This window comes from Hyla sarda, chromosome 7 (assembly GCF_029499605.1).
Source record: "Hyla sarda isolate aHylSar1 chromosome 7, aHylSar1.hap1, whole genome shotgun sequence".
Classification (NCBI taxonomy): domain Eukaryota; kingdom Metazoa; phylum Chordata; class Amphibia; order Anura; family Hylidae; genus Hyla; species Hyla sarda.
In genome coordinates, this window is record NC_079195.1 from 81,424,766 (window position 1) to 81,496,854 (window position 72,089).

At 43.7% G+C, this 72,089-nt stretch overlaps 1 protein-coding gene across 3 annotated transcripts; it reads left to right on the forward strand.

The window, feature by feature from the left end:
• The first annotated feature begins 5,158 nt into the window (after positions 1-5,158).
• LOC130282303 (uncharacterized) lies at positions 5,159-45,011 on the forward strand. Of its 3 annotated transcripts, none has more exons than XR_008846326.1 (5): positions 5,159-5,331; positions 5,844-5,946; positions 13,631-14,010; positions 41,630-41,801; positions 44,691-45,011. XR_008846326.1 is itself a non-coding variant. In XM_056530395.1 (5 exons), exons 1-4 carry the CDS (start codon positions 5,217-5,219, stop codon positions 41,749-41,751), a joined length of 720 nt encoding a protein of 239 aa, XP_056386370.1. In that variant the 5' UTR covers positions 5,159-5,216; the 3' UTR covers positions 41,752-41,786; positions 44,691-45,011. The 3 variants fall into 3 exon arrangements, 1 of the variants encoding a protein (XP_056386370.1); XR_008846327.1 differs by having other exon boundaries at positions 5,844-5,929; positions 41,630-41,786; XM_056530395.1 differs by having other exon boundaries at positions 41,630-41,786.
• Positions 45,012-72,089: the final 27,078 nt, after the last annotated feature.

Sequence of the window (72,089 nt, forward strand, 5' to 3'; positions counted from 1 at the left end):
ATTCTGTCTCTGCTGCTGTTGCAAAACTACAACTCCCAGCATGCCCTGACAGTGTGGACATGCTGGGAATTGTAGTTTTGCTAATGCTAGGGGAGATGTGAGCAGACAGCATACTGAGGGAGGGGGCGGAGACCTGCACAGTGAGGCCACGCCCCCTCCCTTGGAGAGAAATTCAAGCAAGTGAGCAACAATAAAAGTGTAATTAAAAAAAAATAAAGGTGCTAGACACACAAAAAAAATATACTCCAAAAGACATCCGGTGGGACAAAGCCACTACAGGGTAAATAGAAAATAGTAATATATCATAAAGTGTAACACCAAAGAAATAATTACTAGACAAAAAAAAACCAATAGTAGAAAAACTACAATGTAACAAAATCTTTATTAGCAAAATATAAACATATAAAATACATATAAAAGGATAATGGCACAGCGGAATAACACCATGGAAAGCATATGCCCTGGCAAGCTGTCACTATATATCAAATATAAGTACAGATAGGATCTCTCATGCTAATGCAAGAGTGCAGCAGGTAACCAAAAAGTAATAAAGTGTGTAATAGAAGAGTATACCAGACAAATAATAACCAGTACCGAATTATATAATAAGCCTTACCAAGGGATATGCTAAACCCCTACATATGTTTTGCTCCGTCGAGCTTCCTTGGGGGGGGGGGGGGGGGGGGCGTCACTGAGGAAGCTGAGGAGCAAAACATATGTAGGGGTTTAGCATATCCCTTGGTAAGGCTTATTATATCATATCAATTAGTCTCCATTTAACACACAGAAATCAAGTCACACAGGGTGCGTTCACATACTAGTAGCTAGCAGCAAGTTTCCCGCTGCGAGTTACCCTACCATTCATTTAAATGGGTCTGCGGACAGTCCGCTAATCTGACACTATTGCGGACTGTCTGTGGACCCATTCAAGTCAATGGTAGTGTAACTCGATGCAGGTTTCCCGCAGCATGAAACCCGCTGCTAGTAATAGCGTGTGAATGCACCCTTAGCCAGGTTCAGATAAGTGTAGTATAGCCACATATTCACATGTGTATTAAGGCTGCATGTCTCAGCCCAACCATAGCTCTAATGACCAAAGAGTGTGCAATTCTTAGTTATCCCACTCAAAGGTTCACTTTGGTGTTTTTTTTTTTTTTCAATATGTGAGTATGTACCACCCCTTTCAGTCCCGGCACTAGGAACACAGTTTGTACCTTTAAAGGGCTACTCCAGTGGAAAACTTTTTCTTTTTTGAATCAACTGGTGCCAGAAAGTTAAACAGATTTGTAAATTACTTCAATTCAAAAATCCTAATCCTTCCAGTACTTATTAGCTGCTGAATACTACAGAGGAAATTATTTTCTTTTTGAAACACAGAGCTCTCTGCTGACATCATGACCACAGAGCTCTCTGCTGACACCTCTGTCCATTTTAAGAACTGTCCAGAGTAGGAGAAAATCCCCATAGCAAACATATGCTGCTCTGCACAGTTCCTAAAATGGAACTGTGTTCCAAAAAGAAAATAATTTCCTCTATAGTATTCAGCAGCTAATAAGTACTGGAAGGATTAAGATTTTTTAATAGAAGTCATTTACAAATCTGTTTAACTTTCTGGCACCAGTTGATTTAAAAAAAAAAGTTTTCCACCGGAGTACCCCTTTAAGGGTGGCAATACATCTATTATCAAGATAAAAGAGGTATTTTGGTGAAAATAATTCGATGAAAATAATTTGATATGTTGCTGGCCTTAAAAAAACAAACAAGCTATACTTACCTACTCCGGTCCCCCATAGCTCACTGTTTCAGCCTGCTTCCAGGTAGGGGAGTCAGAAGTATGTGGAATAGGGTCTGCAGGGGACAGGGGTAGATAAGTATGACTTATGCTTTTTTGTTTATTTTTTCCAAGCCCAGAAACAAATAATTTTTTTCCCCTTTATAGGGGCACTCTGCCAAAAAACATCTATCCCCTATCCATCGTGATCTCCAATATGGCACCCTAGTCATCCGTGCACGGAGCGAATTCTGCTCTGTGCCGGATGACTGTCGACTAAAGTCGCCACGCCCCCCTCCATTCATGTCTATGGGAGGACGCGTAATGGCTACGTACTAACCGTCACGCCCCCTCCCATAGACATGAATGGAGGGGGCGTGGGATGACATCATGAACGCTCCAAGCTCCAAGTTCCGTCTTCTGGACGCTGCTGCTGCTGGCCCGGAGATCGCGGGGGACCCCAGCAGACATCTTATCCCCCTATTCAAAGGATAAGATGTTTTTCGGCACAGTACCCCTTTAATGTTTATTAAAGAGGTACTACAGCGTTTAACAACATATCCCCTATCCACAGGATAGGGGATAAGTATCTGATTGTGGGTAGTCCCAGAGGTCAAACCCCCCACAATCTCCAGAACAGGACACTGAATCATGCAGCTGCTTGAAGAGCAGGGTCAGCATGCGCTCCATGCTTGAGTACAATGCTCATCTATCTTTGGCACTCCAATAAAGAATGCATAGAGCACATGCCGACCTCGTGTTCCATGCTTCAGGGAGATTTAAAGGGATTTTAGTACCTACCTGACAGTAATGGACATGCTTAGGAAGATTCTGATCTTGTCTTGTGGCTAAATGGCTATGTTGTGAGATTACCATAACACTGTTGTTAGCTTTTTGTGAACTGGTATTTCCTTTTTGAGTTTTCTTCTTTGCCCACAAATCCCACAATTCCATTTTCCTCCCTCCCACACATCAGCCACCCCACCCATTGAAACATAAATGAGCTGCATCCATTCAAAAGACCTGTGGTTTTCAATCAGGGTGCCTACAGCTGTTGCATTAGTTGCAGATAGATCTCTCCCCCACCATGCAATCCCTCCACCCATTGAAGCAGACAGGCTCCCTGTCATCAGCTGACTAGTGAGTCAGGTCTCGGCCGCATTGCAACCTGGGAAAAATCTGAGACAACAGTCATCTTGTATGCTGTTAAAATAAATATTGGGGTGAAAATCACATAAGAATTGTGAGAAAACCGTCACACACATGGGTACAGACACTATATTGTGAACTACACTAACTTTACAGCCCCTGTAGCACAGTAAAATAAAAATAAATACTTGAATACCCCTTTAAGGCCCAATCTGGAGATCGCAGAGGGTGCCAAAGGTTGAATCCTTTGCAATCAGGCACATAACCTATCTTATGTATAGGGGAAAAGATGTTAAACGCTGGAGTACCCCGTTAACTAAGCACGTGCCTAGATAGGGTTTAGGAGCAGGATCACGGTCATAACTTCCATTTGAAAAAAATTCTGTCCCATAATAGTATAGTGTTTGCCCAAGGTTTCAGTTAAAGGAAGTAGAATGACAGTAGACAGGCTTTCAATCAATGGGGTGGTGCAAGCCTCACAAGATCTTGCTGCTAGAGGCACTGACTGCGCTGATTGGACAGTGACTGGGGTTCATGCCCATGGTCAGTGACAATTGGTGACAGTGAGACATTTAGGGGTTAATGGCCACTATTTATATTACACAACTCTTAAAGTCATTGGTGGAGATATTCAAAAACTACTGTAATTTCTGTTACAGCGATATTACTTATACTGTTTTTTTTTCTCTCCACATGCTGCTTGGAAAAGATGAAAATATGTCAGAGTTAATTTTTGTGCCCCCCTTTTTTTTTTTTTTGCACCAAAATTGCCAAATTTGGTGCCCAAATTTTTTTTGGGTTGCCACCATATTGGATTTTTGTGCCAAAATTGCCCAGTTTGGCGCCAAATTTTACATCCCAGGAAATTCTGGCGTAAACATCTCATGTAATATTCCATGATTACTAGTGCCCAGACAAGGATAACTGTATAAATAAAAAATTTCTAGGGCTTTAATGTGAGTGCAGATGCAGTGACCATGAAAAAAAAATTTCAAAAATTTCTGTGATTTCTACACTAGCAAAAAGCTGATGGGAAATTTTTTTATGTAAAATGAATGTAAAAAATGAAATTTACATAGCCACGCCAACTTTTGACAAACTGGTGTGACTAGTGTAAACCTTGTCTAATTCTCATGTAAAACACTTTGAATATCTGATGTAAACTTTTTTGCACCAAAATGTTAGCGCAACGCTATTTTTTTATGTGAAGAGTTTTGAATATGACTCCCATTGTACCAATAATCGTTGTATGATAACATAAACCTATACTAGTGACAATAAAGATTACATTAAATCGACTTCTCTCAATTCTTCTTCCAACACTTTCTCTCAAGTATTAGCAACTGGCTTTAGTCTTGATCATACACTCTGTGAGTCATTTACATCTGACAGCAGGTAATGTATTGTTTGGAAAATGGCCAAGGGCCGTGTGTTGGATCATCATCATCATCCCTTTATCCCAAAACAGTTAACAGACACTCGGCTAAGGCCCTGTTCACATCACGTTGATGTTGTACAGTTGGCATAGAAGAGCATATTAAACGTATCCACAGGGCTCTATTACCTGATGAAGAGTGGAGTGTCCTTTAGACCTCCATCAGGCCGGTAGCCTACAAAAAATGTAGGAAATAGTGTTGTAGACAACTATATTCTATAAGCGTAATGAAAGGTATACAGTAAAATACATATACCGCATAATGCATATTGATTTTATTGATTGTTAAAGTACCACTCCTGGTACTACAGATTTGTTATGTCCGATTTTCTGACCGGACCTAAAACCTAGGTATACCACGGCATATGGGGCAGCAATGTGCTGACCGGAGTCATCGTTTGACTGGTTGGCTCATTGAAATGCATTAGATACGGCCAGGTCCGGCTGGGATACGGGAGCGCCCGTTTTTCGCTCCCCTCAACTGGATCCAGCACACGTACAGTGAAGACGTAAGGGGAACCCACCCTTAGACTCTTTGGAACAATCAGAAGAGTTAGATTACTGTTGCCCCATGCTGTTCTGTTGTTAGAATCCGTCCCCCTCCTGAGGATTCTCAGACCCTTCTATCTGTTCTTTTGTTCTGTAATTTCCTTAATGATTGTAATGATAACTGCCTGGTGTAAATGGACAAATCAATTATACATGTATTATTTACTGTTAATGTAAATTGATCATCTTGGTACATATGTTGATTCACGGATTGACAAATCCCGGGCTCCAGGTCATCTTGGCAAATAAGAATTTTGCAGTGGTGCCCAGGTTTTCCTTAGCTCTTTCCAATAAAGATTGTCCATCCTTTACATGCGCAGGAGGCTGCTGATTGACTGCAGTAGTCACATGACCCTGGGGCACTCACTGAAGATATCCACTACTGAAGACCAGAGCGCAGGACTGAAGCATGGAAATGGAGGCGGAGGTAAGTAAAACAGTTTTTTTTGTGGGGAGGACAATCGTGACTGTGACACACACGGGGAGATGTGGGGATATAAATGACTGTGACACATAGGGGAAAAATGAGGGGACAATAATGACTGTGACACAGAAGGGCAATTGAGGACAGTAGTAACTGAGACACAGGGGGAGACGAGGGGACAGTAATGACTGTGGCACACGGGAGAAATGAGGGGACAGTAGTAACTGACACACAGGGCAGAAGAGGGGATATTAATGATTGGTTTACAGGGGGAGATTAGGGGACAGTAATGACAGTGATACATGGGGGAGGTGAGTGGACAGTAATGACTGTGACACAGGATGATGAGGGGACAGTAATAACTGGCAGACAGGAGGAGATAAAGGGACAATAATAACTGTGACACAGGGAGAGGTGAGTGGACAGTAATGTCTGTGACACACAGTGGAGATGAGGGGGACAATAAAGGATCTTCATTTTAAGTGCTAGCTGGATCTCCATTTTTTATGCATCAGGATCTTCAGGATCATGTGCTGCAAGGCATGAACCATTTTTTTCTTCAGCTCTTCAACTCTGCGCTATCATTGTGAACTTGGACCAGGTATCATTATGGATAAGGTATCACAGTATCTTAGCTTGTTGTGCTTCAGTACAAAATGATTGAAAAGCCTGCTATAATAGAAGAGAGATGCTTAAAGGAGCTATCCAGCATTAGAAAACCAAAGCTGATTTCTTAACAGCAACACACCTGTCCTCAGGTTGTGTGTGGTATTGCAGCTCAGTTCCATTGAAGTAAATGGAACCAATATGTAATACCACACACAATCTGAAGACAGGGGTGGTGCTATTTGTGAAATGAATCAGCTGTTTTTGTATTCCTGGATAACCCTTTAAAGAGAGTTTTGGACATATAAGCTTACAATTCATATGGCTGAGGTGCCTATACTTTTATACATTGTGAGGCACATTCAGCAGTGAGTGATGGCTGGAATCTACATTCAAGAAAAAATTTTGAAAAAACATTAAACCTGTGTAACACAAGAAATCATGATATAATTGCTGACATTTTTAGATAAATATTCTTAGAATAATATTGTTACAAATGTTATAATACACACTCTCACTGCTTGCAAGGTGGGGGTATATCTCAGCAATGTCCTTAAAGGGGTACTCCGGTGCTTAGACATCTTATCCCCTATCCAAAGGATAGGGGATAAGATGCCTGATCGAGGGAGTCCCGCCGCTGTGGACCCCCGTGATCTTGCACGCGGCACCCCGTATGTAATCAGTCCCCAGAGCGTGTTTGCTCCGGGTCTGATTACCGGCGACTACAGGGCGGGCGGCGTGTGACGTCACGCCCCCGTGTGATGTCACGCTCCGCCCCTCAATGCAAACCTACGGGAGGGGGCGTGATAGCTGTCACGCCCCCTCCCGTAGGTTTGCATTGAGGGGCGGAGCGTGACATCACACGGGGGCGTGACGTCACACGCCGCCCGCCCTGTAGTCGCCGGTAATCAGTCCCAGAGCGAACATGCTCCGGGGACTGATTACAAACGGGGTGCCGCGTGCAAGATCGCGGGGGTCCACAGCGGCGGGACTCTCTCGATCAGGCATCTTATCCCCTATACTTTGGATAGGGGATAAAATGTCTAAGTACCGGAGTACCCCTTTAAAAGGGTACTTCGGAGGAAAATTAATTTTTTTTAAATCAACTGGTGCCACAAAGTTAAACAGATTTGTAAATTAAAATAAACATTTTAATCCTTCCAGTACTTATCAGCTGCTGTATGCTCCACAGGAAGTTGTATTGCTTTCTGGAGTTCTTTTCTGTCTGAACACAGTGCTCTCTGCTGACACCTCTGTGGGTATCAGGAACTGTCCAGAGCAGGAAAGGTTTGCTATGGGGATTTGCTTGTACTCTGGACAGTTCCTGACTAGTGATGAGCAGCAGAGGCCAAATTCAAATTCACGATATTTCGCGAATATTATTATTATTATTCGCATTTTCGCTATGTTCATTCACTTTTTTTTCCATGAGAAAATTCGCATAAAAATTCGCATGTGAAAAAAAAATTAAACAGACCCATGTGATAGACTCATGTGATAGACTCCTATTCGCATGAAAAATTTGCTTAAATGTGCATAAAAATTAGCATGTGAAAAAAATGAATATTCGTCATTACGAATATATAGCACTATATTCTAAATATTCGTGAAATCGCAAAGTGACGATATTCGCAATAAAAATCTGCATTAAGAATATTCGTGCTCAACACTTTTCCTTACATGGACAGAGGTGTCAGCAGAGAGCACTGTGGTCAGACTGAAAAGAACTCCAGAAAGAAATACAAATTCCTCTGGAGTATACAGCAGCTGATAAGTACTGGAAGGATTAAGATTTTTAAATAGAAGTCATTTACAAATCTGTTTAGCTTTCTGGCACCAATTGATAAAAAAAAAATAGTTTTCCACCAGAATACCCCTATAATATGGTCAATGTGGATGTTGCATCGCATTGTGATCATAACTCATGGCTCCTATGGCACATCATACAGCTAGAGGTTGAGAGCCACCTGGGAACCATGGCTATAAGGGTATGTTCACGTGCATTTAAACACGCTGTTTTGGACCTGGAACTGCGGCAATTTTCCCATCCACAATAGAGCAGTATCACTGCCTTAGAGCCTGCTCCTGTTAACTTCAATGAAAGCCTATTGAAGTCATTGGGCGGCACATAAGCGCACTATAAGTAGCATTCTAGATGTGAAGGACTGAAGGAGTTTATGGAAGAGGGCTTCTTATATCTGGTTATTATATTACTGGTAGCAGGGTTTTTAGCTTGCATTATATGTTTGGAAATGTGTTGATGGAAATTCTAAATCTTTTTGTAGAAACAGAAGACATTGTATTGCGTACTTAAAAATTGACTTGTGTTCTCTGTAACCATTCCTCACAGTGCACATTACGCAACATAAACAATTTCTAAGCCGCTTCCTCCGGAGTGTTTATATATCATTATTTATATCTGAACTTTTAGGGGGGGGGGGTGACAATAAATTGCCTGTTACTTATAAAACTCCATAGAGGAATAAAAAAATAAAAAAAACACTAGATAGTTGTCACGACTGAATTACTAAAATGCAGCATTTCTTTTATCCTAAATGTTTCATCTTATATTTTACATTGTAGTTTTCTGAAGATAACTCTTTCCAGCTGCATCAGTAAAATTGTATTTAATAGGGTAAAAAGAAGGAATAACCAAGTATGTTTCCCATTAGAAAATCGTGACATTGGATAGTGGTGGGAAAAGGCTTATTCTTTCTGTGTATTGGGAGGTAAAAGGTCACAGAGAAACATTCTGATACAAATCACAACATGTAAAGTATATCGTAGAGAATAAAATGGTGATGGGGGGCTCATTTATTCTACTATTCTTTTATATTTCGTATGCAAATAATTTTTACATTAATGGCAGTTTATCATAATGATATAACCATTTAATTACGTAATTAAGAACCTGAGTCTATAAAAGTATATGAGGAAATGGTTGTCTTTGCACACACAGCATATAATAATAATAATAGTAATAATAATACCGTATTTATCGGCCTATAACACACACTTTTTAGGCAAAAATTTTTAGCCTAAAGTCTACCTGCGTGTTATATGCCGATAAGCCGCTGCAGTTCAATGATTTAAAGCGGGCGCTTTAAAACAATGAACTGCAGCGGCTTTGCTGGTGCAGAGACCGCCAGCGCTGCCGGCTTCTCTGCCCCTGCCTGTCCTGGGGTCTAGAGCCCTGCTGCCAGCCCTTCTCTCCCCCTGGCTATCGGCACCGCTGCCTGTTCTCTCCCCCTGACTATCGGTGCTGGCACCCCATTGCCGGCGCCGATAGCCAGGGGGAGAGAAGCGGCGCTGACAGACAGGGGGAGAGAATGGGCAGCGGCACCCATTGCCGGCGCCGCTGCCCCGTTGCCTCCCCCATCCCCGGTTGCATAATTACCTGTTGTCGGGGTTGGGTCCTCGCTGGCCTCCAGTGTGCGTCCCCTGCGTCGTTGCTATGTGCTGCACGGCGCGGTGCAATGGCGTCACTCGTCATTGCGCCGCGCCAGGAAAGGCAGGGGGAGAGAAGCGGTCAGTAACTTTTTTTACCCAAATATCCTTGGTAAAATGAGGGTGCGTGTTATAGGCCGGTGCATGGTATACCCCGATAAATATGGTAATTCTTTACTTATATAGCACACACTAATTCAGTGCTATACCCAATTTAAAAAAGGCTGTATTTTTGCATCTATAAAAATAAGTGGCATTTCACAGAAGTAAAAAAATATGTAATTTTCTTTTTTTTACATGGGCAGACAACCACTTTTCTTATACTTATATAGAGCATATTCATTTTGCAAATACAGATGCACATTTTCAGAGATTTTACAAAAAAATACGCTTGAATATATAGTTTGTGAACATAGCCTATATCTGTGCTTAAAGAGTACCTGTCACCAAATAAAACATTTAATAAAGTGGTCCTTGTGTAATTAGGAGACACTTTCCCATTCACTTACTTTTAAAATTATCAACATAAATATGTTTAAAATTTAATAGAAAAGACAGACTCTAGGTGGCTCTGTTCTGTAGCCTGCCACAATTAATACAGTGAATTTCCTGAGACCAAACTCAGGAAGTGCTCCTTAGCACTGAGCTTGATTGACAGCTGCACAGAGCCTCACTGAAAGCTGTAAAGAGACTCATTTAGAGCTGCAAAGAGCCTCACTAAAAGCTGCACAGAGCTTGAGGTCTTCTATTCATCACAGCGCTGCAACCATATGAGGGCAGAAGTGGTCCCCCAGCAGGCTTCAGTGATGTCATGCCTGCTGGGAAAACGCCCACTTTCTCCTGCTGTGAGATTGCATGAATAAAGGTAAGATACAGAGCTTTTTAAAGCTCTGAAATGTTTTCTAAGGGTGGGAGGAGTGTTAGGAGTAGTTAGGGTACATAGCCTGAGTTAGTTTACAAAAGTTTATTTGGTGACAGGTACTTTTTAAGTGAAAAAATGCTGTTGTACCTTGCATCACTGCTACTAATAGTACAAGGATGCAAGGAGGAGCAGAATTAACATTGAAAAGGAATTAGTTTTATAAGGCTGGATAGCCCCTTTACATTGATTGTTTCCTTTTGTTATCATAGAAGAGAGAATAGCTTTGTCGTGAACGTCTGGTGTCGGTTAACATAAATACTTCAGGGCAGAAAGCACACATTTCTTTTTCTTGTTAGGATGTCGATCAGTGCTGGCTTATTTCATAAAGGAGGGGTGTTATACTAAGCAGACCAATTCTCCAGGAGCAGTTACATTTACATTACAGATGTATGAGTTGCAAAGCGTCCGATTCAAAACGGCCCATTGGCACGTTAAACACGTTGCATATTTTCTCCTGTTTAGTTGTAGAGAACTGCAGGATGTATGGCCATGAATGGTATATAGCAGTACATTGTGGTAGTAGAATGAGATTCCAGAGCCCCAAAGGTTGTGTGTGTGTGTATATATATATATATATATATATATATATATATATAGTCATGGCCGTAAATGTTGGCACCCCTGAAATTTTTCAAGAAAATGAAGTATTTCTTACAGAAAAGGATTGCAGTAACACATGTTTTGCTATACACATGTTTATTCCCTTTGTGTGTATTGGAACTAAACCAAAAAAAGGAGGAAAAGAGCAAATTAGACATAATGTCACACCAAACTCCAAAAATGGTTTGGGCAAAATTATTGGCACCATTTCAAAATTGGGGAAAAATAATATTGTTTCAAGCATGTGATGCTCCTTTAAACTCACCTGGGGCAAGTAACAGGTGTAGGCAATATAAAAATCACACCTGAAAGCAGATAAAAAGGAGAGAAGTTCATTTAGTCTTAGCATTGTGTGTCTGTGCGTGCCACACTAAGCATAGACAACAGCAAGAGGAGACGATAATTATCTGAGGACTTGAGAACCAAAATTGTGGAAAAATATCAACAATCTCAAGGTTACAAGTCCATCTCCAGAGATCTAGATTTGCCTTTGTCCACAGTGCACAACAGTATCAAGAAGTTTGCAACCCATGGTACTCTCCCTGGGCATGGACGGAAGAGAAAAATTGATGAAAGGTGTCAACGCAGGATAGTCCGGATGGTGGATAAGCAGCCCCAAACAAGTTCCAAAGATATTCAAGCTGTCCTGCAGGCTCAGGGAGCATCAGCGCAAACTATCCGTTGACATTTAAATGAAATGAAATGCTATGGCAGGAGACCCAGGAGGACTCCACTGCTGACATAGAGACATAAAAAAGCAAACTACATTATGCCAAAATGAACTTGAGTAAGCCAAAATCCTTCTGGGAAAACGTCTTGCGGACAGATGAGACCAAGATTGAGCTTTTTAAAAGCACATCATTCTACTGTTTACCGAAAATGGAATGAGGCCTACAAAGAAAATAACACAGTACCTACAGTGAAATATGGTGGAGGTTCAATGATGTTTTGGGGCTCTTTTGCTGCCTCTTGCACTGGGTGCCTTGCCTTGAATGTGTGCAAGGCATGATAAAATCTGAGGATTACCAACGGATTTTGGGTCACACTGTACAGCCCAGTGTCAGAAATCTGGGTTTGCATCTGTGGTGACTGGGTGAGGCAATGGTGTTGCAGGGTCTGGTGGTATTAACTCTTGGTTTGTCGTGATGCCAGGATGCGGTTGTTCTGTATAGAAGGCCTTGCCGACAACTGGCCCAAAAACGTCACGATAATAAACCGAATGTCCACAGCAGGATTTATGAGATAACTGGAACTTTTACTTAACTTCTTGTGCAAAAAGCCTTTTCAATTAAACAGTTTCTCTTGAGGTAACCGGGATGCAGGTTCCTCACAGGCTTGGATGGGACTAATAGTCTTGAGCTTTAAGCAGGCTACTGTGCTACTAATTATAGGATTTGAGTTGAATAGTTGTCACAAAGAATTTGTAGATAGAGCTTTATAACTCACGTTTTTAGTGGCTGCTGGTTTTTTAGGCTTTAGCCTAGGTAAGATGAATTGAGATATGCTGATTGTGCTTGGCTGGAAACCAGGAGAAAAGAGCGAGAGTTTAGAGACTACCGCCCCTTATATACTAGGGGGCTGGACTAATCCCATTGGCTGCAAAGCCTGTAGGTCCTGAACCCAGAGAACTCTGGGTACATCACATGACATTATCACATGACCCAGGAAGGTCCTATACATTTATACAACTTTGTACATAACTTTATACATAACAACCAATATACACTATACCTTTACAATGCATTATACGAGGCGAGTAAAGGCTAAGCCCTGCAGGAGATCCCTGTGGAATGGAGGGACTCTAACTGAGGGGACTTAAGACAGGGACAGGACAAGGTTCTGTACCGGGACACCACACATCCGAGTTCTTGGGTCTTCCAGCAGGACAATGACCCCAAACATACGTCAAAAAGCACCCAGAAATAGATGCCAAAAAAGCGCTGGAGATTTCTAAAGAAATTAGTCAGAAATTAGTCAGATCTAAATCCCATTAAAAATTGCTGTTTGGAAAAGGCACCCTTCCAATAAGAGAGACCTGGAGCAGTTGGCAAAGGAAGAGTGGTCCAGCATTCCGGCTTAGAGGTTAAGAAGCTTGTTGATGGTTTTAGGAAGCAACTAATTTCAGTTATTAGTTCCAAAGGGTGTGCAACCAAATATTAAGTTAAGGGTGCCAAAATTTTGTCCAGCCCATTTTTGGAATTTGGTGTGACATTATGTCCAATTTGCTTTTTTTCCTCCTTTTTTTGGTTTAGTTCAAATACATACAAAAGGAATAAACATGTGTATAGCAAAACAAGTGTTACTGCAATCCTTTTCTGTGAGAAATACTTAATTTTGTTGAAAAATTTTAGGGGTGCCCACATTTACGGTCATGACTGTGTATATATAGTGGTAAAGAGGTTAGCTCGTTACACTATGCGCTCCGGCCTCACACGCTGACTGTGAGCGCATGGTCCCCTTACCTTCTGCTGCCAACGGGGCTGGGACTCGCATCGCAGGACACGCCCACATGCGAGTCCCAGTCCGTCACTCTACGGGTGTTTCTCCTGCCTCTGCCTCCACCACTCTGCTCCGGTGCGCGTGTCACCGTCCCTTAGGGCGTGTGCGCACCGAAGCTTTAAGATTTAAAGGGCCAGTACGCTCATTAGTGTAACCACCTGTGGCTTGTTTATAAATTCCTCCACCCTCCTCAGTTCTCTGTCGGATCTTTGTTTCCTTCTGCCCTAGAGAAAGCATTCCATTGTATTGCCTTGCCGTGTACCAGATCTTCTGCTCTTGTGACTTGACCATGCTCCTCTGCCGCCTGCCTACTGAACTCCTGCTACGTCCTGACTACGCTACTGTGCCGCCTGCCCTGACCTACTGCTATCCTGACTATGAGTTGCCTCATCCCTCCTGTGCCTCGCATCTCCCCAGCCGCCTGTGTGGTCGAGCCATGCCAGGGGTAGCGACCTGGGTGTCGCCTGCAGCTGCAAGCCCATCCTGCTTTGCTGCGGGCTCTGGTGAAGACCAGCGGCACCTTAGACTCGGCTCCCTGGTATGGTCCGAGTCATCTGCCACACAGGTCCAGCGGATCCACATACATCGGAGTTCCTGTGTTCAGAAAGGTGAGTGTTACATAGCTAAGTTAGGCTAGAACTATATGGTGACTTTGGCAGTGGAACAGGTTGCACCTTGTCATACTACCTGACTTTAAAGCGTACCTATCATATCCCATTTCAAACAAAAAAACAGACCAATAGAACTAAGGGGAAAAGCAATAATTAGTGTGTGGTACAAAAAATAGAAAAGACCACTGTAACACTCCCCATATTAGTAGTCAATCCGTTAATGTGACTCCAAAACTAAACATGCATAGAAAAAGTTAAAAAAAATGCCAAAAGGAGTCACTTACCAAGATAAAATGCATACATTTTATTGATATGCACTAAAATTAGATACACACACATGGAGGAAAGTGATACATCACAAAAAGAGGCAAAACCGGGTACCCTGCAGCAGGATTGGCAGTAATGGGGTATTGCACATAAATCAGTAAATAGGCGATATAGGTAACTACAGACACCAATCTACAAAGAAGCAGCATAATCATATAAAAAGTGCAAACAGGATAATGTGCTGTATAGGGATGTACATGACTTATACACCTACAATAAAGTGCATGATACAAATAAGGAAATACCCACAATGGATACAGAGATCATAAAACAGCTGCAGGGACCGGGATGCCGCCACACTTAGGAGTGGCGGCATCTCGGTCCCTACAGCTGTTTTATGATCTCTGTATCCGTTGTGGGTATTTCCTTATTTGCATCATGCACTTTATTGTAGGTGTATAAGTCATGTACATCCATATACAGCACCTTATCATGTTTGCACTTTTTATATGATTATGCTGCTTCTTTGTAGATTGGTGTCTGTAGTTACCTATATCGCCTAATTACTGATTTATGTGCAATACCCCATTACTGCCAATCCTGCTGCAGGGTACCCGGTTTTGCCTCTTTTTGTGATGTATTATTTTCCTCCATGTGTGTGTATCTAATTTTAGTGCATATCAATAAAATGTATTCATTTTATCTTGGTAAGTGACTCCTTTGGGCATTTTTTTTTGCTTTTTCTATGCTATCATATCCCAGAATATTTTCTTTATGTGTTTAGCTTCTGTATTTCTTTTAAAATCAGCTTATATCAGATCACACTGAATTTTCTCTCAGGCAGGGGGCGTGTCCCTCTCTCGCCCTCACTGTACATGACTAAACTTCCTCCCTCACTGTGTGTCACTGAGCTGTCAGCCAATCACTACACTCTGCTCTGTAACTCTTTCCTCTCTGTTTTTATGCTGCACATGTTACACAGAGAGGAAAAAGGATTACTGGAGTTTGCCTACTGTTCTCTTTACACACTATGTAGTAGAGCCCTGTGCAGGACTGGTTTTTCAATCCCGCTACCGATGATTTTTTTGTCCAATCTTGTCCGCTAACATAGGAATGTACAGATACTAGGGTGCATTGCTCTGCACATACTCCCCATGTATTCCTATACATGGGGAGTATGTGCAGAGCAATGCACCCTAGTATCTGTACATTCCTATGTTAGCGGACAAGATTGGACAAAAAAATCATCGGTAGCGGGATTGAAAAACCAGTACACACACTGCTATACATGGGGGGTACGTGCAGACCATTGCACTCCAGTGTGTGTACAGATGTGACTAGCAGTGACTAGAGATGAGTGAATCGAATCTGATGAATCCAAATTCGTTACGAATGTCATGAAAAATTCGATTTGCGAATATTGCCGCGATTCTATCGCGCAAATCACTTTATTAAACTCCATTTGGTGCAGTCCAGGCTTCAGGGCATCTAAAATGGTGGATCCACATGTGAGTACATGGGGCAAGGAACTCTGTGTAGGCGGGATGACCCTGAATCACATGCAGGAGGAAGCCTATCAGCAGCCAATCACCCCTGTGATGTCACAGCCCTTATAATCAGCAGCCATATTCCGGCTCGTCACTTCATCCTTTCACTGCAGAGAGATAGGATAGCACTGTGTGTTACACAGACAAGCTTTTTACAGCAGCATTTCACCTCATAGTCACTTCAGCATTCTGGTGGACAGAGAGCAGTGCATTTTTCACAGAAAATAATTTTTACTGCAGCCATTAACCTCCCAGTCACTTTCTACAGCAGTGTATTACATATTACAGAGAAACAGCAGAGGATGGAGGAATAATTTTTCAGCGCAACTCTGTGTCTTTGTTCCACAACAAATGGTCGTCTGGTTATACTATTCTGTAGACGGTATAATACCCAGCAGTCCATTCCTAATAGTCGTTGAGAGAGTGAAATTTTGGGTTTAGTACACAGCGACAGTGTGCTGCAGAACTGTTGTGTACTGCTTGTGTTGTGCAAAAATACGATTTTTAAGCATACTGCAGCACATTTTTCTGCCCTCATCTAAGTAGTGTAGTATTTTGTACTTGTTAATCTGTCAAGGGCCTAGTTGCTGTGAAAGGCCAGGCAAAAGTAATAACCGGCTGGTGTTTTACTGCAATAAGTTTTTTAAGCATACTGTGTCGCATTTTTCTGCCCTCATAAATGCATACCACTTACGTACATCTAAGTAGTGTACTATTTTGTACCTTATAATCTGTCAAGGGCCAAGATACTGTGAAAGGCCGGGCAAAAAGTAATCACCGGCTGGAGTTTTACTCCAATACTTTTTTAAGCGTACTGTAGCACATTTTTCTGCCCTCTTTGTTCCACAACAAATGGTCTACTGGTTATACTAGTCTGTAGATGGTTTAATATACACCCAGCATTCCATTCCTAATAGTCTTTGAGAGAGTGCAATTTTGGGTTTAGTACACAGCGACTGTGTGCTGCAGCACTGTTGTGCAAAATTTAATTTTTTAAGCGTACTGTAGCGCATTTTTGTGCCCAAATAAGTGCATACCATATACCTACATCTAAGTAGTGTACTACTTTCTACCTGTTAATCTGTTAAGGGCCTAGATACTGTGAAAGGACAGGCAAAATAACTCAACGGCTGGTGTACTCAAATACTTTTTTAAGCGTACTGTAGCACATTTTTCTGCCCTCATAAGTGCATACCGCATACCTACATCTAAATTGTGTACTATTTTGTACCTGTTAATTTGTCAAGGGCCTAGATACTGTAAAAGTCAAGGCAAAAGTAATCACCGGCTGGTGTTTTACTCCACTACTTCTTTAAGCATACTGTAGCGCATTTATGTGCCCACATAAGTGCATTCCACATATCTACATCTAAGTAGTGTACTATATTGTACCTGTTTATCTGTCAAGGGCCTAGATACTGTGAAAGGCCAGGCAAAAGTACTCACCGGCTAGTGTTGTACTCAAATACTTTTTTAAGGGTACTGTAGTGCATTTTTCTACCCTCATAAGTGCATACCACATACCTATATCTAAATATTGTACTATTTTGTACCTGTTAATCTGTCAGGGGCCTAGATACTATGAAAGTCAAGGCAAAAATAATCACCAACTGGTATTTTACTCCACTACTTCTTTAAGTTTACTGTAGCGCATTTTTGTGCCCACATCAGTGCATACCACATACCTACATCTAAGTAGTGTACTATTTTGTATCTGTTAATCTGTCGAGGGCCTAGATACTGTGGAAGGCCAGGCAAAAGTACTCACCGGCTGGTGTTGTACTCAAATACTTTTTTAAGCATACTGTAGCACATTTTTTCGGCCCTCATAAGTGCATACCACATACCTACACCTAAGTAGTGTACTATTTTGTACCTGTTAATCTGTCAAGGGCCTAGATACTGTGAAAGCATAGCTAAAAGTACACACCTGCTGCTGATCTAGATAAATACTGTTTTAAGCATAGTGAAGCGTATTGTACTTCCCTCATATATGCACTAAGTATGTCAGGCAGAGAAGGCCTAAATTCATCAGGAAGAGGTCACAGCAGACTAGGCAGCAAGAGTCGCAGCAAGAGGCCTGATCTCCCGGTATTAGCTAGTGGTCGTGTCTTGCCGTCATCTGCCGTCATCGATTGGTGAACACGGTCATCCACTTAACCACAAGTGACATCTGATACCCCCATTCAACAGTCGGTGGGTTCCTCAGACACAACCCTCAGTTGGCATGGCCCGGGAGCAGTCCCTGTCCTCCCATTGCCTCTGTCCTATGCTATTCCCTCCCCTAAAGAAGTATTTTATGCTGTGGGCTCAGATCCACTATTAAGTGAGGACGACCTAATAGAGGACAGTCAGGAGCTGCTGCCCAGCCAAGAAGTGGAGGAGACATCCGCCACTTCCTCAGCTAGGCGGGCAAGTAGTGATGAGGAGAGTGACGTGGGAGGCGGTGTTGCCAGCATTCAAAGCGTTCAGGGTCCTGAAGCAGACACTGTTGAGGAACCTGAGGAGGACATCAGTGACGTGCAGACACTTGATGATGAAGCCGATCACAATTGGGAGTCGGGGGCAGAAGGGGCTTCATCATCATCAAGAGAAGAGAGTTGCAGGTTGCCCGTGAGGCAGCAGCTGAGCCAGCAAGGTGGTTGCATGGTTGGCAGTCAGCATGGTGGCAGAAGTGGAAATTCTGGAGCCAAATGGGCCCGTGGGAGACCACCCACTTTGCTGCAGCCTTCCTTCCCGGGAGGTAATGGAACAGGGGTTCTTGGAGACGGCGGCAGTAGCAGTCAATTAGTGCGGACTGTTGGTGGCAAAATCAACTACTCTTCAGTGTGGCAGTTTTTCATCAAGCATCTGGAGGAGGTTAACATAGCCATATGCAAGATGTGTCGGCAGAAGGTGAAGCGTGGCCAGGGTCCCAATGTTGGCACCACGGTCCTGTGTCAACATATGCTGCGTCACCATAAAGGGCCCTGGGAGAACCGTGGCTCAGATGTAGTAGTCCAGCCTACTGCATCACCCAGTGGCACGCCACTCCCTCTTTCAACCAGCCAAGGCTCCACCAACTCAGCCAAAGGGAGCTGTGTGTCATACCCTCCTTCTGTCGCTCCAGATGCTCCTGCTCCTCCTACTTTCAGTCAATCATTCCGGCAACAATCCGTCGGCGAATACATGTCCAAGAGACAACAGTCCATGCGCCCACTCATCCAATGGTGCAGAAGCTGAATGTGCTCCTGTCCAAGTTGCTGGTGCAGCAGTCCCTCCCCTTTCAAGTGGTGGACTCTGCACCTTTCAGAGAACTGAGGTCTTGTGTTGAGCCGAGGTGGACAGTGCCAAGCCATCATTTCTTTGTGAAGAAGGTAGTACAAGCCCTGCACAATTTTGTGGAAGAGAAGGTGGGCCAGTCCTTTCGGTGTGTACCAAAGTGCATGGCAGTGCCGACGTCTGGAGCTGTAACTATGGTCAGGGACAATAAATGTCTTTTACGGCTCACTGGGTGAATGTGGTTCCTGCACAGCCACAACACCAACTTGGTAGGAGATAGATCTTGAAGATAGGAGATGTCGGCGCTGGATGAAGGAGTCAGGAGATGTTGTAGCATGAAATCAAAATGGATTTATTGGATGCAACACGTTTCGTGGCGCATGCACAGCTTTCTCAGGCATAACAAGGTTGGGTTCTCATGGGATAGATTTACAGAGGAATTCACCACTAAAAATATTATAACATGTAAATCTGAATGTTTTCCGTGCAACAAGAACCGTTGTTTATGGTGTCACTGGATTAATAAAACTGATGTGTTTACATCATATCAGACACATTCCATTTTCAAAATAAACGGCTGTCTCAGTTGTGATACGGATTTTGAAATCTATTTAATCTCTTGTGGTTGCAATATGCAATATATTGGTCGTACGATTTAAACTGTGGGGGCCAGAATGAACAAACACAGATGGAACATAACCCATGGATTCATATTCCGCAGTTTGTCACGTCATTTTCTTACTACTCACCAAAAAAACACAGAATCATTAAAATTAATTATTTTAGAATCCATTCCATTAAATACACCTAACAGATATCAAAAATTAATCAATAGAGAATCCGTTTGGATTCATAAACTCCAAACCCTAACATCATATGGATTTAAATGGGCACTGTCACCAACTTTATTTTTTGATATGTTGTAGTACTTATGTACTACAACATATCTCTAATATACTTTTATTATTTTTTTTTCATTAACCCCTTAAGGACTCAGCCCATTTTGGCCTTAAGGACTCAGACAATTTAATTTTAACGTTTTCATTTTTTCCTCCTCGCCTTCTAAAAATCATAACTCTTTTATATTTTCATCCACAGACTAGTATGAGGGCTTGTTTTTTGTGCGACCAGTTTTCCTTTGTAATGACATAACTCATTATATCATAAAATGTATGGCGCAACCAAAAAACACTATTTTTGTGGGGAAATTAAAACGAAAAACGCAATTTTGCTAATTTTGGAAGGTTTCGTTTTCACGTCGTACAATTTATGGTAAAAATGATGTGTGTTCTTTATTCTGAGGGTCAATACGATTAAAATGATACCCATTATTACATACTTTTATATTATTGTTGCGCTTAAAAAAAATCACAAACTTTTTAACCAAATTAGTACGTGTTACGCTGAGCGCTCCGGGTCCCCGCTCCTCCCCGGAGCGCTCGCAGCATCCTCGCAATTGCAGCGCCCCGGTCAGACCTGCTGACCGGGTGCGCTGCAATATCTCTCTCAGCCGGGATGCGATTCGCGATGCGGGAGGCGCCCGCTCGCGATGCGCATCCCGGCTCCCGTACCTGACTCGTTCCCCGTCTGTCTTGTCCCGGCGCGCGCGGCCCCGCTCCTTAGGGCGCGCGCGCGCCGGGTCTCTGCAATTTAAAGGGCCACTGCGCCACTGATTGGCGCAGCAGGCTTAATCAGTGTGTTCACCTGTGCACTCCCTACTTATACCTCACTTCCCCTGCACTCCCTCGCCGGATCTTGTTGCCATTGTGCCAGTGAAAGCGTTTCCTTGTGTGTTCCTAGCCTGTGTTCCAGACCTCCTGCCGTTGCCCCTGACTACGATCCTTGCTGCCTGCCCTGACCTTCTGCTACGTCCGACCTTGCTCTTGTCTACTCCCTTGTACCGCGCCTATCTTCAGCAGTCAGAGAGGTTGAGCCGTTGCTGGTGGATACGACCTGGTTGCTACCACCGCTGCAAGACCATCCCGCTTTGCGGCGGGCTCTGGTGAATACCAGTAGCAACTTAGAACCGGTCCACCAGCACGGTCCACGTCAATCCCTCTCTGGCACAGAGGATCCACCTCCAGCCAGCCGAATCATGACAGTACGCTTATAATCCCTTTATTTTGATGACCTATAACTTTTTTATTTTTCCGTATAAGCGGCGGTATGGGGGCTCATTTTTTGCGCCATGATCTGTACTTTTTTTTGATACCACATTTGCATATAAAAAACTTTTAATAAATTTTTTATAAAAATTTTTTTAATAAAATGTATTAAAAAAGTAGGAATTTTGGACTTTTTTATTTTTTTTCGTTCACGCCGTTAACCGTACGGGATCATTAACATTTTATTTTAATAGTTCGGACATTTACGCACGCGGTGATACCAAATATGTCTCTAAAAAAATTTTTTTTACGCTTTTTGGGGGTAAAATAGGAAAAAATGGACGTTTTACTTTTTTATTGGGGGAGGGGATTTTTCACTCTTTTTTTAGTTTTACTTTTACATTTTTTTTTTACACTTCAATAGTCCCCATAGGGAACGGGCTAATGCCGTAGCGGGGGGGGGGGGGGGGGGGGGGTTGTGGGGGCCCCCCCCCCACAACCCCCCCCGCTACGGCATTAGCCCGTTCCCTATGGGGACTATACGGCATTAGCCCGTTCCCTATGGGGACTATAACGGGCTAGCAAAAAAAATAAAAAATAGGATGGTGGGAGCTACCCTTTGATGAATGTATAGAGACAGTGAAGTAAGGGAAAATTGTCCCTTCTGTGTTTGTTCATATTATATATATCTGCTTTTGTATTTGTTTTTTATTGGTTGTAATATACTAAACTATTTGTAAAGCAAAATCATGTAGAATACCTTTCTGTATATGTATTCATATATCTAATGTGTATATTTTTGTATTTACCTATGTTCCATTTTTTTTTATTTATTTGTATATCTTTGTTCCTACCTGTGTTCTGTTCGTCTGTATACACACATTGCGGTTCCGTCCCGGCACGCCTTTTGATCCCAACATTGTAAATTACTCTGTTGCGATTCCATCGGCGCATCGCTCCGTGGCCCCAGTGTGGTTGCGGACGATCCAGGAACTTGGTATATTTTTAAATATTTTTCATTACATTTAATGTACATAAAATGAACAAAACGAAAAAAACGAAATTTTTGCTTCTGCACATGTCTAATTGAGAGCGGTATGTGTTTTATATGTTTTATATGTTTTATCTACATTTTTTTGTATACACAATTTTCTTATATATTATGAAGGGTTAACTCATGGAGGTATATATATCCCATGAGAACCCAACCTTGTTATGCCTGAGGAAGCTGCGCATGCGCAATGAAATGCGTTGCATCCAATAAATCCATTTTGATTTCATGCTACAACATCTCCTGGCACGGTCTATCTCCTAGCTATTTCGTTCTAAGGAGGGCTGCTGATGAGGCTATACAACACTTCAGGTGCTTCACGTTGTTGTGTGTGCTCACACAACCAACTCTGGTAAGCAGCGTGGGATAGAAATCCTTCCCCTCCCCTATGGGCCTGACTTGCTGATCCCGCACATGGAGTGCCTTCTGCTTTCCTTTTAGATTACAACACCAACTTGAACAGGTCAAGCCGCTTCCTTCTTCACGCTCTCAGGCTGTTGGTCCTGTGACAGTGTGCAACTCCACCTCCTCATCCTCCACCGTGTCCTTAGCCTCCACTGCCCAGACAAGTCTCAGCGCCCCTTCAGCATACCATGTGTGCAGGGCACAGCGGTGTCACGCTGTTCTTCACATGGTTTGCCTTGGCAAACGGAGTCACACAGGGGAGGAATTGCTAAAAGTCATTCATAAAGAAATAGGAGCATGGCTTACTCCACGAAAACTGGAAATGGGAACCATGGTGACTGACAATGGGAAGAACATCTTGTCTGCGCTGCGACAGCGAAGGCTGAGCCATGCGCCCTGCATGGCACGTGCTTAATCTGGTTGTCAAGTGGTTACTGAAGTGTTCCCCCCATTTGCAAGACATCCTAACAATGGGAAGGAAACTTTGCAATCACTTCAGCCACTTGTACACCGTAAAGCACACCCTCCTTGAGCTGCAGTGTCAGAACGGTATCCCCCAACATAGTCTGATTTGCGACGTTGCCACACGTTGGAATTTCACCCTCCATATGTTGGACCGACATCACCGATTTCTTGATGATCCAAGCGGATAGGGGTACTCCCCTGCATAACTTAAATGCCAACCAGTGGCAGCTCATATGTGACACCTGATGTTTGCTCAGGCCCTTTGAGGAAGCCACATTATTAGTAAGTCACCAGGATTATGGGATGAATGACTTCATTTCACTGCTTCATTTCCTACAACATGTATTGGAAACGATGGCTGGTCAGGGCAATGGAGACGTGGCACCTACATCTCATGGCCACATGACCCCTGTGGGGGTTGAACTGGAGGAGGAGGAGAGGGAGGGGCACAGTGGAGCACAGTTTTGGTTTCACCATATGGGCTGTTTTTCTAGTCAACTGACAGGAGTGGAGGAGCAGGAGCAGCCAGAGAAGCTAGAGGGTTATGAGGAAGGGGAGAAAGAGGACCCATACACACCGTGGCAGTATGCAGTGGAGTCACTTGCACAAATGGCACGATGCATGCTCACTTGCTTGCGTAGTGACCGCCGAATTGTCACCATTCAGCAGTGGGATGACTTCTGGCTCTCCACCTTATTGGATCCTCGCTACCACCACAAAATGGGGGCCTTTTTTACACCCACTGAGAGGGAGGACAAACTGACTTACTACAGAGACATCGTACGTAGTCAGTTGGCCGATGCTTATCAGTGCCATCGTCCATCCTCTCTCAGGTCTGACTCGGGGGGCCCTCTGTGCTCACCTTCCACTGCCAAGGCTGCTGGGGAGGGGTGGGGTGGCAGGAGAAGTACCAGCTCCATCAGCAGCAGCCTGAGTCTATATATCGCTGATGAGTACCTTTCTTCACCTGCATAGTGAAGCAACTCATCAGCAGCAGGTAGACCTGGAGCATGACCTGAACCAGCAGGTGGTGGCATACCTTGACATGCCCATGCCAACACACCTTGAAGAGCCGCTGGACTCCTATATGGTCTCCTCATGCTTCAGCCACCTCAAGGCTGTACCATTCAGCCACTCTATGGTCTCTTCATGCATTTGCCAACTCCAGGCTGTGCCATACTACTGGGATGACACACTGTAACAAACCTCCTACTCATGTAATCTCATTACTACTGGGATCACACACTGATAACACACAGTGACACCCCCTTTCTCATACCATCTCCTTACTACTGGGGTGAGACACTGTAACAAACCTCCTCCTAATGACATCTTTTTACTACTGAGGTGCGCATTGTAATAAATCCCCTCCCCTTGCCATCTCCTTACTACTGGGCTGGCACACTGTAACAAACCCCCTCCCCATCTCCTTACTACTGGGTTACATGTTGCTGTATAAGGCTGAACATGCTGTCACACTTCTGCTCCTTCTCCTCTATGCTATGGAGGGAGCTGTGCACTGAATCATTCTCCTTCTCTCACTGATGATGCTGAGAGCTGGGGAGATGTGAGGGGGTGTGGCCTCCTCTCAGCCAATCACAGTAGCGCACTCACTGTCTGCTCTCCTCTGCTCTCTGTGTGATCTTCACACAGGTAGCTCACATAGGCTTATAAAGCCCCCACTTTCACTTGTAGTCAGACTGAGAGCTGATTTTGATTAAGTCGGAAAGACCATAATAACAGGTGTGGGACATTTTATGAGGACCTCTAGTGGCCACTTTTATAGGAGCAGTTTTCAAAGGGAAACTGTGGAAAAAAATAATGAAATAGTATTAGAGATATACTTATTTCCTGGTTTCTATCCGGTTGCTTCCAGACCTGGTGCGCTAGATAGATACCAGGAATTGGTAGAAAGGGATTTAGTGCGATTGAGCCATAATGTGAAGAAAAACGACCCACATTCCAATATATCTGAAGCTGAACGTAAAGCCCTGACAGCGCTACGGGATAACCCCGATTTGATAATTAGAAATGCGGATAAGGGGGGATCCGTGGTGCTGCTCAATGCTGGGTTATATAAGAAATTAAATGAAATTATTCTGAAAGATGAGACTACCTATGTCAAACTTGATGGAGACCCTACAGGTACATGTCAACGTGAATTGAGCAGGTTGCTGGATGTAGGGGTTAATATGGGTGTGCTTAACCAAAAAATCTGGGATTTTCTTTGTGTGGGTGAGCCTGTAACCCCAGTCTTCCACTCTCTCCCCAAGGTACATAAGGGGGAGTTTCCTCCCCCTATGCGTCCGATCGTGGCAGGGATCGGAGCCTTGGGGGAGAGACTGGGAGACTGGGTGGACAGCCACCTGCAACCCTTGGTTGGGGCAACCCCTACCTATTTAAGGGACACTAAACATGTATTGGAGATCATGCAACATATGGAGTGGCAGGAGGGATACGGTTGGGCCACATGTGATGTGGTCTCGCTGTATCCCTCTATTCCAAACCAACTAGGTCTAAAAGCACTTACCAGACACCTAGAAATATACAGCAACTACTCCACGGACCTGAAGCGATTTATTATAATGGCTACAGAATTTCTCTTGAGCAATAATTTTTTTATGTTCAATGAACAATTTTTCCTTCAGGTCCGCGGAGCTCCAATGGGTGCGAAATACTCCCCGTCATATGCTAATATATATATGACATATTGGGAGGAAGCATATATTTTTGCCCCCAGCAATCCCTTCCATTCAGATATCAAATGGATAGGTCGATACATCGACGATCTGATCCTGATATGGAAGGGGGGTCCTAATAGGTTTGAAGATTTCATCCAGTATATTAATCAGAATGAACTAAATTTGAAATTCACTACAGCCATTTCCTATGTTAAAATTCCCTTCTTGGATGTGGTCCTAGAGGGAAAAGGTGAAAAGGTGGTAGTCTCCCCATATCGTAAAGAAGTGGCTGGGAATACCATCCTACAGGCAAGTTCTTGTCACCCTCGCCATGTGGTACGTAATATTCCGTATGGCGAATGGGTACGCCTGAGGCGGAATTGTACTGACCAGTCCACTTTTGAGGAGGAATCTGACATTTTACATCAGAGGCTAAAAGAGAGAGGGTATGATGAGGGAACTTTACAGGAGGCCCACAGAAAAGCGAAAAATTTAGATAGAGGGAATTTAATTAAAACCAATAACAGGAGACAGTTTTCAGATGACCCCCAGAGAAACAAACAATACTTGCCCAGATTTATCACAGCCTACAGTAAACAATTCTATAAAATAAAGAATATTATGAAAAGATACCTGCCCATATTGGAACAGGACCCGGTCCTCCGTAATTTTGAGGTATGCTCCCTACAGGCTGTGGCGAAGCGAGGGCCATCTTTAGGCTCACAATTGTCTCCCAGCCTGTTTGTGGACCCCGAAAAAAACAAAGATAAAATTAAACCTACTTGGTTGAATTTTCCAGGAAGTTGGAAATGTGGACATAAAAAATGCATCACATGTGGCCATATGGAGGTAACCAATACTTTTGTCTCATGCAGTACTAATAGAAGTTACAAAATTACAACTTATATCAATTGTAATACTACCCATGTAGTCTATATGGCCACATGTGCTGCATGTAATAAACAGTACGTAGGCTGTACCGTGAATGCCCTGAAGTGCCGGATTAGGAGACACATTTCAGATGCGAAAGGGACTGGTTTCAATGTGTCTTCCTTGTCCAGGCACTTCAGGGACTTTCACGGAGGGAACACAGATTCTCTGAAAATTATGGGCATAGAAAAAGTATTTAGGCACACCAGAGGAGGTGATCACCGGAGGACCCTGCTAAATAGGGAATCTTTCTGGATTTTCCAGTTGGATACCCGTCAACCGCAGGGCATGAATCTGAGGCAGGATTTGATCCTATCATGCTGAGGTGGCAATATGTGGCAAAAAATGCCACATGTGGCTCTCTTGCAGATAGGTTCTTCCTCCTCTTCCTCCTTAGTTTTGTTTATTTAATAAATGCAACAAATTAGTGGAGTATTTGCATGTCCCCGTACGGGCTGAAATTTTTGGCTTTGAAAACTAGAACAATGTTTCATAATTTTTTCTGTATTTGAGCCATAAGCCCATGTAGAACAGGACAGCATGTACAATGGGAGAATATGAATTCTAGTAGTGATGTTCACTATCAATATCATTACCCTTGGTCCCCACTATAGTTTTTTTTGGTTTTATTGTATCTATCTCTTGCAATTATGTTTTCCTTGTTTGCCGTTTTTTTGTCCATGTTTTCTACATCACTGAGATCCATGCCATGTTTTCCAGTTTGTCCTACATCTAATCGATGAATGGTCATGTGACCACAACATTTTATATATATGTATCTCTTTTTACTGAATATGTATGCCATGACTAAGGACCGAGTGTAGGTCCGAAACGCGTCGGCTTATTTATTTGTCTTGTCGGAACTGACCCAATAAAAGAAGAAGCTGTTTTTTACCTGCAAACCTGTGCTGGACCGTTTTCTTTACTCTGTGCATACATCTGGTCAGGGACGCTGCTGATCAAGCCCGCGCACAGGTGCAGGGAGGAGGAGGTGAGCTGTCGTTCTAATTTACTCAGCATTGTAATAAATCCCCTCCCCTTGCCATCTCCTTACTACTGGGCTGGCACACTGTAACAAACCCCCTCCCCATCTCCTTACTACTGGGTTACATGTTGCTGTATAAGGCTGAACATGCTGTCACACTTCTGCTCCTTCTCCTCTATGCTATGGAGGGAGCTGTGCACTGAATCATTCTCCTTCTCTCACTGATGATGCTGAGAGCTGGGGAGATGTGAGGGGGTGTGGCCTCCTCTCAGCCAATCACAGTAGCGCACTCACTGTCTGCTCTCCTCTGCTCTCTGTGTGATCTTCACACAGGTAGCTCACATAGGCTTATAAAGCCCCCACTTTCACTTGTAGTCAGACTGAGAGCTGATTTTGATAAAGTCGGAAAGACCATAATAACAGGTGTGGGACATTTTATGAGGACCTCTAGTGGCCACTTTTATAGGAGCAGTTTTCAAAGGGAAACTGTGGAAAAAAATAATGAAATAGTATTAGAGATATACTTATTTTCTATGACTCTATTGTTTTTAAAAATATAGTTTTGGTGACAGCGGCCATTTAAGTTATTTTGCTAAAAAAACAACACACGTTTCAAACTGTTGAGTGAAAGCCACTCTAACAAGATAGTTTGCATGAATTTGGATTTATTTGACAGTTTAGTTCCATGACATAAAAAAAAAAAACTAACTTATTTAAAAATATAAATGAGTCAGTACCACAGGAAAAGTACACACAGGAAATGAAAACTAGAACAATAATAAGATATATAAAGGGTGATAGGTATAAACAGCCTACTAACTAGGTCAGAGTATTTGTTTATCCAAGTGATTTTATGTGAAGGACCATGTACTTGAAATAGATGTCTGCTGCCCCATTAACACATCCGCAATATAAAGTGGGAAAGAAGTATTACACCTTTCTGGTATTTACAGGGGGAATTTTCAGATAGTTACTTAACCATATACAACTGATAAAGAACGTGTCTTAACCTATATATCAGTCCGCTGAATTATCACTGAGTGGTTTATCTATTATTAGCACAAAGCAGTCCGTAGCCCTATTTGTGACACTAGTATTTGTCTATACAGGGTAGTATTCTGACGTTTACCCTATGTCACTACAGGGATGGCTGTCATAATTCAATAATGCGCCTGGCTAATCTATTTTGGTGTGAACTTTGTAATGTACTTAAGCTGTGCGCTTAGAGTATAAATTAATGTAATTGTAGGTAATGTCGCTGTGACCAGACATGTGATTTGTTTATTTGTGGAGCTATAGGCTAAGCCTGCACGTGGTGTGTGACAGAGGTTATATTAAGTGCTCTCTCATATGACAGACTATATGAGTGAATCCTCTAATTGTCTTGTAGTAGTCTCATATATAGCGTGAAAGCAAGTAACAACATATAAATAGTGGATCAATCATTAAAAAAAATTCACAAAATATAAAAACCCCAAAAACATTAATGTATTTAAAGAATATATTAATATGGTCAGTCCAAAAAAAATAAAAATAAATAAATACAATTTTTAAGCCTCAGGTGCAATGATAGTTTTAGTTTCTTGCTAAGTTCCGGTTTCTATGCTATAGGGGTTCCACATGGGTGTAAACTTTGTTGTAAATCAGGAGGTGTAAAAGCAAGGCTAAGACCGGGTTCACACTGCAGAATCTCTGGACGGAATTTCTGCCGGAGATCGTGCAGGCGGCGCTAGGACCACACGGACTGCATTGGCGTCCACATAGATGACAATGCATTTCTTAGCAGATCTGCCAAAAGATCCACCCAGAAATGCATTGCCCTCCATGGAGGCAACAATGCAGTCCATAGTGTGAACCCGGCCTAAGAGTCTATTTACACGGCAGAATTTCTGCTTGCGGAATTCCGCCTCAAATTAAAGCCCATAGACTTCTATGGGATTCCGCACTCCTTTTCACCTTTTGAATTTCCGCTTGAAATTCAGAAGTGTGAATGGGAGTGCGGAATACCATAAGAAGTCTATTGGCTTTCATTTGAGGAGGAATTCCTGCCATTTGACTACTGAAAGAATGAACATTTCCATTCTTTTGGGGGGGGGGGGGGGGGGTCTGGAATCTGGAATTTCTGCAGAAAAATTCTTCAGTGGGACAGGCCAAAAAAAAAAAAAAAATGACATTAATGTTAGGTTCATGCAGCAGAATTCCGAAGTGTGAACAGGGCATGTTCAGGGATCTTATTTTAAATCTCCTAATCAGCACAGTAGAACTAGAGCCCCTCATTACTTCTCAACAGTATAAGGAACAGTATAAATGGGGCATTCATAAAGCTGCATTCTGACTGTATGCGAGTTGCAAAAACAGATGCATGCTGAGTTAAAAAAATTATTATCATGAAACATAGAGAAAACTTTTTATATGCAGTACTTTTTTTTTTTTAGTTTTTTTTACCTCTCAGTGGCAGATGAAGTGGTCAACAAATGCTTAAAAGGGGTACTCCAGTGTAAAAAACATTTTTTCAATTAAACAGATGCCAGAAAGTTAAACAGATTTGTAAATCACTTCTATTTAAAAATCTTACTCCTGCCAATACTTTTCGGCTGCTGTATGCTCCAGAGGAAATCATGTAGCTCTTTCCAGTCTGACCACAATGCTTTCTGCTGACACCTCTGTCCGTGTCAGGAACTGTCCAGAGTAGGAGCAAATCCCCATAGCAAACGCATCCTGCTCTGGACAGTTCCTGACATGGACAGAGGTGACAGCAGAGAGCACTGTGGTCAGACTGGAAAGAAATACACAACTCCCTCTGGAGCATACAGAAGCTGATAAGTACTGGAAGGATTAAGATTTTTAAATAGAAGTAATTAACAAATCTATTTAAAGGGGAACTCCAGTGGAAACAAGTGGAAAACAAATATTTTCAAATCAACTGGTGCCAGAAAGTTAAACAGATTTGTAAATTACTTCTATTAAAAAATCTTAACCCTTCCAGTACTTATCAGCTGCTGTATACTACAGAGAAATTTGTGAAGTTCTTTCCAGTCTGACAACAGTGCTCTCTGCTGACACCTCTGTCCATGTCAGGAACTGTCCAGATTAGAAGCAAATCCCAATGGAAAACCTCTCCTGCTCTGGACAATTCCTGACATGGTCAGAGGTGTCAGCAGAGAACACTGTGGTCAGACAGAAGAGAAATTTACAAATGTCTCTGTAGTATATCTGTAGTTTGCGCAGCTGATAAGTACTGGAAGGGTTGATATTTTTAAATAGAAGTAATTTACAAATCTGTTTAACTTTCTGAAGCCAGCTGATTTGAAAACATTTTTTTTCCACCGGAGTTCGCCTTTAGCTTTTTGGTGCCAGTTATTTAAAAAAAATTATAATTTCCACTGGAGTACCACTTTAAACACATAACATAATATTTATTTACGGAGAATCCTCTGAACATCAGTATTTTTAAGTTCTACAAAATAGTTGGCAAACCATGGCTGGGGCTTTCCCCACAAACTACTGCTGATATCAAGTGATACCTTATCTGTTTAAGCACTTGTGTATAACACCTTATGGACACTGCCCTCAAATGTTTGCTATAAGAGCAAGAAGCCAGTACTACTAAGGAAATTGTTGGAACCATGACACACGCTTTCCGTACACACAAATGGGAAAGTTCATTGACCTGGCTTCTAACACTATGAAAACATTGCTACCCTAGGCATAAAATCTCTCATTCTGTCTACATCTTTTTAAGTATGCTTACTTGTTACTGTTCTAAAAGGTGGTTTAATAAAAACAATTAATTAGGACACGTGGATATTGCAGAGAAGAATCCTTCACTTGGGATCCCCCCTTCTCCCAAGTGCTACTGGTAAAAAAAAAAAACTTCCACAATGTTTGGGAGCTAGTTTAAATGTGCCATAAAAATGGTCTATGTTGTTGCTACATGAAGCAGGCGGTCATACCATTAAATACAAATAGAAAATCAAAACTACTAAAAATTATTGCCAAATTTTATATTTAATTGAGAAGTATCATGGACAAAAACGTATCGCCTATCCGCAGGGTAGGGGATAAGTTTTAGATTGCGGGGGTCAGAGTGCTGGGGCCCCCCCGCGATCTACTGTATGGAGCCCTGGCTCTCTTCCACAGTGACGCGTCATGACCCCGCCAAAGCAGGGGCCGCCATGCGCCCTCCATATAGCTCCATGGGTAGGCCGTTCGGTGATCTTCGGCTCTCCCATAGAGCTATATAAAGGGGGCATGGTTGCCCCCGCTTCAAACACGAGTTGTGACGTGCTGCTGTGGAGGAGAGTCTGGGCTCCATACAGGAAATCAAAGGGTGCCCCAGTGCTTGGACCCCCCCACCTCTGCGATCTAAAACATATCCTGTGGATAGGGGTGTACGTTTTTGTCCATCATATTTCTTCTTTAAATGCATTATTTTCCAGGGCAAATTATACTATTTGGGCGAATTTCTATGCAGTATAGGATCCCCAATGTATGTACTGCATCTTTATTTCATTATCGCCTAGGATCATTTTATGTTTCTGCTTTACTATAGTATTATTCAGCACTCTTTGGGCAATAAAGAAGTGCTACAAGTGAGCTAGCATTTTTGTGCATGTGTGATACAATACCTTTAACAAGCAGATTACAGCTCAACTATTTGTGATCGGATAACCTGCTTGTAGAAATGACCTAAGTAGCCTTGAAAACCGCTGATATATTCTGCAGAGTTATTCATTGAAACCATATACAATTGCTCCCCTAGAACAGTGTTTTGTGCATACTATAAGAATAAATATAATAATTAGCTGTAAATCGGCACAACTGGTAGTTGTGTTTGTTGGTCATACAATATAGGTTAAACAGTAGGCACCATACTGCTTTTCCTAGTACTGATAAGGACTTAGAAGAAGCCTTTAATTGGTGGTTTAAACGCCCAAGGGCACGTAGGAGGTGAATTTAATCCCAAATCCAATTCTTAACATGAAGTCAAGCTACAAAGTGGCTCAAGTTGTTCTTTCTTATCCCTATTTGTTTTGTTGGTGGATACTTTGTTGTGTTCCATTGATGAAGGGTATAGTAGCAGGTCAGAATTTCATTTGAACTCCCCCAGACTGTGGGAGGTCCAGTTTCAATTACAGCTTGTATTAAACCTGCTGTCTATTCATGGGCCTTTACTAAGGTGAAATTAATCTCTAGACATGCATACGAACAGCTGAATGTATCCGGTTACACTTTATAGTGTAATATCCTAGCTAACTATTTCCTATTTAGCAGTGGCTGTAGCATTGAGCCCATACACATGCTGTTTCATGGCCTGCATGGAAGTTCCTACTCCGTTTGTTCAATTTGGGTGAGCATCCGGTGATGTAATCAAAGTTATTTTGAGAAGGACAATTTCAGAACTATTTGTGTGTAAATTCTTCATGTAGGTTCGCAGTTTTCCAAAAAATTCAGTGGATGAACTTTTGCTTTGGACCACTGTGAAATTTACTAACATCTTTCTATTTAACAATTTCCATTCTTTTCTTTATGCTGGAGTAGTGTTATAAGATAGAGGATATGGCCAAAGATAGCTACCAAAAAGTCCCTGCTATAATTTTCTATTTTGTTTTAGTAAAAAGATACTTTAGATTAATATATATATATATATATATATATATATATATATATATATATATGAGTGTGCATTACTATAAATTAAGTGAATCTAAGAATCTAAAACAAAAATGATGTAACATAAAAAATTGTTCTAACACATATTTAGTTTTTACATTTGTCACCATGGTAACAGACTACAAGTAAACCCTGATCTTGCAGTCAGGGCTGGAGTAATGTTGGTGGAGGGCCCTGGGCAAAAATATCTGGAGGGGGCACACAAAAATGATATATGTTTTTTTTTTTTTTTTTTTAATGTCTAGTGTAAAGGCTGTCTCCTGTCACTTCACAGTCTGTTGTAAATAATGTGGTCAATCAGTTCACAGTCTAGTGTAGGCTATTTGGTTGATCAGCACATAATCTAGTGTAAGCAATGCGGTGTTAGCAGTGTGGTCAGCTTGGACCGCTTTCTTAACGTGCTGGTAGCTGACAGTCGGTGACAGTGCCCAAAGCCAAACAAAAGCTTATTCTACCTGAAGCACTAGTTTATGTACTGATCAACTGAATATCCTACACTCGACTGTGAACTGATTGACCACATTACTTACAATAGACTGTGAAGTGACAGGAGACAGCCTTTACACTAGACATAAAAAAAAAAAAAACATATCATTTTTGTGTGCCCCCTCCAGATTTGTTTTGCCCAGGGCCCTCCACCAACTTTACTCCACTTTATTACATTGATCTGATATTATCAATGTGATAAAATTGTTTTATGTTGTAAGCCACAGAAATAAAATGCTAGGGTAAGATGTGTATAAAGATCTCCTGCCACTTTTGCTGCCACTAATGACATTTATTATTTTTATTGGCAAAAGAAGATGTCACCAGTCATCGATTTACTAATCATGTTCCTCTCTTTTTCAGAGGAGCATTGAACAATGCCAGGTGAGTCTTAATGATCAGTATTATTAGTTGCATAGGCAAATAAAACACAAATGATTCTGTGCCGGAATCTATATCCATAGTAGTAATAAATACCTCTATTCAAAAGCCAAATAATACCTTATGCAAAAACTGTTCAGTATTCATTTGAAATACATGACAAAGGTGATGATTTGTTAAATACTTCAGATCTCAGACTTATTGAGCATCTGGGGAATGTTCTGGAAAAATAAGCCCAATACAATTCCCATAAGCCTCTTAATTATATATGGTATTAGGTAGGGTTACAATATAGAACATCATGTTTCTACACAGCACAATCCATGATATATATATATATATACCGTATTTATCGGGGTATAACACGCACCGGCCTATAACACGCACCCTCATTTTTTCAAGGAAATTTTGGTAAAAAAGTTTTATTACCAAAATATCCTTGGAAAAATGAGGGTGCGTGTGTGTGCAGGTGTACCTCGATAAACTGTTTCTGGCGGCTTCTGCAGTTCAATGATTTAATGCAAGCGCTTTAAATAATTGACGTGCAGTGGCTTCTGTGGGGCCAGAGTGCCGCTGCTCTATTCCCTCCCCGTCTCCTGTTTTATAGTTAAATATCCCGCTGCCGCCACGGCCCAATTCCCTCCCCGTCCCCGGTTTTATAGTTAAATATCCCGCCGCCACCACGGCCCAATTCCCTCCCCATCCCCGGTTTTATAGTTAAATATCCCGCCACCACCACTGCCCAATTCCCTCCCTGTCCCCGGTTTTATAGTTACATGTGCCCTGGGGACTGCAGTCCTTCATGCTCCGGCGGTCTCCTGATCTGTCACTGTGTGCCGCGCACTGACTGACGAGTGACGTCGTGTTGAGGATGTCACTCGTCATTATGCAGCGCACAGTGTCAGATCAGGAGACCCCGGAGCATGAAGGACCGAAGTCACCAGGGCACATGTAACTATAAAACCGGGGACAGGGAGGGAATTGGCCAGTGGCGGCGGCGGCATATTTAACTATAAAACGGGGACGGGGAGGGAATTGGGCCGTGGCGGCGGGACATATAACTGTAAAACCGGGGACAGGGAGGGCATCGGGCAATGGCAGTGGGACTCTGGCCAGACAGAAGCTGCTGCAGTTCAATGATTTAAAGCGACCGCTTTAAATCGTTGAACTGCAGCAGCTTTTGCGTGGTCACAAACAATCTATTGGCGTATAACACGCAGATAGACTTTAGGCTAAAAATTTTAGCATAAAAAATGCGTGTTATACGCCGATAAATACGATATATATATATATATATACAAGCAGGAGAATACAGCAGCACACTGCTAGCACAAAGATATAGATGAAATATGAAATGCTTTATTGCTATAATGAAAATTTAAAAATTGAGGTGCTTTGCTTACCATTTGGCCAAATAGTGTGTACCATCTCACCTCGATAAGGTGACCCCATTTGGATGGACCCTACACTATGAATGTGCCTCTGAGCAGTCAGTTACCAGGCTTGTAAGGTCTGAGACATCCAGCACCTTATAAAATTGGTTGGGTGCAGGGACCAACATGGAGGTAGCCACTTCTGCCATATGTGCAATACAAACTGATACACAAATATTGCATGGACCCGTATGCAATTTTGTATTGCACATATGGGGGGAGTGGCTACCTTCATGTTGGTTCCTGCACCCCACCCATTTTATAAGGTGCTGGATGTCTCAGACCTTACAAGCCTGGTAACTGACTGCTCTGAAGCACATTCATAGTGTAGGGTCTGGCCCAATGAGATCACCTTATTGTGGTGGGATGGTACACACTATATGGCCAAATGGTAATGGAAAAGAAGCTACATTTTTCAATTTTCATTATAGCAATGTAGCATTTTATATTTCATCTATATCTTTGTGCTTGCAGTGTACTTCTGTATTCTCTTGCTTGGGTATATTTAGCCTAGCAGCGTGCACCTGTATGCCGGGTCCTTGCACCTGTATGCCGGGTCAACTATTGCATGGGCCCGTCATACAGGTGCACGCTGCTAGGCTGCTATCTTCCAGTCTTTATATATATATATATATATATATATATATATATTTTATCACAGTCTTGATATTATGAGGCTTAATGCAGTCCTTATGACATGACCATTGCATACCATTGGTCAGGAAAAAACCCAACATTCAAGGTGTCAATCAAGCCAAACTGGGAGGGAAGAGGGTGTGTAGAGTGTAACCAAATGCCATCACGTCTACTCCTCCATGACTATCATTTGCATGGAGCATAAGAGAACAGCATAGGAATGCTCTTCTCTGCAAGGTACTGGGGCCAGATGAGGGCCACCAGGGACTTGACAGGTTCCATTTAAAATAAGCTTCTCTATAGTCCTGTAAGCATAAACTGTTTAAAGATAATATAAGCAAGTACTCATGAGCAATTGTAATATAAATGTAACATGTACATTTGACTGAACTTGAGGGCTGAACACTTTAAAGGGGTATTCCAGCTTTATACATCTTATCCCCTATCCAAAGTATAGGGAATAAGATGTATGATCGCAGGGGTCCTGCCGCTGGGGCCCCCGTGATCTCAGTGCAGCCCTTGGCATTCTGTGCCAGCTCTGCCTCCGAGACGGTAACGTGACATCACGGCCACGCCCCCCCATTTATGTCTATGGCAGGGGGCGTGATGGCCGTCATGAGGGGGCGTGGCGTGACATCACTAGGGGTCATGGCCATGATCTTACGTTCCCGTCTTGGAGGCAGCGCCCAGCACAGAATTCTGGGGGCTGCACCGAGATCATGGGGGTCCCCAGCGGCAGGACCCCTGCGATTATACTTCTTATTCCCTATCCTATGTATACATAGGTAACTACACAGGCTGTTTAAATGAATGGGTTGTTTCCCTTAACATCTTGGGATCGGGAAGATCTGTAGATCTGACTGCTCAGTACCTGAGGTTACATAGTCCAAAAAAACTTAGTTTTCTGCATAATTTTATATCCTCAGATGCCCTGATTCCATTGATGTGTTTACTTTCTTGCCAGGTTCTCTCCCCCCAATTCCCAAGATGTAGAAATTTACTATTTGAGTGACTATCTATACTTTCCTGTTAATAGTCATATGAAATGAATATGAGCTTTATTGCCAACTGGGGTGTGAATGCTAAGGGGGGTAAAAATTATGGTCTGGTGATGTGATTACAAAACTCTGAACACACCCCAAGCCTAGCATGCACACCCTATTTTACAAGTCCCCTCCATTTTCTTTCTTTAAAATGTGATCAAGCTAATGAAGTTGCCTCTGCAAAAATTGTAGATGGTAAATTCTGAAAAATCTGTCTCAGAAGTAAAAAAAAAAGTACATTTTTCTCTTTTAAACTCTAAACAAACTGTAATCAATACGGCACACCCTGTTTATATCAGTGAGTCACATACATTCATGACATTATGAGCACGTTCCGGTAACTCTTGGCAACAGTCACGAGGAGATAAACTACTGTGTGGACTTTTCTTCCGAGAAGCGCAAATTTAAAATATCAATTAAAAAAGGGATATAAACTTTAAAGGGGTACTCCTGTGGCCAAGCGTTCTGAACATTTTGTTCAGAACACTTGGAGCGGGCGACCGTGAACCTGATGTTACGGCTACGCCCCCATGATGTAAAGCCATGTGCCTTCCATGCATGTCTATGGGAGGAGGCGTGTCGGCCATAGATATGAATGAAGGGGGCGTGGCGTGATGTCACGAGGGGAGCGTGGCCGTTACGTCAGGACCACTGCTACCAAAACCCGGCATTTGTTTAGAACGCCAGGTGCTGCGGGAGATCCTGGTGGGCCCCAGGGGCGGGACCCCCATGATCAGGCATCTAATACCCTATCCTTTGGAATGGAATAAGATGTCTAGCAGCAGAGTACCCCTTTAAATATCCATACTTGAAGTATTCTTATTGTTCTTTATATTGTTTATCCATTTTCAGCTCTCACCCTAATGGTTCATTGACTATGTATTGTTCATGTATTGCTTTTAGGTAACCATACACCTTCAATATTGTTTGGCTGACAGATATCTCTCCCGTCCACATACACATAAATATTTGGCTTGGCCACATATTTGGCTTGAGAATGGGGATGGTAGAGATTAGCCTTTCAGCTTTGGTGCAGCATATCATCCTGAAACAAAGGGGTTGGTCAAGTTTAAATCTAAATGATCCCTGAGGGGGGGGGGGTGGATAATTAATCGGACATTAGGTACAGATAGGACATCGGACATATAGATTGTCTTTTTTTTTTCTTTTCCCTTTGCATTTAAACCTCTCTCTCTCTCTCTCTCTCTCTCTCTCTCTCTCTCTCTCTCTCTCTCTCTATATATATATATATATATATATATATTTGAACATTGATTAAAAGAGTAATTGGTCATCCTTCTGCCAATTCAAGTCTGATCTTACCTCAGTTCAAAACTTATTGCATGACCATTTTGGATACTGGTGGCCATGGGACCATATCTGGGATTACATATAGGATGAGCCAAAATAATCTTGTACTAATTACTAGTTATAAATGTTAAACCCAAAAAGAAAAATTATCGGAATTTTACCTCCATGAGGTTTTTCCTCAGTCCCCACTTAGTGGTAAAATGGTGTTCAAGGTGGGTATGAGCTTTAATGCAACATTTTAGTGTACTATTATAAGTAACAGGTAAAGTAGCCTCTGCAAACATTTTTGATGTTAATTTCTGAAAAGTCTGTCTCACAGTTAAAAAATGTACAGTATTCTATTCTAAACTCTAAACAAACCGCAATCAATACGGCACACCCTGTCTATATATCAGTGAGTCACATATGTTCATGACATTGTGAGAACCGGTACCTATTGGCAACAGTCACAAGGACAATGGTTCATCCTTATGTTGGCCGATTAATGTCTGATCTCACCTCAGCTTAATACTCACCGCGTGATCGCTTTGGTGGCCATGGGACCATATCTGGAATTACTTATAGTATGAGCCTAAAATAATTAGTTATCAGTTATAAAATGAAAACCTTATTAGAAAAACCATCATTAGCTCATCTCCCTGAGGTTTTTCTTAAGTCTTCACATAGTGGTAAAGTGTGCACAGAGACAACGCTCGTCCAGGGTCCCGGGTATGTGATCCCAGTAATTGGCGAAAGGTTGAAGATCTCCAGCATCTCCAAATCTGGTAAAATCCATACACTGTATTATGATTCTTTTAAAATCAGGCATTACACACTATCATTATTCATCACACTACCATTATGCATCACCATAAACTATGCATCTGATGCATTTCCAGCCCACTGGGTCCCTTATTAATAATAATAATAATAATAATAATAATAATAATAATGACCTTGTTTGTGGTGCTGGAGATGGTACTGCAACCTTACACCAACTACTGGGATAACATTTAAGAAGACCCACGAGAAGGGAAAGAGATTGCTCTCCACTGCTACCATTTTGGAGGTAGCCATGTACACTATAGAAACTCTTCTTCTGTATTAGACCAGGTGGTTAGCCTTTATTTCTCACATGCACCAATGAGCATTGGGAACCCAAAAACCTGTGAACAGTTCACTAGGTTGTCCTGCCTGGGATCACTTTTAGTGGATACTAACAATTGCATACCAGGAACACTATATAAAACCTACCATTTTGGAGATGCTTTAACCCAGTCGTCTAGTGATCCCAATTTAGCCTTCGAACCTCTTAATGGTTTGTATTATTTTTTTTTCAAAAATACTATTTCTTGTTATAATACATAGGCAAGCAAATTACTTAATATATTTATGCTTTTCAAAATGTTCTAAAAAAAAAATAGCATTCAAACAATATCAAATGGAATATACAAACAAAAGAAATTGACCTTAACCTTTCAATTACCAAAATCGCATGTTCCCTACCTTCTTCCTAGCCTATTCTTAGAAATTTATCTTGTCTGTGGTTGCCTTTTTCCAACCACACCTCACAGACTCGATGAAATTACAGTATTAAATCCAATATACATTTTCATGTTAACAGTCTTTACTGCAAATTATCACATCCAAATGATCTTGTGTAGGAAATTTACAGTCATAACAACAGAATCTTCCTTGTCAAGAATGAGGACGTGGGTGGTCTTTGTAGCACAATTTCTCGAATCCTTGTTTTTTTTTTTTTTTTATTGAACTCATTTCAATTCTTTCATGTTGAAAACATGAAACAATTTATTTAAAGGAGCAAATGAAAAATAAAAATGGAAAAAAAAAATCAATTGTCTTCAGTTTTGAGATAAATATAATCAAGCTTTGTGTTAACTTTACTCAGATTGTAGCTTTAGTAATAGCTTTGGTATTGCAAATTGTCTGAAGCACTGACCGAAAAGATATGTTTTCTAAGCCATTTCTAATGGTGTCTGCAGCTGTTAACAGTTCACAGAATAAAGAACATATTATTCATCGGAGCTTAAAATGTGCATGACTTACATTGCACAGAAGTCAGAATGTCTTCTTGACTCTCGGCCAGGAAAATCTTTAAAAACTGGAGAATTTCTTTTCACCATCCGAGTCAACATGCAGCACATTGTGTTGTTATAATCGCTGGTTGCTAACCATGAACGTGTCCATTGTTTGATGAGATGTACGGCCTGTACTGTTTTGTTTTTATTTATTCGGCATTCTTTATTATAATGCTCTTTGCTTTCTTTTTTTTTCTTGCCGACCAGAAAGATTGCCATTGAGTGGCTCACAAAGCTGAACTAACGCAGTGTGTTAAAAAAATGTTAACAATTCGAAGAAGTTATAAAAATTTATAAGTTGGCTGCACTCTGTGCAAATGTCTGCATATTTTAATACATATAACCAATGCAAATGTTTATTCTTTACAACTACTCTGGAAAATCTTGAAAGAGAGATTTATTTTTCTTTTATATAGGTTTGAAATAATAGTTTGCAGTGTTCCAAATCCTGCCTACGACAAAAGGAAGAATGCATGTTTTATTCCCTGTGTTTCAGATTGAGAGAGTGAGATTCTTTGAAAGAGCATATGATAGGTACAGTGTCATTTAGAAAACTAAATACAGTGAGACCTGCAGGGAAAATGGTCTTGTATGAGATTGGCCAGTATGAATAATATATGGTAGACTTAAATCCGTCACATGTTATTTGGTCTGAATGTGGGGGTGGTCTTCTTAAAAAGGTGGTCTTTTAGTAAGGTTGTTCTATAACTTTATAATTCATCATATCATAGACCAAATATCAAGGACAGTATCTGCATTCAGGGTTGACTTACTAGTATGCACAACAAAAGTGCTCTAATATCTAGGCCTGAATCGGACTGCTGCCACCAGAATCAGTTTGTTTCTGAAACATGTTGGAGTAATTTCTATCTTTGCAGGCTTTGATATTACAACACGGAACAAAACTTTTTATCAGCACTGCTTGGTTGAGACGCCACCAGCCGGGACTGTCTGCCACACAAAGTGTGCTGCCCTACTGGAGGACATAAAACTGCTGTGACAGTGTTGGGTCCCATTTCTTCATCCAATCTAAAGGTACATGGATAGCAGGTACTTTTTCATCCATCTGGAAATACTATCCACATTCAGGATAGCTGCCTTTGTATACATACCAGTCACCTTCCCCATTAACATCTCTTAGACTTGGTTGCCCAAGTTAGCAAATTAAATTGTTGATGTTTTATTGCATGCACACTAATATTGGTAGAGTGTGTTCACATAATAATTATAATCCAGATTTGTACTTCCCTTTATATTGCATTAGCCTTAAAGGAGAACTAAGGCAAAAACTAATTTTTCCCCTACCCACAGGATAGGGGAAAAGTAGCTGATCGTGGGGGTCAGACTGCTGGGGTCCCCCAGGATCTCTGGGGCGGGACCCAGCGCTCAGTGAGGAGTGTGTGCTGCAGGCTGCACGTGCTCCATTCATTTCTGTGGGAGTGAAATTCATAAAAATGAATGGAGCACATGCCGTCTACCAGTAGATGACACACGCTCCTCAGTGAGAGAGACGGGGTCCCATTCCGGAGATCGAAGGGGGTCCCAGCTATTGGACCCCTCGCAATCAGCTACTTATCCCCTATGCTGTGGATAGGGGATAAGTTAACTTTCGCTGGAGTACTCCTTTAAATACTATTCCCCCACTTGATATTTACTCACATACACAGTATATAGGCTACAGACTGCAATACATTAGTTCCCTTTGTCTTTCCATACACTTACCTCTGTATGCCAAACGGTTTATATTTTCCCTCTCCCCTACCTTTTTTGTTGTTGTTTATATAGAGGAGCCACTTGTCCAATAGCAGCAAAAACAAAAATAGGTCGGCTTTCCATAACTATTAGGGTGCACAAGTTACCTAGCACCGGTATATTCTACATACATTAATACCTAGGGATTCCTGCTAGAGAAACAATCTTAGAATAAAATCCCCATTTTTATAAATTCCACATTTTACTCCAGTGTTACTATTTTGGGGAGAATTGTGCCCCAATTTTATTATTTGATGTTTTAATTAAGTAAGATTGTGGACGATCTTACAATTTTTTTTCATCTTTTTAATCCTCTGCAGATTTATCAAAACCTGTCCAGAGGAAAAGTTGCTGAGTTGCCCATAGCATCCAATCAGATCGCTTCTTTCATTTTTCAGAGGCCTTTAAAAAAAATGAAAGAAGTGATCTGATTGGTTGCTATGGGCATCTCAGCAACTTTTCCTCTGGACAGGTTTTGATAAATCTCCCCCCTAGATGTCCAGATCAATGACTTGTTGGTCTTTACACTGACCACTTCACTCCCACAAGAGAGTATAAGGGTAAGATTAAGGAAGAACACAACCTTTTTTATCCTCTTTTTGCTTTTATCCTTTAAATTCCCTGTTAGTAAAAGTGAGTGGATAGAGCAGACACATTATAAAGAGTGTGGAATATACGATTACTCTCTCTGTCTATGCACTAGTATAGAGATAAGGGCGATGACCACTTCAATCTGATTTTGATAGGACTCAGAACCCCACTGATCCTCCATTGATAGGCTATATTAGGGTTAAGCTATTTTTGTATATCCCTTTAAGATCCCTATAATAAAAATGTGGTAAGGTAAATAATTTCTCTAACCTGTCTCAAAACTGGCAAGAAGAGCAAGAAACCTCACTGAGACAAATTTAAATGGTATTTTCTTGGCGAAGTGACTGTTTAAGGATGTAGAAGACATCCTAATAATATTCTGCTTTTACAGTTTGAGTTGCTCTGCTCATCCATTCACTGTACAAAGGTTTTGTTGGATTCACATTTACAAACCAATGTTTCAACACATCCTCCTAAAACATCTATCAACCACTTTGCTTCTTATAGTGAACAGACTTCCTGCTGGGTTTGCTTGTTTGTAGTTCAGAATAGAATGTTCTCCCTACACAGGGAAGCTTACACACATGTATCCCTGGTATACTGCATTTAAATGAAGATCTCTTCCTAGAAAATTTGAAATGAGTAACTGGTTTGAAGGATCTGTATCTTGATAAGGCTCTCTGTTTTCTCTGCAAGTCCCTGTATTCATGATGTGTCTTAAGAAACAAGCATGGACCTTAAGGTCTCTATTCTCATTAGAGAAAAGGTGTCCAAACTCATCAATTGGTCGAACAGGGGCCAACTGCATGGGGCCTCCCAATTCTTCCTCAGCAGATGATGTTGAAGGAAAAAATTACTGGGCACAAATAATTTCTTTTTGTTCTCTGCCTTTTCTCTCCTCTTGAAAATGTATACATGTTTGGCAGCACTGAGTACGCTTGTATATGGTGGAATGAGGAGGAACAGCTGTTGGACAAATGGGTATTTGTCAAAAAAATTTTGTTACGGCAAGCACTCCAGCCAGTCCTCCAGCTTCTGTTTCCTCCGTGTTCTCACACCGCCGGCACGTGCGTGACTTCCTCCTAGGGCATGCGCGTGCCGGAGCTCTGAGATTTAAAGGCCCAGTGCACCCTTAATAAGTGTTTGCACCTGTCCTTTCTCTATAAGTATGTGCACCTCCCTCTATCTCTTGCCGGATCTTTGTGTGCCCAGTGCTCTAGTGAAAGTGTCTATTGTATCTTGCCTTACCGTGTTCCTGACCTACCTGCTTTGTGACCTGACCTTGCTCCTGTGCTGGAAGGGAGCTCAAAAGAAAATTTAAAAATAAAATTATTACAAAGAGAAGCCTTTTGGATTGAAAGATTGAATTCATTGAACCCGGATGGGCTCAATGAGATCTGTAAATTTTCGGTATTCCTGTAAAGTAATATTTATATAAGAAATTCTTTGATATTGTAGAAGAAAGTTTATAATTTTCGACTTCATTCGATATTCTGGCGATGTTACATCATATTATTACTGTTGTAAATGATAATGTTTGATTTTAATTATGAAGCGTTGTATGCTTCTATTTTAATATGAAATCTCTCGTTACAGAATTGAGTTCGTGCGAGATGTCAATTACTATGTGAACGGTGGTGGGTGCACGATAGGGTCACTTGAGAAAGGGGGCGTGTCCTCCAAAATGTCGGAAGTGTCCGGCAACTACTCAACGGTCTACCCCTTCGGGAGAGGAAGGAAGGAAGATAAGCCTCCGGGAGGCCCAAGAAAGGGTGAAACATATCCAGTCAGCTTAACAAGGATTGTTGGGCGTATCTAGTGAGCACTCTGGGTGATAAAACTTTTTGTATCTATTGATGAATATGAAATTGGTGGTCTGCAGATCGATTTTTGTACCATGAATATTTGAATACTAAAGAAAAAGCATTAAGAAAATCTATTCAATTGTCAAGTGTGATTTATACTTATTACTGGTTGCTATTGGAGATGGAGTGGAGCCTCCGTATCTAGCACACTTACACCCGAGTGCAGTTCAAGATTTAACTCTTTGTTTGTTTCTTGCTCCTGTGCCGTCTGCCTACTGACCTCTTGCTACATCCCTGTTCTTGTACCGTGCTGCCAGCCCTGACATTCTACTATCCTGACTACGAGTTACCATATTCCTCCTGTACCACATTTTCTCCTCAGCAGCCTGTGTGGACGAGTTGTGTCAGGGGTAGTGACCTGCGTGCCGCCTGCCACAGCAAGTCCATCCTGTTTTGCAGCAGTGAAAACCAGCATCACCTTAGAATCCGCTCCCTGACACGGCCCAAGCCATCATTCACACAGGCTCAGCGGATCTACTACCTCTTTGCTGCTAACAGTAAAATCCGGCCATGGATCCCGTTGGGGTGCTTCTGCCTGATGTTACGGATCTCTCCAACGTCGTGGCTCAACAGTCGCAGCAGTTAGCCTATCAGGCACAACAACTCAATCAACTATCTGCCATGATGCAACAGCTCCTAGCTGCCCAGCAGCAGCAACAGCAGCCACAACCTGCTCCTGTGTCTCCTCCTGTGCCTGCAGCTCTTTCCAGATCCAAACTTCGTTTACCCTTGCCTTCGAAGTATAAAGGAGAGCCTAAGTTGTGTAGAGGTATAGGAGAAAAAAGCTGCGATGGCGCTCCCAAGGAAGTAACCCGAAGTCGTGGGTATTGGTACAAAATAATAAATAATTTATTCTTACAGCATAAGAAATCAAAGAAAATAATAAATATAAAGCAAGACGCGTTTCGGGAGTCACAGCTCCCTTTTTCAATTGCAGGTGGTTGCTGTATGGCAAGGTGAAAGGTATACGTGTTTAAATACATGAAAAAAATGGCACCAAAACCAGGTGAGCTGGTGACGTCATGTGGGGTAGATGCCGGGGCAAAGTAAGGGCCGGGCATTAAAGACCTACATAATAAAACATATTCAATGAAAGAGCATGAAAACCACATAAAACATGTAAAAAATGTAAAAAGGCATAGGTATAGTCTTTTACAGGAGTATTTGGATGTTCAAACTGAACCGCGAGAAATGTCCGTGGTGGCGACCAATCAGGAAGCTGCCGGCGTCCGTGGGACCAATCAGGAGGCAGTAGGAGGAGGCTGTCATCGCTGTGCAGGGTTGCCGCTGTGGGGAATGAATGGAGACAAGCCTCTTGAAGCTGATTGGCCGCTTGCTGCGAGAGGTGAAGGGGTGGCCAATCAGGAGCGAGCCGTACTTGGCTGTGTATAGTTACGCTGTCATATGACAGCGGCCAATCAGCTTCAAGAGGCTCGTCTCCATTAATTCCCCACAGCGGCAACCCTGCACAGCGATGACAGCCTCCTCCTACTGCCTCCTGATTGGTCCCACAGACGCCGGCAGCTTTCTAATTGGTCGCCACCATGGACATTTCTCGCGGTTCAGTTTGAACATCCAAATACTCCTGTAAAAGACTATACCTATGCCTTTTTACATTTTTTACATGTTTTAAGTGGTTTTCATGCCCCTTCATTGAATATGTTTTATTATGTAGGTCTTTAATACCCGGCCCTTACCTGGCCCCGGCATCTACCCTACATGACGACACCAGCTCACCTGGTTTTGGCGCCATTTTTTTCATGTATTTAAACACGTATACCTGTCACCTTGCCATACAGCAACCACCTGCAATTGAAAACGGGAGCTGTGACTCCCGAAACGCGTCTTGCTTTATATTTATTATTTTCTTTGATTTCTTATGCTGTAATATGATTTCTTATGCTGTGCACCAATACCCACGACTTCGGGTTACTTCCTTGGGAGCGCCATCGCAGCTTTTTTCTCCTATACCTCTGCATTACTCTATGGACTCTCCTCTGGGCTCCGTCCTCACGCTGCTGGCCTGCATACCAAGCTACCATCACCGGCAAGGAATACGCTACCCCCACATGGGTACCCACCTACACCGGCTAAAGACCTACACCGCACCCAGCGCTACATCCGCTTTTTTCCTCCATTTATTGCTAAGTTGTGTAGAGGCTTTGTTACTCAATGCTCTATGCATTTGGAGCTCATGGGTGATCAGTTTCTAACGGAGTGAGCTAAAGTGGCATTTGTGGTCAGTCTATTCTATTGTAAAGCCCTGGCCTGGGTTACTCCTCTCTGGGATCGTAATGATCCGGTGTCTTCTAACCTGCAGGTTTTTCTCTCTGAATTTCGTAATGTCTTTGAAGAACCTGCATGGGCCTCCTCGGCCGAGACGGCACTTCTGAATCTCAGTCAAGGGAACTCCTCAGTAAGGCAACTACACGGTTCAATTCCACACTCTTGCTTCTGAACTGGCTTGGAACGATGTGGCCTTGTTTGCTACTTTCAAAAAAGGACTGTCAAGTAGAATCAAGGATGCTCTTGCAGCAGCATCTACCCTGAGTGAGTTTATCCATTTGGCCACTCGAATTGATGTGCGTTTTGCCAAGAGGCAGTAAGAACTTTGTCTGGAAAGAGAACCTGTCCGTATTCCGCGATTTCCTCATCTGGCACCCGTGTTCCAGCGTCCACCTCTCCTATGTCTCCTGCCAAAGAGGCAATGCAGGTGGATCGGTCTCGCCTAATACTGCAGGAAAGATTCCGTTGACGCAATGAGAATTTGTGCCTATATTGTGCCAGTCCGCAGCATTTTCTCAAAGACTGTTCTATATGTCCTCAGCGTCCGGGAAACACTCACACCTAGGATTTGTGGGAGAGGCGTCCCTAGGTGTGAATACTACCTCTCCTTGTTTGACCATGTCAGTTCAAGTTTATACTCCAACCAATACATCTTTCTTTGCTTCTGCCTTTTTGGACTCTGGTTCTGCTGGAGATTTTATTGATGCCTCTCTGGTCCATAAACATTGTTTTCCAGTGACTCTACTTGCTAAACCTATGTACATTTCCTCTGTCAATGGAGAAAACCTGAACTGTTCTGTGCTTTTCCGCACTTAACCTTTCGTTATGCAAGTGGGTGTGTTACATAAGGTCTTCCTCGGTCTTCCTTGACTTCAACGTCACACTCCATTCCTCGACAGGAGGTCTGGTGAGGTCACCTTCTGGGGATTTTTTTGCCAAAAACACTGTCTTGAGTCTATCAATAAGCCTTCTTCTATGCCGGGATTGTCTCTTCCTTATCAAGACTACTCTGATGAATTCAGTGAAAAGCAGGCTTCCACCATGTCGTCCCTATGACTGCCCTATTGACTTACAGCCAGAGACTTCTCCTCCCCGGGAAAGAATTTTTCCTTTGTTTGTTCCAGAGACGCAAGCCATAGCTAAATATATTCAAGAGAACCTCCAAAAGGGTTTCATCCATAAATCCTCCTCCCCAGCCGGAGCTGGTTTCTTCTTTGTAGGTAAGAAGGATGGTTCTCTTCGTCCTTGTATTGACTACTGGGGAGTTAAAAAAAAATTAAGATAAAAAATCGCTATCCTTTGCCTTTAAATCAGACATTTTTGATGGTCTTCGGGGAGCCAAGATTTTCTCCAAATTGGATCTTCGGGGAGCATACAATCTCATTCGGATTTGTGAAGGAGATGAATGGAAGACAGCCTTTAACACCTGAGATGGACACTTTGAATATCTCATGATGCCATTTGGCCTCTGTAATGCTCCAGCTGTCTTTCAAGAATTTGTTAATGACATTTTCAGTCATTTGCTTTACACAGGTGTTGTGGTATATCTTGATGATGTACTGATCTTCTCATCCAACTTGGAGGATCATCGTTCTCATGTCCGGCAGGTTCTCCAGAACCTTAGGAATAATAGTCTGTATGCCAACCTTGAGAAGTGCTTATTCGAGAGATCAAGTCTTCCTTTTCTTGGTTACATTGTGTCTGGTCAAGGGCTTCAGATGGATCCTGGCAAGTTGTCTGCAGTTTTGGACTGGCCAAGACTTACTGGCCTACGGGCCATTCAGCATTTCTTATGGTTTGCTAATTACTATAGTCAGTTCATTCCTAATTTTTCTTCTGTGGTTGCCCCGATTATGGCTGTAATCCCAAGAATTTGACTCCTGAGGCCGATGAGGCCTTCACTCGACTAAAATGTTCCTTCGCCTCAACACCAGTTCTCTCTAGACCTGATACTGAGAAACCCTTCTATCTGGAGGTAGACGCATCCTCTGTAGGAGCTGGCACCATCTTGTCTCAAAAATCCTCCAAGGGCAAGACTGTAACCTGTGGCTTCTTCTCCAAGACCTTTTCGCCTGCAGAGAGGAATTATTCAATTGGAGATCAGGAACTTCTCGCTATTAAGCTGGCATTAGAGGAATGTGACATCTTTTGCAGGGTTCTTCTCATCTTGTTAACATCTATACGGATCATAAAAATCTCTTATACCTTCAAACTCAGCGCCTGAATCTCCGGTAGGCTAGATGGTCCCTTTTCTTTTCAAGGTTCAATTTCTCCATTAATTTCCCTCCTGCGGACAAGAATGTCAGAGCCGATGCCCTTTCTAGATTCTCTGATGTGGTTCGTCTGGACTCTACTCCTAGGCATTTTGTTCCTCCTGAGGGATTGATTTCTGCTATGCCTGTCAATCTTCTGCAAGTTGCTCATGGAAAATCTTTCATGCCTTCTTGACTGAGACAAAGAGTTTTGAATTGGGGACATTCTTCCTTGCTGGTGGGTCATTCTGGAGTATGGAAGTCCATTCAACTTATTTCTCGGCATTACTGGTGGCCGAACCTAAAACACAATGTCACAGATTTTATCCGTTTTTGAGCTATTTGTGACTCCTAGGCAGAAACCAGCAGGTCTTCTAATGCCTTTGCCTATTCTGGAAACACCATGGTCACACATAGCAATGGACTTTATTTCTGATTTGCCACTTTCCTGCAACAATACGGTCATCTGGGTAATAGTTGATCGATTTTCCAAAATGGCTCATTTTGTTCCTTTGCCTGGTCTTCCATCTGCTCAGCAGCTGTTGAACTACTTTCTTCAGCATATCTTTTGCCTTCATGGTCTCCCGTCTCACATTGTCTCTGATCGAGGAGTGCAATTAATTTCCAAGTTCTGGCGAGCTCTCTGCTCCCATCTCAAAAAATCAAGCTGGACTTTTCTTCTGCTTACCACCCTCAAACCAACGGCTAGGTAAAGAGAGTTAATCCTGGGAGATTATCTCTGTAATTTTGTCACAACTCGGCAGGACGATTGGATCAACCTTTTTCCTTGGGCAGAATTTTATTATAATCACAAGGATTCTGAGTCTACGAGGACTTCATCATTCTTTGTTGTCTATGATCATCATCTTCATGCTCCTCTTCCTCTTCCAGCTACTTCTGGAGTACCTGCCGTAGATGAACAAGTACGGGACTTTAAGATCATCTGGCAGGAGACCCGTCATTCTTTGTTTCACGCCTCCTCTCGTATGAAATCTCTAGCGGATAAGAAAAGAAGGTCTCCTCCAATTTTCACTCCTGGTGATAAGGTCTTGCTCTCTTCTAATCTTCTAAATACATCAGTTTCAGGATTCCCAGCTACAAATTATGTCCTCACTTCCTGGGACCGTTCGAGGTTTTGCAAAAAATTAATCCAGTTTCTTACAAGCTTCGTCTGCGGTCCTCTCTTCATATTCCGAATTTCTTTCACTTCTCCCTCCTCAAGCCAGTAGTTTTCAACCATTTTTCACAAAAAGTCATTGTTCCCTCACCTGTCGCCAGTTCTTTGGATATCATTGAAGTAAAGGAGATTCTGGCGATGAAGACCGTAAGAGGGAGATGTTATTTTTGAGTAGACTGGAAGTGTTTCGGTCCTGAGGAAAGGTCCTGGGAGCCAGAAGAGAATATTTTGGACCACAACTTGGTCCAAAATATGAGACCCAAAAAGAGGGGGAGACCAAAGGGGGGTACTGTTCTGGCAAGCGCTCTGGCCGGTCACACTGGCCGTGAGTGCTCTCTTTCTCTGTCTTCCGGCGAGACCAGGATTCGCATTGCGGGACGTGCCCACATGCGAATCTCGGAGTGTCACTCACTTCCTCCTTCTTCTGTTTCCACTGTGTTCTGACTCCTAGGGGGCCGCACGCCGGAGCTCTGAGATTTAAAGGGCCAGTGCGCCCTTAATTAGTGTTTGCACCTGTCCCTTCTCTATAAGTATGTCTACCTCCCTTTACCTTTTGCCGGATCTTTGTGTGCCCAGTGCCCTAGTGAAAGTGTCTCTTGTGTCTTGCCTTACCATGTTCCTGACCTACTTGCTCCGTGACCTGACCTTGCTCCTGTGCCATCTGCCTACTGACTTCTTGCTACGTCCCTGTTCTAGCTACCGTGCTGCCAGCCCTGACCTACTGCTATCCTGACTACGAGTTGCCATATTCCTCCTGTACCATGTTTTCTCCTCAGCAGCTTGTGTGGACAAGTCGTGTCAGGGGTAGCAACCTGGGTGCTGCCTACCGCAGCAAGTCCATCCCGCTTTGCGGCGGGCTCTGGTGAAAGCCAGCCGCACCTTAGACTCCGCTCCATGACACTGCATAAGCCATCATTCACACAGGCTCAGAGGATCTACTACCTCCTTGCCCCTAACAGTTTTTAAAGGTGTGTGCGCACAAGGCCCCAGTGTAACTGCTGCTGCTAATTAATTTCACAGTTTCTTTGTAACACAGATAATATATAATATATCCTTGTTTTGGAGCCTTGATGACATTTCTGGTGTTTTGATCCATCATTTGTATTTTGATCTACTTGCTTCTCAGCATGATTTTAAAAACTAACAGGTTGTTAGTATACATTTTGATCAAAAAGTACAAGCCCTTTCATGGCCAGCACTCCCCTCCACCCATTCAGCCCAGGCATTTTTAATTGGCAGGAGACTGCATATGGGTTTTCTCCTAGCATTCTCCCAGCCCTCTGGCAGGGAGCACATGGTACGTGTTCACAGTGGTGTGGTGCCCTGTGGTGGCCATCGTCGGTTTGATGCCATGTCTGTTTGTTGGTGTGGCCAAGAGCCGGGGGCTTGGTCGAGCAGCAGTGGGGCTGCCTGGCCACTGGGTCATTCCCCCTGGGGGCTTGGTGGTCGCAGCCCGGTGCCACTCCGGTGTTAGGTTAGGGACCCACTCTAAATAGGTGGCCTTGACGAGGCGAGTGGGCTTGTACTTTTTAATCAAAATGTGTACTAACAACCTGTTAGTTTTTAAAATTATGCTGAGAAGCAAGTAGATCAAAATACAAATGGTGGATGTGCAGCTGTGTTTCTCTATTTTTTGTTGTACAATAAATAGTTGTCACGATGCCGGCTGGCAGGTAGTGGATCCTCTGTGCCAGAGAGGGATTGGCGTGGACCGTGCTAGTGGACCGGTTCTAAGCCACTACTGGTTTTCACCAGAGCCCGCCGCAAAGCGGGTTGGTCTTGCTGCGGCGGTAGTGACCAGGTCGTATCCACTAGCAACGGCTCACCTCTCTGGCTGCTGAAGAAAGGCGCGGTACAAGGGAGTAGGCAGAAGCAAGGTCGGACGTAGCAGAAGGTCGGGGCAGGCAGCAAGGATCGTAGTCAGGGGCAACGGCAGAAGGTCTGGAAACACAGGCAAGGAACACACAAGGAATGCTTTCACTGGCACTAAGGCAACAAGATCCGGCAAGGGAGTGCAAGGGAAGTGAGGTAATATAGGGAAGTGCACAGGTGATTACCCTAATTGGAACCACTGCGCCAATCAGCGGCGCAGTGGCCCTTTAAATCGCAGAGACCCGGCGCGCGCGCGCCCTAGGGAGCGGGGCCGCGCGCGCCGGGACAGAACAGACGGGGAGCGAGTCAGGTAGGGGAGCCGGGGTGCGCATCGCGAGCGGGCGCTACCCGCATCGCGAATCGCATCCCGGCTGGCAGCGGGATCGCAGCGCCCCGGGTCAGAGGACGTGACCGGAGCGCTGCAGCGGAGAGAGTGAAGTGAGCGCTCCGGGGAGGAGCGGGGACCCGGAGCGCTCGGCGTAACAGTACCCCCCCCCTTGGGTCTCCCCCTCTTCTTGGAGCCTGAGAACCTGAGGAGCAGACTTTTGTCAAGGATGTTGTCCTCAGGTTCCCAGGATCTCTCTTCAGGACCACAACCCTCCCAGTCTACTAAAAAAATTTTTTTCCCTCTGACCTTTTTGGCAGCCAAAATTTCCTTGACCGAGAAGACGTCCGAGGAGCCGGAAACAGGAGTGGGAGGAACAGATTTGGGAGAAAAACGGTTGAGGATGAGTGGTTTGAGAAGAGAGACGTGAAAGGCATTAGGGATACGAAGAGAAGGAGGAAGAAGAAGTTTATAAGAGACAGGATTAATTTGACACAAAATTTTGAAAGGACCAAGATAGCGTGGTCCCAACTTGTAGCTAGGGACACGGAAGCGGACATATTTAGCGGAGAGCCATACCTTGTCTCCAGGGGAAAAAACGGGGGGAGCTCTTCTTTTCTTATCCGCGAACCTCTTCATGCGTGAAGAAGCCTGTAAGAGAGAATTTTGGGTCTCTCTCCATATAATGGAAAGGTCACGAGAAATTTCATCCACAGCGGGCAGACCAGAGGGCAAGGGGGTAGGGAGGGGGGGAAGAGGGTGACGGCCGTACACCACGAAAAATGGGGATTTGGAGGAAGATTCAGAGACCCTGAAGTTATACGAGAATTCGGCCCATGGAAGGAGATCTGCCCAGTCATCCTGGCGGGAGGAAACAAAATGTCGCAAATAATCACCCAAGATCTGGTTAATTCTTTCTACTTGTCCATTGGACTGGGGATGATATGCAGAGGAAAAATTTAATTTAATCTTGAGTTGTTTACAGAGAGCCCTCCAGAATTTAGACACGAATTGGACACCTCTATCCGAGACAATCTGCGTAGGCAACCCGTGAAGACGAAAAATGTGTACAAAAAATTGTTTAGCCAACTGAGGCGCAGAAGGAAGACCAGGAAGAGGGATGAAATGTGCCATTTTGGAGAATCGATCAACGACCACCCAAATAACAGTGTTGCCACGGGAAGGGGGTAAATCAGTAATAAAATCCATACCAATCAGAGACCAAGGCTGTTCGGGGACAGGCAGAGGATGAAGAAAACCAGCGGGCTTCTGGCGAGGAGTCTTATCCCGGGCACAGATAGTGCAGGCTCGCACAAAGTCCCCAACATCCGTCTCCAGAGTCGGCCACCAATAGAAGCGGGAGATGAGTTGCACAGATTTCTTGATGCCCGCATGACCTGCGAGATGGGAGGAGTGACCCCATTTGAGGATTCCGAGGCGTTGGCGTGGAGAAACAAAGGTCTTTCCTGGAGGAGTCTGCCTGATGGAGGCAGGAGAAGTAGAGATCAGGCAGTCAGGTGGAATGATGTGTTGCGGAGGGAGATCAACTTCTGAGGCATCCGAGGAACGAGAGAGAGCATCGGCCCTAATGTTCTTATCGGCAGGACGAAAGTGAATCTCAAAATTAAATCGGGCAAAGAACAGAGACCACCGGGCCTGGCGAGGATTCAGCCGTTGGGCAGACTGGAGGTAGGAGAGGTTCTTGTGGTCGGTGTAGATAATAACAGGAAATCTTGATCCCTCCAGCAGATGCCTCCATTCCTCAAGTGCTAACTTAATGGCTAGAAGCTCTCGATCCCCGATGGAGTAGTTCCTCTCCGCTGGAGAGAAGGTCCTAGAGAAAAAACCACAAGTGACAGCATGCCCGGAAGAATTTTTTTGTAGAAGAACAGCTCCAGCTCCCACTGAGGAGGCATCAACCTCCAATAGGAAGGGTTTGGAAGGGTCAGGTCTGGAGAGCACGGGAGCCGAAGAAAAGGCAGACTTGAGTCGTTTAAAGGCGTCTTCTGCTTGAGGAGGCCAGGACTTGGGATCAGCATTTTTTTTGGTTAAAGCCACGATAGGAGCCACAATGGTAGAAAAATGTGGAATAAATTGCCTGTAATAATTGGCGAACCCCAAAAAGCGTTGGATAGCACGGAGTCCGGAGGGGCGTGGCCAATCTAAGACGGCAGAGAGTTTGTCTGGATCCATCTGTAGTCCCTGGCCAGAGACCAAATATCCTAGAAAAGGAAGAGATTGGCATTCAAACAGACATTTCTCAATTTTGGCATAGAGTTGGTTGTCACGAAGTCTCTGAAGAACCATACGGACATGCTGGCGGTGTTCTTCTAGATTGGCAGAAAAAATTAGGATATCGTCCAGATATACAACAACACAGGAGTATAACAGATCACGAAAAATTTCATTGACAAAGTCTTGGAAGACGGCAGGGGCATTGCACAGTCCAAAGGGCATGACCAGATACTCAAAGTGTCCATCTCTGGTGTTAAATGCCGTTTTCCACTCGTCCCCCTCTCTGATGCGGATGAGGTTATAGGCGCCTCTTAAGTCCAATTTAGTGAAGATGTGGGCACCTTGGAGGCGATCAAAGAGTTCAGAGATGAGGGGTAAGGGGTAGCGGTTCTTAACCGTGATTTTATTAAGACCGCGGTAGTCAATGCAAGGACGTAGGGAGCCATCTTTTTTGGACACAAAGAAAAATCCGGCTCCGGCAGGAGAGGAGGATTTACGGATAAAGCCCTTTTTTAGATTCTCCTGGACGTATTCGGACATGGCAAGAGTCTCTGGGGCAGAGAGAGGATAAATTCTGCCCCGGGGTGGAGTAGTGCCCGGGAGGAGGTCGATAGGGCAATCATAAGGCCTGTGAGGAGGTAGAGTCTCAGCTTGTTTTTTGCAGAAAACATCCGCGAAGTCCATATAGGCCTTAGGGAGACCGGTTACAGGAGGAACCACAGAGTTACGGCAAGGGTTACTGGGAACCGGTTTTAGACAGTTCTTGGAACAAGAGGACCCCCAACTCTTGATCTCCCCAGTGGACCAATCCAGGGTTGGGGAATGAAGTTGAAGCCAGGGAAGTCCAAGGAGAATTTCTGAGGTGCAATTGGGGAGGACCAAAAGTTCAATCCTCTCATGATGAGATCCGATGCTCATAAGAAGGGGCTCCGTGCGGAAACGTATGGTACAGTCCAATCTTTCATTATTTACACAATTGATGTAGAGGGGTCTGGCGAGACTGGTCACCGGGATGTTGAACCTGTTGACGAGAGAGGCCAAAATAAAATTTCCTGCAGATCCAGAGTCCAAGAAGGCCACAGCAGGGAAGGAGAAGGCAGAGGCAGACATCCGCACAGGCACTGTAAGACGTGGAGAAGCAGAGTAGACATCAAGGACTGTCTCACCTTTGTGCGGAGTCAGCGTACGTCTTTCCAGGCGGGGAGGACGGATAGGACAATCCCTCAGGAAGTGTTCGGTACTAGCACAGTACAGGCAGAGGTTCTCCATACGGCGTCGTGTCCTCTCTTGAGGTGTCAGGCGAGACCGGTCGACCTGCATAGCCTCCACGGCGGAAGGCACAAGAACAGATTGCAGGGGACCAGAGGAGAGAGGAGACGAGGAGGAGAAACGCCTCGTGCGAACAGAGTCCATATCTTGGCGGAGTTCCTGACGCCTTTCGGAAAAACGCATGTCAATGCGAGTGGCTAGGTGAATAAGTTCATGTAGATTAGCAGGAATTTCTCGTGCGGCCAGAACATCTTTAATGTTGCTGGATAGGCCTTTTTTGAAGGTCGCGCAGAGGGCCTCATTATTCCAGGACAATTCTGAAGCAAGTGTACGGAACTGTACGGCATACTCGCCAACGGAAGAATTACCCTGGACCAGGTTCAACAGGGCAGTCTCAGCAGAAGAGGCTCGGGCAGGTTCCTCAAAGACACTTCGGATTTCCGAGAAGAAGGAGTGTACAGAGGCAGTGACGGGGTCATTGCGGTCCCAGAGCGGTGTGGCCCATGACAGGGCTTTTCCGGACAGAAGACTGACTACGAAAGCCACCTTAGACCTTTCAGTGGGAAACAGGTCCGACATCATCTCCAGATGCAGGGAACATTGGGAAAGAAAGCCACGGCAAAACTTAGAGTCCCCATCAAATTTATCCGGCAAGGATAAGCGTATCCCAGGAGCGGCCACTCGCTGCGGAGGAGGTGCAGGAGCTGGCGGAGGAGATGACTGCTGAAGCTGTGGTAGTAACTGTTGTAGCATAACGGTCAGTTGAGACAGCTGTTGGCCTTGTTGCGCTATCTGTTGTGACTGCTGGGCGACCACCGTGGTGAGGTCAGCGACAACTGGCAGAGGAACTTCAGCGGGATCCATGGCCGGATCTACTGTCACGATGCCGGCTGGCAGGTAGTGGATCCTCTGTGCCAGAGAGGGATTGGCGTGGACCGTGCTAGTGGACCGGTTCTAAGCCACTACTGGTTTTCACCAGAGCCCGCCGCAAAGCGGGTTGGTCTTGCTGCGGCGGTAGTGACCAGGTCGTATCCACTAGCAACGGCTCACCTCTCTGGCTGCTGAAGAAAGGCGCGGTACAAGGGAGTAGGCAGAAGCAAGGTCGGACGTAGCAGAAGGTCGGGGCAGGCAGCAAGGATCGTAGTCAGGGGCAACGGCAGAAGGTCTGGAAACACAGGCAAGGAACACACAAGGAACGCTTTCACTGGCACTAAGGCAACAAGATCCGGCAAGGGAGTGCAAGGGAAGTGAGTTAATATAGGGAAGTGCACAGGTGATTACCCTAATTGGAACCACTGCGCCAATCAGCGGCGCAGTGGCCCTTTAAATCGCAGAGACCCGGCGCGCGCGCGCCCTAGGGAGCGGGGCCGCGCGCGCCGGGACAGAACAGACGGGGAGCGAGTCAGGTAGGGGAGCCGGGGTGCGCATCGTGAGCGGGCGCTACCCGCATCGCGAATCGCATCCCGGCTGGCAGCGGGATCGCAGCGCCCCGGGTCAGAGGACGTGACCGGAGCGCTGCAGCGGAGAGAGTGAAGTGAGCGCTCCGGGGAGGAGCGGGGACCCGGAGCGCTCGGCGTAACAATAGTACCTTGTACATTAGAACATCATGACTATTTTCTTCCAGAAACAGCACAGCTCAGTGTAGCCAATGGAGCTGAGTTTAACTACCACACAACTGTATGTTCCATGGGATTGGACAGCCATGTCTTTAAATTCTCTTTGACCCCTTTAAATGGGTTCCATCACCATAGAAAATGTTCCATAATTAAAAAAATAGAAAATAAATGTCTGATTGGGGGGGGGGGGGGGGGGCTGACTAAACAACCAGGGCCCCCTACAATCTGGAGAATAACAATCATTAATAGAACACTCCAATAGACAATGAATGAAGTGGCAGTCTGTGCGCTGCTGCTTCATTCATAGTCTAATTCGGAGGGCCTGGTTTTGCAATTTCATTGGTCTATGGTGCTAGAACCCCTTTAGGTAAGCACCAACTTCAGCCTCTTCACATACCTTAATGTGTGTCCCTGTGAAACATTTTGATCATTAAGGGTCTGGGTGTTCCTGATCATAAAAACAAGTTGGAAGAAGCACACATTTTCCCAGTTTGCTGTAATCTCCATCCAGTTTCAGAAGACATAGACTCATATGGGGCCCTTCTTCCTACTCAATCTAAGGATCAATGAGGGTCTGAACACTCAGACACTGACAGATCAAAACTTATGTTCTCGATGCCTTCTCCTACATTGAAAAAATTAGCAAATAAGAAAGGTCCCTGATAAGACATAAAACATAGAAGAAAATATAACTTTTAAACTTTTTAACTTTTAACTTAAGAACTTACTTTTAACTATGTTTTCCTTTTAGCATTTAACTCTCTTGATAAACTATGTTTTTCTTCATAAACCAGGGCCAAATGTAAGAAAATAATATAGTTCCCCCATACAATAAGACAGAACTATCAGTGTAACACCCCACACAATTCTCCAGACAAAACGTACCCCACACTAAATGTAAGTTATATTAGTCTGAGTAGGAGTATGACCTTTACAACTGTGAGGTGTTGTTTGTTCTCTTCACTATTACACCTGTATTGTTATTAGGTACTATTCTATGTATATGATTTGAATATAACTTGTTTTAGATTTTGTTTAGATATATAGGCTATATTTTTTCCAAGCTACAGAAAACCATCGTAGTGATGAACAGAAAGGAAGTAGAACATATTAAACTGGTAAGAAGTATGGAAAACGTTAAATCATAAAAAAGTATAATATTAACAACTTTTCTCCAGGATTCAAGGGAAATAGATTCCATTCATTTTGCATTTCATGTTTAGGTACCTTTCCTATATTAAAAATATATCATTTATAATGGTACCTTGGCTAATCTATGTGGGAATGATATCATGTATCATTAACCCTATTAGGCTGGGTTCAAATATCAGGTGTCCGGCACAGTTTCCCTTCAGTGTGCATCAGAGGGAAACTGATGCTAGAACTGATCCCATTCATTTGAATGGGACAGTTCCCAATCATCCAGTGTCTCAATTTTGATGCCTGATGGTTGGACATGCCGGAGGGTACCGGACAGGGGAACGCAGCTTGCTGTGTTTTCCAGTCCGTAGTGTAAAAAGAATGGATGCCAGATGCTATACAACTGATTACAACTTGTCATCAGTTGTGGCATCAGTTGGGTCTAGATTTAGGCTGAGTTCACCTATGCCAGACATACGTGAACCCAGCCTTACTCCTGCCAGCAGAAACAAAGCAGACACAAAGTGACAGGCAGTTCTATGGAGAATTCATCCCAATAGATTTCCCAATAGCCTAACAGCAGGCTACCGTACTACCAAATAATGGTTTTATACTCTTCCTCTAGCTGTGCAACTCTGAGAGATATTTTTGATTTTGGCACAGTGCCTCTATAGGTTATAATTAGGAGGACAGTGTCACTGAGCAGAACAATGGCCCAGTTTGTCATATTATGTAATAGCCTGAGTAATCAAGTAGTATAGGGGCTAGGTATGGTAGGGGTTCCATAGAACAATAGCGCATATAAACATGGGTTGTCTTTATTAGACATACTCTTTAAGGAGAAACATACCAAAGAAACAATCCTGAATATCATACAAAACACTTCAGCATTTTTTTTATATATACCACAGATTTGAATTTCTTACCACATGAGGTACAGTATTATGGCACATAAGTGAGTACACCCCTTACTTTTTATTACATATTTTGTAAAATTTTTTCCATGTGACAACACTGAAGAAATAACACTCTTCTACAATGTAAAGTGTTTAATATTGTGTCTCCTCAAAATAACTCAACACACAGACAACCTTGGCAACAAAAGAGTACACCCCCTAAGTGGAAATCCCAAAGTCTCAATATGTTGTGTGGCCACAATTGTTTTTTACAGCACTGCCTTAACCCCTTAAGGACGCAGGGTTTTTCAGTTTTTGCACTTTCGTTTTTTTCCTCCTTACTTTTTAAAAATCATAACCCTTTCATTTTTCCACCTAAAAATCCATATTATGGCTTATTGTTTGCGTCACCAATTCTACTTTGCAGGGACATTAGTCATTTTACCCAAACATTCATGGCGAAACGGAAAAAAAAAAATCATTGTACGACAAAATCGAAAAAAAACTGCATTTTGTAACTTTTGGGGGCTTCCATTTCTACGCAGTGCCTATTTCGGTAAAAATTACACCTTATCATTATTCTGTAGGTCCATATGGTTAAATGATACCCTACTTATATAGGTTTCATTTTGTCGTACTTCTGGAAAAAAACATAACTACATGCAGGAAAATGTAAACGTTTAAAAATGTCCTCTTCTGACCCCTATAACTTTTTCATTTTTCCACGTACAGGGCGGTATGAGGACTCATTTTTTGCGCCGGGATCTGAAGTTTTTATTGGTACCATTTTTGTTTTGATCGGACTTTTGATCACTTTTTATTCATTTTTTAATGGTAGAAAAAGTGACCAAAAATACGCTTTTTTGGACATTGACTGTGCGGTTTAATTAACGATATATTTTTATAGTTTGGACATTTACGCACGCGGCGATACCACATATGTTTATTTTTATTTACACTGTTTTATTTTTTTCTGGAAAAAGGGGGGTGATTCAAACTTTTATTATTGAAGGGGTTAAATGACCTTTATTAACATTGATAGCCGCCGGGACTGTCCCGATATGCCGCAGGGACACCGCGTGACCCCGCGGAATATCGCGGGAGCCGGCGGAGGACGTACATATACGTAATTTGTCGTTAAGGGGTTAAAGGACATCTGCAGCGAAAAAACCACAGGATAGGGGATAAGTGTCTGATCGCGGGGGGTCCGACCGCTGGGTCCCCAGCGATCTCCCGAACGGGGCCCTGGAATTGCCGCACTATGTGCCAGCTAATGCGCATAGCGTTGGGCTCATTGAGCCCGACGGACACCCCACCCCCATACAACTCTATGGGAGAGGCAGCGAGGCAGGAACGCCTCATCACCGCCTCTACCATAGAGATACATGGAGGGGGTGTGTTGGCCGCAATGTCATGCTGCAGCTGACACGCCTCCTGCATGGGAGAGCCGCGGCAATGCTGAGGCCCCGTGCAGGAGATCGCAGGGGGTCCCAGCGTTTGGACTCCCCACGAACAGACTCTTGTCCCCTATCCTGTGGATAGGGGGATATGTTTTTTTTCACTGCAGATTTCCTTTAAGCCTCTTGAGTTTCCCAGGTCCACTTTAATTTCTCCATGACAACATCACTGAGCAGGTGGATGTTAGAGACCATGCGCTCCCCCACTTTCCATTTTAGGATGCTCCATAGATGCTCAATAAGGTTTAGTCCATCCCCTCTAAACTTTGCTTATTTAGCAAGGCAGTGGTGGTCTTGAAGGTGTGTTTTGGGTCATTATCATGTTGGAATACTTCCCTGTGATCCAGTCTCCGAAGGGAGCTGATGATGCTCTGCTTCAGTATGTTACAGTACATCTTGGAATTCATGGTTCCCTTAATTAACTGTAGCTCCCCAGTGCCATCAACACTCAAGCAAGCCCAGACCATGGCACTGTTACCACCATGCTTGACAATAGGTAAGACACACTTGTCTGAACCAAATACATTTATCTTGGTCTCATCAGACCACAGGACATGGTTCTAGTAATCAATGTCCTTAGTCTTCTTGTCTTTGGCAAACTGTAGACAGGCTTTCTTGTGCTTCATCTTTAGAAGGGGATTCCATCTGGGACGACCAGACCAATTTTTTGCGGTGTACAGTGTAATGTCTAAGCACTGAAAGCTGACCCCCACCCCAAGTTAGCAGTAACTGGACTTCTTTTTTCAGCATAGATGCTTGACTAGATTGAGATCTGGGGAATCTGGAGGTCAAGTCAACAACTTGAAACTCTTTGCCATGTTCCTCAAACCATTAGTCAACTATTCTGGAATCCTGCTGAAAAAGGCCACATACACATACTTGGTCTGCCACAATGTGTTGGTAGACATTATGGCCCAGATTTATCAAAGAATGTCTATGGTAGAGCTATTTTCCCACGTTTATTTAAATGGTGGGTTTAACTAGCGTGCATCTTATTTATCAAGAAGGTGCAACAGGATGATAAATTTTGCGCAGCTCTGCTGGGAAAAGCTCTACCACATACACTTTTTTTTAGATGCTTATGAGGGAGGGATGTAGACACTTTTCCGGGTCCTGAATTTGGCAGTGTTACATTATGCGCTCCGACCGCACATGCTGGCTGCGAGCGCATGGTCCCATTACCTGCTGCTGCCGGTAGGGCTGGGGCTCGCATCGCAGGACGCTCCCGCATGCGAGCCCCAGTCAGTCACTCACCTGGTGCTTCTCCTGCCCCAGTCTCTGCCTCACTGCTCCGGCGCGCATGTCCCCATCCCCGGAACTTTAAGATTTAAAAGGCCAGTGCGCTCATTAGTGTGATTCACCTGTGGCTCATTTATATATTCTTCCACCTTCCTCACTCCCCTGGCGGATCCTTGTTGCCATGAGCCTGAGAGAAAGCATTCCTGTTTCTGCCTTGCCGTGTATCTGATCCTTCGCTTTGTGATCCGACCTTGCTTCTCTGCCGCCTGCCTATTGACCTCCTGCTACATCCTGACTACACAACTGTGCCGCCTGCTCTGACCTTCTGCTATCCAGACTACGAGCTGCCTTATCCCTCCTGTGTCTCGCATCTCCTCAGCCGCCTGTGTGGTCGAGCCGTGCCAGGGGTAGCAACCTGGGTGCCGCCAGCCGCAGAAAGTCCATCCCGATTTGCGGCAGGCTCTGGTGAAAACCAGCGGTACCTTAGACTCCGCTCCCTGGTACGGTCCGAGTCATCTGCCACACAGGTCCAGAGGATCTACATCCACCGGGGTTCCTGTCTTCAGAAACGTAAGTGTTACATGCAGGTTAGGGGTTTTTACTTACTTTCACAGAGCTGCGGGGACATTTTTACTTGCATTTTAGATGCTACAATCAAATTTGATTGAGGTTTCTAAGGGGTTAGAGCCGGGCATCACCGTGATAGGTGATGTCTGGCATTAGAGATGGGTCCTGGTGGCAGATAGCTGCCAGGACCACCCAGCTCCTGAGCACGTCATAGAAGGCGAGTGTGATGCTGTTGTCCTCGAGAGGTTAAAGGTTGAATTGTGGAAGGTAGAAGGGATTCTCACGCCTACTGGTAGGTGGTGTAGCTTTGTGTAAAAAAAAATTACATTTGACAAAATAGCGACCACTGCATGGTACAAAGGAAAAAGTTCTACGGGTAGGCGAAAAGAGTGGAACTGTCTATATCAAAACACGCATAAAAGTCTCTAAATATGCTGCTTGCGCCTGAACTCTGCCAAAACATATTGTAGACAAAAAATTATAATAATGCTCTAAAAGCAATGATAAATCTCCCCCTATGTGTCACAGTTACACCCACATGAATACTTGAACTCTAGATTTCTCAACAGAACATTGCCTGGAGCATCACATTGCCTCTGTCGGCTTGTCTTCTTCCTATAGTGTATACTGGTGCCATCTCTTCCCTTGGTAAGTCACACAGATGCATTGGCCATCCACATGATGAAAAAAAAGTTGTTGCTCCATGTTTCAGTTCTAATGTCAAAAGTGCCATTTGTATGCACTTATTTATAGTGGAGAGGAGTCTATTGCTACTCAGACCTATATGTTGTGGTGCACTCGGTGTTCTGACACCTTTCTATCATAGCCAGCAGTGGTTTTTGTTGTTGTTTTTTTTTAGCAATTTGTTCAACAATAGCCCTGTATCTATATACATATATAGCTAACTAACATATACATACCTAAATTTCTCATGCACAGTGACACTGACCATCGTGAACTGCATAGCATGACCTATTTTCTTTTTTCTCTATGTTATGCCTGTCATTTCCTTAGTCAAGTAGAGTAGTTTCCTCTTCATTCTTCTTAACTACACATTCCATTTCCATCAGATTTCTAGTGGTTTCATAGATGCAACTCAAACAATTTTAGTACTACACAAATCTTTTAATTTATTCCACTTAGGAGACATTGAGGCCTAGATCAGGATCAGGAAGCTCCGTCACTAAATACTTTAACTTTCTGAATTCTTGCAGTTTGAACCCGATTTTAAGCGATTCTGCACTGCCTGCTCTTGTTAATACATCCCAATTCCCGGTCAAAGTTAAATTCTCCAGTCTCCTCATTTAGAAGGTTTATGATATCTGTACTTTTTCAAGTTCTCATATTGTCTATTAAAGGGGTATTCCAGGAATTATTTATTTTTTGACTATACTACAGGGGCAGTAAAGTTAGTGTAGGTCATAATATAGTGTCTGTACCTGTGTGTGATGGTTTTCCCACAATTCTTATGTGATTTTCACCCCAATATTTATTGTTATCAGCATACAAAATGACTGTTATCTCAGATTTTTCCCAGGTTGCAATGTGGCCGAGACCTGACTCACTAGTCAGCTGATGACAGGGAGCCTGTCTGCTACAATGGGTGGAGGGATCGCTTGGTGGGAGATAGATTAATCTGCAACTAATGCAACCACAGGTCTTTTGAATGGATGCAGCTCATTTATATTTCAGTGGGTGGGGTGGCTGATGTGTGGGAGAAAATTCAAAGAGGAAATACCAGTTCACAAAAAGCTAGCCACAGTGTTATGGTGGACTCACAACATAGCCATTTAGCCCCAAGACAAACGCAGATCCTTCCTAAGCATGTCCATTACTGTTTGCCAGGTACGTACTAAAATCACCTTATGGTGGATAACCCCTTTAAGCCTCATATTTAGAGTGTCATCTCTTTCTTCTATGTCACCACGAATACATGACGGGATCCTGTTTGCTTATGAAGCTGCTGTCTGGCACTGAATGTTACTATTCAGTTCCCTGTCCATTTGTATTAATAAACTGGTTAGTTAATTAAAGTTACAGAGACGACAGGGGGTGACAGGAAATTGTGTTTGGTCATTGATAATTCAACGCATTAGATAGTTAGCAAGTGCAAGGTAAAAATAAATAAATCTTTATTTGTCAGTTTTCAAAACTTCCAGTAGGTCCTGAAACTCTGTAGAAATCTAAAGGAGAAAAGATGAGTCTCCCTATTATACCCTTCTTCTTCGCAGAGCAGGGAACAGATTTCTACTATGGCATTCTTCCTCCCAGTCACCCACTTTTTCACAAACTGACTCCCTCAAATGCCAAAGCACTGGGGAAGAGGGGTGCACAAAATAAAGGTGCTTTTGCATCTTCAATAGCTGTCGACCAAACGTTTGTTCTATTTATAGGGATGTATAGGGTATTATATACAGTCCACTCCCTGGCTTTCTGCGTGCTCTGGCTCATCACAGGAGATGGGCTCCATTATAAGTCTTTGAAGTCTATCTCCTGCAATGAAACGTATTGAGCAGCAAATCACTACATCTAGAGACCTGTGAGCATTAAGACCCCAGCCAATCAAAACAATGTGACCTGTCAAAAAAAAAATTTAATGACTGCAAAAAAAAAAAAATAAACAGTAAAATATCATATACTGGGCAGGATATTTCTCAAGGCTTTTTTTTTCAATTCTTTGTTTGCTTTATCATGCAAAATCTTTTTTTGTTTTTGTTTTTGGCATTTCCTCACTCTTCTTAGGACTGTAGATGTGAGAGAAGATCCATACTTATGAAGTTTAAGACAATCTATACAGCACTAATGCTTCCAGTACTTTTTCTATTCAAAAAGGTTTTTTTTTTCTTTTTCTGTAATAACTGCTATTGGCATGTTGGCTCTTTAGACATCTCATCCATGTCTTCAAAATTAACCCTCTTAGTTTTATAGAATTATCTTATGGGATAAAAAAAAATCATAGACATATGTTGTTAAAGGGTTATTCCATGATTTTTCCTTTTCAGCCTTTGAACCCAAGATGCCAAGTTATAATATTGTGTAATGTGCCTCTGTTACCTCTGTGTGCGACTTTTTCCCATTCTCATGCACAGGACCCACACCAGGAAGTGCTGTAGTAGTTTAGTACTCTATGGCTGACTATTAAAGTGGGGTAGGATATGTGTAGTAATTTATGACTGGGCACTAAAGTGGGGTAGGATAGGTGTAGTAGTCTATGGCAGAACACTAAAATGGGGTAGGATAGTTGTAGTAGTCTATGGCTAAGCACTATAGTGGGGTAGGATAAGTGTAGTAGTCTATAGCTGACTATTAGAGTGGGGTAGAATAGGTGTAGTAGTCTATGGCTGAGCACTAGAGTCAAGTAGGATAGGTGTAGTGTTACGCCGAGCGCTCCGGGTCCCTGCTCCTCCCTGGAGCGCTTGCGGCGTTCTCCTCTCTGCAGCGCCCCGGTCAGACTCGCTGACCGAGAGCGCTGCACTGACATTCACGATGGGGATGTGATTCGCATAGCGGGACGCGCCCGCTCGCGAATCACATCCCAAGCCACTTACCCGTCCCGGTCCCCGGCTGTCACGTTCTGGCGCGCACGGCTCCGCTCTCTAGGGTGCGCACGCGCCAGCTCTCTAAGATTTAAAGGGCCAGTGCACCAATGATTGGTGCCTGGCCCAATCAGTCTAATTAGCCTCCACCTGCTCCCTGTCTATTTAACCTAACTTTCCCTGCACTTCCTGGCCGGATCTTGTTGCCTTGTGCCAGAGAAAGCGTTTAGTGTTGTCCAAAGCCTGTGTTCCAGACCTTCTGCTATTGCTATTGACTACGAACCTTGCCGCCTGCCCCGACCTTCTGCTACGTCTGACCTTGCCTCTGCCTAGTCCTTCTGTACCGCGCCTTCTCAGCAGTCAGCGAGGTTGAGCCGTTGCCGGTGGATACGACCTGGTTACTACCGCCGCAGCAAGACCATCCCGCTTTGCGGCGGGCTCTGGTGAAAACCAGTAGCAACCTAGAACCGGTCCACCAACACGGTCCACGCCAATCCCTCGCTGACACAGAGGATCCACATCCAGCTAGCCGAATCCTAACATGTAGTAGTCTATGGATGAACACTAATGTGGTGGCGGAGTGTGTGGTGCACGACAGATGTTGTTACCCTAGGGACAGATGGTATTAACCCCTTGTATTTGTGATGTCAGGGCGTGGTTTAGCCTATAACCACCCGAAGGTATACCGCTGGATCCTGGCAAGGCACGGGGGCAATAAAGACTCGACGCCAAATTACAGACAACGGTAGCTTTACTGAGGGTAGACAGTTGGTAAAGTCTATACAGTGCAGCTAGGGCCCAAGGAGGTGACCATTGACTCAGAGACCTTGCAGGCTCACTGGAACTTGTAGTAGGACTGGGTATTTTAGTGCAGGACACGTTGACTAGACAGACAACTTGACTTAACTGGTGACTGACCATTATTGCAGGTTTAGCTTACTTGCTCTTGACCGTGGCTGCAGACTGGGCTTGAGGCCTCCAATGCTCTGGACATACACACTGAGACAGCTTGACTACACTGGACCTCAGCAACAAGAGAGAGAAGCTAGCTCCACCCAGGGCTTATATCGGGGAGACTAGCAGGGAGCCCGTAGGTCACCCTTATAATCAGCTGGTAACTGATACCTCCTGGGTAACAATCAGATGGTACATTTTATGAAAGGTATAGCACATCTTATAATACAAAACATGTACAAATGGGGAAACAACTACAGGGGGCCCTGGTGACACTGAGGGACACTGCCAGACATGGCAGGAAAGGTACGGGGCAACACCATCCCGTACTGGGCCACCACAAACTCCCCCTCTTAAGTACAGTCACCCTCGATGCCCAGTCCTGGAGGGAGGAGGACGAAAGTGACCACTGGGGCCAATGACAGTTCCTGAGGCATTTTTAACGCAATGTCCTTTCCAGGTTTGATGACAAACAAAAATGAGTCCATGTGGCATGGTGAATGTCCAGACATGCTCTTAAACATATGAAGGGAATTTTGACCTTGTAACTGCTCTCTTGACATACTACAACAACAATATGCATACCAATGATATACGGCTTATAGGATTGAGGTGCCGGAGGCAATTTACCCAATGCCTTGGTTGCTGGGGTCCGTTAGTTCTACACACTTCCCCCCAGAACTCAATACATTTTACTCTGGACAATAACGTTACCTTGACATTTTCACCTCTGTCACTGTACGTGTTCCGTTTAGATATTAGGAATTCCTTCTGGCTATCAAAGTATCCTGGACACATGGACATGAGAGAGAACATTTAGACACATTTCTACACACATTTAGAGCTAGTGGACAGGGAATTCAAATAAGGCTACAGTTCTAACTTATATATTTACATGTATGAACTATTTTGCGATGTATGAATGGACTGTTAGCTAATCTTTGTACCTCGCAGGGAGTTGTCATGGTGGTGAGGCAGTTACGCTTTTTCTGACCTAGCAATATGCCTCCTAGATAAATTGCCATAGACACAAGGAGACGTTTGTGGACGACTCTGTATTTACCTATTATACACATTTTATTACAACACTCCAGAAACAATATAGTACAGCAATGTGTTTTCCCCTGTGCAAAACATAAACAAAATATATTACATTGAATATACATATAGAGGGTACTGCTCTACAGTTCAGGTACATTTTCAGTTCTCAGTAAAGGGTCACAGCTGAAAGTCGGGCAGGAACACTTACGCATATGGTTACAAGTAAACTTCTTTGTCAGTCATTTCTTCTTGAACGTTGCATGAACCTATAAACAACAACGATGCTTTCGCATGAAGCACAGTTAGTCTCACGACTCAATAGTAGTAAACATCTTGCAATATTCAAACACTGTGGCCTGGCAACTTTCCATCCCAACCTCAACAGTCACTTTGCTTTCTAGGCTGGGACATGTACCTAGGACCACAAGTATCCCACGACACATGAGACAAACTGGATTCAGTGATGGTCGGGCTCATGGTGACCACCACTTGAACAGCAGTAGCTTGCGCCACTGTGGGACCAGGTGTAGGAGCATGTTTGTCTGGCCAAACCTCCTCCTCAGCAGGAGTAGGCCGAGGCACTTTAGTCGGTGCCCGTTGGTTAGACCAAACTTTCTCGACCACAGGAGTAGGCCTGGGCATATCTGTAGAAGTCCCTCGACGCAGATATCTGGGGTCCATAACAGGTGACTCAGGATACTATTCTTCTTGAACGACTTTCCCCTTGACGCTTGGTGGCAGGAGACCGAATGGATGTGAGTCCCAATCTTCAGAGGGGAAATAGGAGAAGGGGATTTGTGTGGGATTCTTGGGTCTTGTGACGGCTGCTGCCCATCTCCTCCCAGGCTCTGTACAGGGGTGTATTCTACAATCTCCCCGCTCTCTAGGGAGTGTAGAGGTGGAGGGAGGTAGTCTCTCTTCACCACTCTCCTGTTGACTAGAATAGTACCACCGTGGTGGCAGTCAATTAATGGGCCGTACCCCCTCACTCTGTCGAATTTGATGACTGTGGCTCTCCCTCTCGAGGTTGTTCTAGCCTTCTTCACTTCGGCCTCCCATTTAGCCTTCACGGCCTGGGCAGTTGGGACAGAAGCATGTGCCTTCCCTGGCAGGGGTAGGAGATGATCCTTCCTGAACTGGATAGGTTGGCTCGTCGTCAAATAACCACTTGGGTAGCAGTGGTGACTGGGGACGTGGCTGCTGTACCTTGGGCGCTGGCTCTTGACTGGGACCAGAAGTGACTCAGCGGTACGTTCTCTTCTTCTGCCCCCCTGGCAACAAGGGACAGACCTTTCAAGTTCCACTTGGGACTAGGAACTATGACTTGGTATCCACGCCCGGGGGTGGGTTGCGGGCCATGGAGGGATCCTTTTGCATGCTTTTCTTCCAACAGATTAACCATTTCAGGTATGGCAACAGACATCTTGGCACGTAACATTGCTTCAGTACCAATTTTGCACATAATGTTCACGACTTTAGGGTTATCCTCAATAGCAGTCTTTTCTTCACCTCCCCCTCTATTTCACAAGCGCCTCGGGTAAAACACATTCCACTGACAAAGTCCTGTACTCTTTCTGGTGCAAACTTTATTCACATCGGAATGCGATTTTTGCAGACAATATCGGACACAGTTCAGACTAGGGGGGAGGATTTTCGGCATAAGGCGCACACCCGTATTCTGTATGTGACGCCAAAAGTTGTGGTAGAGGGTGTGATGCAAAGGGCAGATGGAATTAACCTAGGGGCAGATGGCATTAACCCCTTGTATTCGTGATGCCAGGGTGTGGTTTATCCTCAATACCACCTGAAGGTATACCCCTCGAGCCTGGGCTAGGCACGGGGGCAATAATGACTCTGACGCCAAGTTAAGGATAATGGTAGCTTTACTGAAGGTAGACAGATGAGAAAGTCTATACAGTTAAGCCAGGGCCCTCGGAGGTGACCAGTGACTCAGAGACCTTAAGGGCTTGCTGGGACTTGTAGTAGATGGGGTCAATTTAATGCAGGCCATGTTGACTTGACAAATGATGACTGACTGACTTGACTTGTGACTGATAAGACTGTGACTGTGGCTTACTTGCAGGTTTGTAGCTTGTGGCTGCAGACTGGACTTGAGGACTCCTATGACTCTGGACACACACTTAGGCAGGACTTGACTGGACCTCAGCAGGAAGCAAGAGAGAGAGAGCAGAGGCTCCAGCCAGGGCATTTATGGAGGAGGCTCTGGGGGGGTCCCATTGGTCACCCTTAAGTCACCTGGTTACTTATACCTCCTCGGAAACAATCACAGGACAACTCACATGTAAACAGTCTTAAAGTGACAATGCTTTCTTCACACATTACACAGTATATTACATAATAAACATATTTACATGGGGGACACTGAAGGGAGGCTGCCTGACAGGGCAGCAAAGGTATGGGGTAACAACTCCTGTACTGGGCCACCACACTAATTTGGTGTAGGATAGGTGTAGTAGTCTATGGCTGAGCACTATAGTGGGGTAGGATGAATGTAGAATTCCATTCCTGTGGCCCCCACAGACTCCTCTGTTGTGTGGTGGCCCAGTAGGGGATGGTGTTTCCCCATACCTTTCTCCTTCCCTGTCAGGCAGAGTCCCTTTATGTCCCCAGGGACCCCTGCAGTGTTATCCCCTATGTGCATATGTTATATGTTAAAAGTATACTATTTTTATAATTACTGTGACCATGTGCTTGCTACCCAGGAGGCACTAGTGACCAGGTGAAACTTCAAGTGACCTATGGGCTCTTTGCTAGACACCCCTACAAAACCAGGAGTGGAGCTACAATCTCCCTCTTCCAGCTTTCTTGCTCCTGCTGAGGTCCAGTTCAGTTGTCTCAGTGTGTGTCATCTTCATGTCAATTGTCAAGTCTTCTATATAGTTACCGTGGCCTGCACTAAAGTGTCTCTATATACTGCAAGTCTCAGCAAGCCTGCGAGGTCCCCCTGTGTCAGTGATCACCTCGTGATACCTTGGCTGTACTGCATAGACTGTATCGCCTGTCTTACCTCAGTAAAGCTACCATTGTCCGTAACTTAAAACAAAGGAAAACGCTCCATAGCATGATATTGTAGATAAAAATAGGAAAATGAACACTAGTTCAGGTGCTCACCCTCGGTGGTTGTACTGAGCCATGTACAACAATGGTAAAGGTAGTAGAGATAGGTGGATCTCAGATCCGGCAGCCGCTCCTGGGATAATATAGCAGAAACACAAAGACCTCCAAGGAAACCACAGGATCAAGCAAA

Bases quoted from the DNA above. Each gene is read 5' to 3' on its own strand.
- LOC130282303 (XM_056530395.1), top strand. From the start codon at position 5,217: ATGCGCAGGAGGCTGCTGATTGACTGCAGTAGTCACATGACCCTGGGG. The intron at 5,332-5,843 runs GTAAGTAAAACA...TTTATGCATCAG, and splicing joins GCATGGAAATGGAGGCGGAG to GATCTTCAGGATCATGTGCT. The intron at 5,947-13,630 runs GTATCACAGTAT...CTTCTGCCCTAG, and splicing joins CAGGTATCATTATGGATAAG to AGAAAGCATTCCATTGTATT.